Here is a 70,676-nt window from a genome sequence, read left to right on the forward strand (position 1 = left end):
AGGCTTGCTTCGGGTCGGGTGGGGTTGGGTCAGTACGGCTCGGTACGGGTGCGTTTCCACCAGCCCTGAGTACCACGTCAGCGTGGGTGGACTCACCGGCCGAGAGTTCCCCAGCATAATTTGAGTGAAACACAACAATGGAGGACATGGAGGCAGCGTGATGCCTGTTGCTCAGTCTGTGGTTTTTGCTCAAACTAAAAGTGAGGGACGACAGACAGGCAAGGCCTCAAGTGGTGAAACAGAACACCCAAGAAAAGTATAAAAGTCTTTACCAAGCCATCGACCAGTATTCTGAGATGATACCAAGGAGACGACATTAGCGGGTAGGTTACCCAATCAGCACCCACTAGTGTTTACATCACATTTAAGTCCCTGCTCAGCTCGCTTGGAACCCAGCGGCGCAAGGACCAAAATGGTAACAGTTAGTACCGTGTTGGGGTCAGTGGTAACAGGGCCAAACCGACCCGACCCGAGCTGAAGTGAGCCAGTGGAAACTAGTGTTAGTTTAAGGGTCAGGATTAGGAGTCAGGGTTAGGTTTAGGTATTTAAGGGTAGGAGGAATGCATTATTGCTTTGAAAGTCCACACACACATATAACATATAACTAAATATAACTTCAAGGTTTGTGTGTGTGCGTGTGTGTGTGTGTGGGGGGGGTAACCCACAAGGGCATAGGAAGAAGTTCATTGTCATCCTCCCTCTGTTTTCACACACAAATGTGACATGCATGTGTTGAATAATTACCAGCATCAAACTACCATGACAGGGGCGGCATGGCTCAGAGGTAGAGTGGCCGCCTAGCAACCGAAAGGTCGCTGGTTCGATCCTCACTTCCCCTGGTGACCATGTTGAAGCATCCTTGAGCGAGATACTGAACCCTAATTGCTCCTGGTGGTCCTGCAATGGACTGGTGACCTGTCAAGGGTGAACCCCGCCTCTCACCCAATGTCAGCTACATCTCCATAATACATCTTATTACAGTGTTAGTTATAATTGACACTGTATTCACATGATTAATAGCACAGTCATTTAAATAGCAAGAGCAATGCACTACTGGGGAAAACCCATTTCATGATGCTTCAACCTCAGCTACCGCACTTCTTGACAGAAGGTAACTTTCTCTCTCTGTGCCTACACACGCTTAACGGTTCTCACACTTGTTCACTAGATGATGGAAACACGTCAACTGAAAACCCTGAGAGCTTCCACCTGGTCAGCCTTGAAGCCCACCACCTCCAGCTGAGGGTGGGTTGGAACATGGTGGCCCGTCACCATATGAGTCATTTGAATGGAGGGTTTGTGTTTGGGGCTGCACGGTAGTGCAGTGGTTCGCACTGTCGCCTCACAGCAGGAAGGTTCCAGGTTCAAGCCCCGGCTCTATCACAGGATCTTTCTGTGTGGAGTCTGCATGTTCTCCCTGTTCCTGTGTGGGTTCTCTCTGGTACTCCAGCTTCCTCCCACAGTCCAAAGACATCAAGAGGGGACGAGGCTGATTGATACTCTAAATTGACCGTAGGTGTGACTGTGAGTGTGAATGGTTGTCTGTCTCTATGTGTTGACCCTGTGATGGACTGGTGACCTGTCCAGGGTGAACCCCGCCTCTCACCAGTAGCTGCTGGTATAGGATCCAGCCCCCACGACCCTTAACAGGAATAAGCGGAAGAAGATGGATGGATGGTTTGTGTTTGGTGTTGAGCACATTTATTCATCAAGAGAGGGATTAGACAGACAGATGTGCAAAACGACGCGATTGGATTCACACTTTACTCTCTTCAGCCTGTCAGTGTTCACATGGATTTGGAGAGTTTTGCCATTTTAGTGTAGAATTTAGGGCCTATGGTTCAATTTTGGCTCTTTGTTCAATTTATGAGAAGTTTTTTTTTTCCTTATGATCTGGAAATCTCTGATGACTCAAGCCATGGCTGCACAAAAGTGGAGCTGGGGGCCCAGTTTAGTGCACTATAAAGTTCAATCCAGCACACCAGACATGACATAATGAATAAAAAAGTAAAAGCCTTATAATAAAGTATAACAAAATAGTTGAATCACTGTGTATATTTTTTTCTGAGGTACAAATGCTGGAAATGAGATGTAAGAGCTCTAATAGTTCATCATTTTTTCAGAATTTGATCAAGTGGCCGAGTGGAAGTGAAATAAAAACGTGAACCATGTGGTGAATTCTTACGCTGCTTATAAATGACACTCTAATAAGCTGCTTCATCAATGTACATATTCCATTTGTATGACTCATATAATAGACTTCAATTCCCAAGAGTTGGAGCCTCTAGCAACCACAGTGAGCATGAGTGTACTGCATAGTAAAATCTAGGGCCCGGCCCATAATTGGCAATCGGCCATAAACTGGCATGACAGGACATGTTAGCAAGCTAAAGAAAGTTAGGATGACCTAGCTTAAAAATTAGCTACCTTGCTAAACTATTTAACCGAGTCCGTCGCGGCACCATGAATGATGTAACGGTAACGTTACAGTACCTCAACCTAGTACTACGCTCACCCTGGCAGCTGCATGCTACCAGACTGGATAAGACCGGAGCAAATTAGGGTGACGCTTCGTTGCCGTCGTGGGCTGCGTTTATTTTCAGCAGTGCCTGACTGTGTTTTTTAACTGATGGCGTTGAGCGGGAAAAAGCGTTTCTGGTTGAAGTCTCAACTTCATGGATGAAAGACAATGTGGACGCACGTTGAGAGGACATCCGAGAGGCGCATTCAAGTCCCGTTTCAGCAGAGACTTTTATGACTCTGTTTATCCGCCTGCCTCTCAGCTACAGACACACACTTACTGACCTCTTAATTAGACACTGGGCAATGGAACACACACCAGTAACAGTCCTACCATGAATTCTACTGCAGTAAAGGTTTTACTTTGTAAATGTTGGCACTGTCAGAGAGACTTCTTTATGTTTACTGAGATGTGAGTGGGCCATCAAATAAGCCATAAGCCATCAAAAGCAGCTATTTTTTGTATGAAAATTGTAAAAAAATAAAAAAATAAATAAAATAAAATAAAATGAACAGACAGTATATTGGTTATAAGACTTTTTTATTCCCTTATATTGTAATCGGCATTGGCCCCCCAAAAAATCCATGTTGGTGGGGCCCTAGAAAAATCGTTAGTTTCTCACTTGTCCAATGTTTGAGTGGAGTTCTTCCTGCAGGGCTCATTTGTTCCATCACGTGTTCCATCCTCATCACAGGGGAGTCAATCATCGTTAGGGTCCGGATGATCAAATCAACACATTTTGACCATTTTGATTTATCTTGCGACCTCTAGCACATAAATAAATAACCCAGAGTTCATGGCGCGAGACATTTAATTCCTCTTATATTTAAATCTGTAAACCACATGTTTTATGTCTGTTTTTATGCACATGAAATACCTGAAGAGATGCACTGGCTGATTAGAAGCTGCTGTGAGATGCTAGGACACAGAATGCAGCTTTACACACACACACACACACACACACGCACACACACACACACACACACACACGCGCGCGCTTAAACGGCCCCTCGTCCTGTGGTCACCAAAATGGAGCCGATCCATTGTAGTATCATTCTTTATTAACAAATATTTCTCAGTGTTATTGCACGGTGAAAGCAACAAGTTGCGTACAGCCATAAACACATAAAACACATCAAAAACGGTTATAACTTAAGCTTCGATTAACATACAAAGTTTCTTGCTGGGAATATAAAGACATTTGAAGCATGTACTCAGGTATGTTCGAGAGATCTGCTTTATTCAGTCAGTATGACGATGCTGATGATGCTGATGCTGATGAAGCTGATGATGACGGTTCTTCCCATCCAGGTATTCCATGCCGGTCTTTGTCCACTCGCTTTTGGGGTCGGAGCAGAGAATTTTGTCTTTCACTGTTTTGAAACTGCAGAAAAACACAAGAGGAAGCATATACTTGTCACGTGCCGCATCATCTCTGAAGAGACGTTGTAATTTCCAGGCAGCAGTAATGGTGACTTGCTGCGTAACTGCGCGTATCATTTGACTTACACAACCACATCCAGAGGGCACGCGGGTTTGCTTTGGTTGTAGTAACACTTCAGCAAGTCTACGGTGATTTCGGTCTTTGAGATCTTGCGACAACAACTCGCTACCCCACCTGAGAAATGAAGTTAGATGTATTTACCACAACATGAAAATAATTCATCGTGAGTGAAAATGAAGCCACGCATCTTGGCGTTACGCTCACCTCTAGACCAGGCCGGAGACACCGAGAAAGTTATAAAGAAGAGCGGGAGCAAAGTGAGATTTGTCATCCTGTTCAATTTGATGTGAGGTGTGTGTTCGAGCTGCGAGTCTTTTTAAGCCCACCGACACACTGGGTGAACACATAAATGAGGTCTGTTGCACGCTGCACCCACACAGTCACACACATAGCTGGAAAGTATATTTCCTCTCACAGCATCTCATCAGTGAGGTAGTGACACCACACCCCCACCCTGCACCCCCACCGTACTCACCTCTGGTGGTCTGAAGGTGTCAGTATAATTTTTCCACTCCAGAGAGATTTGGTCTTAGCTCTTTGTACTGTATTAGCAGTGCACATCATTTGCAGGAACATACTGGTATTAAGAGTGGAGAAACCCAACGCGTGGTCTTGATCATGCTGGTCAGTACAAGAGGTGGAAGACTGCGCGTCGATCGATATGGATCAATAAACATTCATTCCTTCATATCTGCATTTAATTTGATCATTTTCATTGCGGCGATAGTAAAACTTCTCACTTTCAAACATGAGGTGACTTTGAGGTTACTGCTTCTGGCGCTGCTGACATTCGTGTACTCGTTGCTCCAACCACAATGGTGTTTTCAGTACACAGCAAATGTCCCTGTGTCATAGTCAAGGTGGAGCATGTGACACACTCAGCACAGACGCACTTCGATATCTACATATATGGACAGCGCGGGGGCCTTCTTCCGCTGATGACCACATGGTTTGTGGTCTCTGGTTCCTTCTTAGATGGGAGTACGTGTCCATGACGAGGGGTGTCTTTCTCCGTGGCTTGTCAGTTGTGTCCTTCACCTGATTTATGGTTAAATCAGAGTTTACTCCTGCGTGTTCACGGAGGCTCAACATCAGACAGAATGATCCCGCATAAACATTTCTAATATTACAAACATGAATTTATACTTGCATCGTTACCAGAAGGCCTGCCGAGGAAAATTATGCTCGGTAAACGCAATACTCAAACAGGGAAATTGGTTATGTCAAAGGTTGCGGTTGCATTTCTTTAAATGTCCAACAGATGGCGCCTCACACTAAAACGAAGAGGAAGGAAACCTGCAAATTGCTGTTTGAAACTTGGTTGTGTTCCAGCATACATCCGGTACTCCGGCAAATGTATTATATTGTTTTATTTGAAAACACCTCTCTCCAAGCAAGACACTGCATCCTCCACGGTACTGTCCAAGTACCGGGCTGGTACACAGCTCATCAGACAGTCTTCCTGCTGTCAAACAGGCCACCGTGTCTTCATTGGATCACGATTGACCAGTAGGACACTCCGACGGTTCGCAGCTCACAGCTTTGCGTCACTGGACAAAGAGGGTGCTGTGATGCAAGCAGCTGATTGACATTGATCTAATTAGTGTCTCTGGAGGATCCGCAATGGTTGGTATCAGCATTTGTTCATCACACATGAAGTCATTCCTATCAGAACAGGTGTTCCTAGTTTCAACATTTATTTGTTTTTCTTTGTGCTAACGTCTTCGGGCCTGGATCATTACTCTCAAGTAAATCTTGACTTGTGAAACGCTACCACTGCCCGTGATGGTTTTCAGAGGTGCAGCTCAGGAACTGTGGAACCGCAACTATAGACCGAGCAACAAGAAAATGAACCACGGCCAAAAGGAGCAAGAAGAGCATTGTGTTGCATCTCTTCCTTTCGTTCCATGCAGAGCCTTAAAACAATCTTATCTTTTTCTCTCTTTTTTTGTATTGCAATGACAGGGCTGCTCTTGATCTGCCACCAACTCACAATACAAAAAAAGTGAACTCTGTTTTATTTCTTCCAGTCGTCCATAGGCATAAAAGTGAACTCATACTTCATACCGTCTGCAGCCGTAGGCCACTCCAGTCAGTTATAACAACTTTGACACTGCTTTTCAGAAAGTATTCAGAGTTGCCGTGACCACACCATTGCTTCGTAAATTTAAGATTTCTAGCAACGGGATGACAAATGATTCCAACAGATTCACTCACTCGCTGTTTTTAAATGTTAAGGATGATTGGAGAAAAGTGCAAAGCGGCTTGGAAAAAGTGTAATATTGCATCATCGAACGTAGATGTGTTCAATAAGTGACCACCGAGACCCCATGATGTATCAGGCAGATCACTTCTACCATCTAGTGGGGAGTTGATGTCACTACAGCGAGTGTATCACTGAAGGAGTCATCCCTCAGTGAGTGTGGGGCATGAACCCCTCAGCTGCTGATCTGACATGACACCAGGTACAACCGCACTGACCTTCGCGTCGTGCGTCTGCAGGAGCTGGAAGGGACGGATGACTCGTGGAAGAGTTCTGCTGAGACGAGCAGCAGCTGACTCAGACCGGATCAGCCGCTGCCAGCATGGAGCATAACCATTCCAGTGAGACTTTTTTTTTTTATAGAATCATCGTGGACAACAATGTAGGGTGCAATAAAAAGGAATTTCGGAGAACTGAATAATATATCCAGCACTTTAATGTGTTTAAGCAGCAGTAGCAGCAAAGGATGCAGACACAAGAAAGATGAACGCTCCTTAAGACAAAGCTAAAAGGTAAAGTAAGTCATCAATTTAAGTCGTGATAATTCAGTATGCGTGAAAGTACTCCAGAAGTACCGGGCCTCGACCGCATTTTAGCGCCTTCCATTTTTCTCCGTTACTGTTATTGGCATTTCTGTAACATGGATTATTGAACAGCAGCGCGTGTTTTTATTGCTAATAGAAACTTCCCGTGCTGGACAGAAAAGTTTCCGTGGTGCTGAGGGAGGATCCGCTTCCACCAGCAGCAGCAGCGGAGAACGTTCCAGATCTCTCCTTTGCAGTTTGGTCCGAAGACGAGGCGGGTTTGGAGAGCTTCTTCAGTTTTGAGCTGTAGGAGATATTTTTTGTCACTCATGGCGCCACCAAACCCAGAACCCACGCTGAGTTCCCACTGGAATTCAAGTTTCTCACCTGAGTAATTCCAGAGTTTTCCTCACCCATTCATCCTTCCGGGTCGCACACACCGCAGTCTCCTTAACCGTGTAGAAACTGTGACGATGAAACAACAGTCAAACAAACTGAGAGCACACTGCAGTAATTTAGCTGTGTTTGCGGTGGATCCAACAGCTTCTTTAGCTCTGCTCTCTAGGATCTTTAGAACATTTTGGACTGCATCCAATCAGAGCAGCCGTCATCAGCCCCTCATGACGCGACGCGGCTGTGGCCTTCAGCCCGTCGGGCGGCTCAGTAGGAGGCGGACTCACATGATTGCATCGATGCGACAGTATTCCTTGGCGCTCTGCTCCCTGTAACCCTTTATACGCTGGAAGGGGACCGGCTTGCGAGCGTACTTCGTACAACAGGCCCTGCCGGCGCGAGCGCCTGCCGCACACAAACACAGAGGCTTGACGTCAGACGCCAGCGGAACTCACACGAGACACGGAGACAGTTACAGATGTTATCAAGAAGCACAGCTGGAAGTCAAACGTCAACACTCTACAGATGGAACCACTGACTTGTTTGAACATGCCACGAATGGATTTAATATTCAGCTCAAAACTGAATTTAAGATGCCAGTCTAGAATGAGTGTGAGGGCGTATACAGACGGGCATGTCGTGTTTGTTCATGAGGATATCCAGTACACGTGCTGTGTAGTGTGTAAAAAATACTGTACACATCTCTATATACATATCTGTATATGTTCTTCTATATATTTTGAGGCCACGAGATATAAATCCCCCCCCCTCATTTTAATTAATTTGTGGCCACAATATAGTTTTTTTCAAATATCTAAAACAATAGAATCAAAGGAAGAAGTCCTATCTTGAGGTCTTAATACTTCTATAAACAGTTTCTAAGAGTCGCGCAGGATGAGCTATTCTACCTTTTTCTTTTTGATTTTCTTCCTTCTCACTTTCCTCATTTCAACGGATCTCCTTCATCTTCTTATCGTTACACCTCCCTTCACCGTTACTATCAGATTTCTGTTTCACCTGTGGGGTTTTTTCCTTCCACAAAATACTGCAAGACTACTTCAAGTAGTCAACTAGACTACAAGTGAGTAAATATTAAGAACCTCTGTAACCTGGCTGTAAAGTATTTTTTTAAAAAAACAAACACACACACAGCAACTGAGCACTTCATCTATTTTTACCCTCCCAAAGTGCTCTCGTCTGAGTGACACACGCGTACGTGTGATGTAATCAACTCACCGGCAGCTGGAGCCGGACTGAGCAGACCCAGAGTGAGGCAGAGGACGGCGGTTGTCACGGCGATCATGCAACTGGGAGTCATGTTGAGAAACACGACAAACTTGCAAAGAATTTACAGGACTCGAACGTGCATCCGTATCTTATATATACATGTATACTTTGGCAACTTTTTTTTTTTTTTTTTTGGTAACCTGTGGCTTCCAAATTGAGGACAGGAAGCCCAATAGTGCATCATGGCGGCTAAAGTTGCCCGCGTTGCACTTTGATTACAAATGAAGCTTCAACTGTGCTGTTATGCAACTCAGAGGTTTGTTTGTACAGGCCTGTGAGAGTATGAGTGTGGAGGTGGTGCACTGATGAATTAGGTTCATACAATCTCCTCCGGCTCTCATCTATATTTATGCTTTCTGGGTTAATAATCGCGCTGTGAAGGTTGTTTTTTTTTTCTCCTTTCTATACAGCACAGTGGATTTTAATCATCACACATTCTTGACTTCATTTAGATTTCTCCAAGGCTTCGGTAGAATATTTAGATCCGACTGCATGTGTGTGCATCATTAAAATGTAATTTGCTGCACTAAATATCGCCATAGCGGGGCCTCATATATCCTCCAGTGATAATAACGCTGATTTAATATCTGTTGCTGCGATCTGACTCTGTGGCTGAAGGCTGTAGTCAGGATGTTTACATCATCAGCGATTTTGAGATTGTTTTGCGGTGACAGTTGATGGGAGTATATGAGAGGCTCGTCAGCCCCACACACACACACCGTCCTCGTTAGCGTGCCCTATTTAATCTGCAAAAAGCTGACAAATCCAAACATTGCACGGGTGACCCAGATAGGCCCGACATCCATTAGTTGTAAAAGCTCTAAAAAGACGCGAAAGATCGATAGTAAAAAAAATAACAAAAGAAATCAACATCTTCACATCTAGAGGAAAATACTGTGAAAGCAATATTCATGAATGAATATTGTACAGTCAGCATGTTTCTTGCCATTACCCGGCTACATTTACACTGCATGCGTGATGTGATTGCATCTAGACATGCACGAACACTCAGACGACTGTCATATCACTTTCTGCCTGCGCCATTCGGTGAGAAATCTATTTTAGCTGCCTCTAATCCACAAGGAAATTAAGAGTCTGACAGCCAGCGACAGATTAAGACCTCTATAGAGACTCATGTCTTGCTCAAGGACACTTCAGAATGACAGATGCTAGCTGTCAGTAGCATCGAGGCAGCTCCAGACCTGCTGCCAATGAGTCATGACGTGAACTGTAACTGTGATTTATAGGTGTCTACATGCCAGTAATTAACAGAATTTTCCCCTCCTGGGCGCCCAGACATTACTAAACGTGTGTTATCGTTTTCACCTCCCTCGTGAAGGTTTGAATACACTTGAAATTAAATAAATGGATGAATGGACCACTGACTGGAGAATAACTAACTCTAAAATGTGTATAAACTTTGTAATACGCTTCAATAATCCTCCCATAGCACATTTTGATGGTATTTCGAGTCTACATGGATATTTATCTGCCTGGACATCACATCATCTGTTCCAGTGTGACTAAATTATTTTGAACCGGTGTGAACGTTGTCATTTTGTGACACTTTCAGAAACTGTGACTCACAATGTTCTCATTATGACTTGCCCGGCTCCTTTAATCCTCCTCTGCCCTGCCACTTGAAAGTCAAGCCCACACACATCTCAATGTAACACTTCACAAACAAACTCACGCCACATCTGATGGTGCCCAGCATTGGATGCTGTTACCTTCTCGGCCATTGGGGGGCAGTATTCTACTGATGGATGTCAAGCCTGAAACACTAAACGGGTGTGAAGTAAATGTCCCACGTCAACCTGAGGATCTGTCATAACAACAATAGGAGCTGCTAATTATATGAAAAATGCAAATTAGTCTTTTTATTCATCAAAATAAAAGCATGGTTTCAGAAGGACTGTACACCAATGTAATACACACACACACACACTAAATATTCTTCAAGCATGAATTATGTCAAAGGAACAATGTTCTTCCGTTTTAGTGTGTGTGTGTGTGTGTGTGTGTGTGTGTGTGTGTGTGTGTGTGTGTGTGTGTGTGTGTGTGAGAGAGAGAGAGAGGCCTATTGTGTCTACAGATAAAAGGAGAGGTGATAAACTGGACAATTCTCTGGTTTGAAGTCTAATCCCTGTAAATCCTCCATAGACTACAGCCTCTTATCATCATCACATCTTCCTTTGTGAGAGACACACACCTTTTTGTGTTTCCAGTTTATTTTATTGTAAAAAATGAATCCTTCAAAGCTCAAAGATTAAAGAACATTATTATGCCTCCAGCTCCTCAAATGAGAGGATTTCTGTTTTATTTGATTTCAAATGGAATATCTGGTTTGTGAAGTGTTTTGTTGGACAGCTGTGTGTGTGTTTCAGCAGAAAATTAGCTTGATGAGAGTTGTGCAACTCAATCAAAATAGTTCAAGGCAATGCAAATTAAAACAAATGCTGCAACAGTTTGAACAGCTGAGAGGAACCGCCGAGACAGTCTGTGAGAGTCGGACTTCTCATTCTACATTATTGACCATTGACCAGCTGTAGTGTCTAACGTCTGTTCCCCCCTTCTGGAATTGTCACAACACCATCAATGGAAGCTGTAATTATGTATCTACCAGTGGGAGACCTGGTGCTGTGCATGTCCTCTATAAACGTCTTTTTTTTTCTTTTACTTGGTGCAAATTTGGTGTTAGAAAGGGTCATAACGGTTACCTATTCTCTAAAAATGCTTCGGTTGCTAACAAACCTGCTAACCGGCTTGCTAACGTTACACGTTCACAGCTCCCTAAAATCCCCTGGATCATGTTCAGAAAATAACATTATTTCCACAGGTCAGCGACCGAGTTTATAGGCTTCTCTGAATATTTTACAAGTACCAACCTGTCCGAGGGCAGTAACACCACATCCATGTCTGCCCTCAGTCCCTTCTCTCCTCTCCTCTTCAACAAGTGACACCATTCCCTCTTTTTTTCTTTCCAACCTCAGTATTTGTGTTTCCCTTTTATCTGGAGCATTGGAGTACTTCTTTCATGTTTCTTCTTAATTTTTATTCACCACACTCTCTTCTTCCAAACCCCAGTGTCACTGCCATTGCTCCTTTGCGAACAGCGACCGGTTGTGTGAAACCGCAATGCCACAAAACCATCATGTCGGGCTTTGTGAAGCACACTTGTGTCCAAACCGTCAGTCAGCGTCCTTGAGGAGATACGACTGCAGTTCAGGTGAGAAGACAGGGCAGCGAGAATGATAAACAATAATGGCGGCTCTTGAGGAGGGTAGCATAGACGCTGCTATCTAGCAGGTACATCAGGACAGGGGTGTTTCCTCCCTGAAGGAAGGAGGAGCAGAGAACACCACTGACGGCGTCTCTCATTGGACTATCTCACAGATACTTCCACTTTTTGATTGGCGACAGACAAATGGTTCATCCAATCACTCACTAAGCATTTTCTTTCAGTGCGTTACCTCTTTTCTGAAGGGTTTCAGCTGGTGTGCTCTCAGAAGGTTCCACGAAACAAACCACCTGACATGTCCTGTCACAGCGTCCTTCAGCTCTGGCCAAACGAAGTTGGGTGACGGTAACTATGACACTTCAAAGGTACACTTGCAGGAGCATTGCTAGATTTGATAACGTCCGATAACGTGAAATCCAGACATATTAACCTTGCGGCGATTAGCTGAATAAGCTACGAGTCTGGCAATGGCTTGAATGTAAGATATCCAAGTTATCCACTATACTTTTACAGGAAACGGGAATAAATGGAACAGTTTTTAAAATAGCCTTCGATTAATTTCCTGTTCACTCGTCCAAAAACAAAATGTTTCAACCCCTTGAGTCACAAAAAATCTGGAAGGCTTTCTCTTACCCACATGCTCTAATGAAATACATGTATTCTGAAAGCCTTTTCCTACTTAGTTGTGATGCTTATATTAAAATTTTGAGAGTGTCTGCTGGAGGGTTGTTGTGAAACAGACCGTTTTATCCCCAGGGCCCCTTCTCGTCTTTTTGGACTCATGCTGGTGGACGGAGGGCAGGAAGAGAGGGGAGGGGAAGGGAGAAAGGGGTGGGTGATGGTAGAGAAGGAGGGTCACCATTGAGTTGTCCACCCACACAGGGCCCCTTCTGGTCACCTGCGTGGGTTTGGGCTAAAAGAAAGCCGAGGATGCATACACACTCACGGGCTCGCACAAAAAAGAACATCAACAACAACAACAACAACAACAAAAAACTGCTTTCTAACCCTGAATGTGGCAAAGAAGTTTAGAATAAAAACACCAAAAATCAGCAAGAAACTTCCTCGAAACCACGGTGAGGGGCATCATCTGCATTCTTAAAAGCACTTCACAATAGAGGCAGCAAAAGCTCTCAAAACACTTGTCTGTGGCCTGAGCTTTTTACAAAAAAACAAGAGCCGGTTTATCACAATTAGCTTTGTTCAGGACTGTCAAACCCGAAAGGCAAGCAAAACAATGCGCTCTTTAATTTTTTTTTTCTGAGGAGTTATGGTAAATTACTTGATGTATAATTATGTGTGAGCCCAGAAGATTCTGTCCTCACCATCTCCTCCTACATCCCATCTGCCCTGTGTGTCCAGAGTGTGGGTGACTGAAGTAGCTGCGGGGGTGATGAGGAATTATTGTGGAAAATGATAAGAAAACTTGTGATATAACAGGCGGAGTTCTGCTGTTCGAGCCGACACTGTAACATCTCCAGAAGGAGTTGTGAAAGATGAAAAGAAGGGGAAAATATAGACTTAAAAGACCTTTGTGACATTCGGAAACACCCAGCGGTGTTTTAGTCTGGCAGAACGAATGGCTGGCCAGGAGACTCCAGAGGATAAAGCGAGCCAGCAGAGGTGAGGAGGGGATGAGCGGTAGAAAGAGGAGTATTTTTGGGGTGGTCTGTTATCTGAGGAGACGAGGGTGTGTGGTATCACAGCCGGGTCACGCCGCTGAGGAGGGAGGAGGAGGGGAGCAGCACGGGCACTCCGCCAAGACAAGATAAGGAGGAATGCAACAATGAGAGCTCTCAAACACACACTTGCAGAGGAGTTGCAGCCTCACTCTCATGGATACGTGTGAAAAGAGCACGTATAGAACGGCAACTCTGAGCGCCGCAGGTGACCCGACAGTGTGTTGTTGCTCTGGTGACAGCCAGACAAAACTATCGTCGAATCTCTCCACTCAGCTGTTTATCTGCATCTCTCGACTGCAGAAAATGTAAACGCCAGCTGAACAGATGGATGGAGAGAGTATCTCATCACTGACACCATGTTTATGCAAACCACACACATGCACACACGCGCACACACACACACACATACGCTCTGAATCCATCAAAGTGAGCACATGATGCACACACTTTTGGTGTTTTGTTTTTTTTATTAAACCTTCTGTTCGCATCTTCCTTTGTTTATACTGAACACGGCGCGTGCATGAACACACATCCACGCGCATACATGTGTGTGCGTGAGCGCTTGAGTCATTCGCCAGACTAGCAGCTGTTTCGGAGAGAGCTGGATACTAACGAAACACCTCTGACATGCTAATGACGCTTTGTCGACCCGAGCGGTTCAAGCACACAGGACACACGCGTACTGATTTAGAACGCTGGACTATTATCTGTCATAAGACCAGGAGAATATCACTCTAGTGGTATGAATATTAAGCAACGTTCTGTGTAGGACTGCAAGCCAAATGAAACCCTAAATCGCTCCAGGAATATCTTAGTGAGGCTTTGAGGGAAGATCCTTTTCAACACCCCCCACCATCAGTACTCCACCGCCACCCACCCACCCAATCAAATCCTCACTGGCGCTGCGCTGCTCCTCATCTCTCTTCTCTGCTTCTTTTGTTCATCTCTTTCACCGCCCACACACCTACCCTCCCTCGGGCTTTCTCGTTACACACACACACACTCACACACATTTACATTTGGCTACTTCGTATGTACTTTCTGTTCTTCGTGTCCTCGCTGTTCTCCTCATCTACAGGAGGCTCTTGGAGATACTGTTTGAATTATGTGTACAGACACACACACACACACACAGACACACACAGACACACACACACACACACACACACACACACACACACACACACACAGGGTCTATATTTAGTGTTTTACAATAAAGATGTGTGGGCAGCAGCCATCTGGGGACCCAAAAGGAACAAAAGGTGAGTGTGTGGATGAGTTTGTGTGGTGTAGGGCCAAACTTAAAGGTAGGGTTCGAGGTTTCGGGGCCTGCTGTGGAAACCCCTTCCATCAGCGTGCTGTGAATCTCAGGGGAGAGTGGGAAAAACATCCCAACGGTCATCAATCAAAACTTCCCTGACACAAATGACCAGAAACAACGGACCACTCTCCATCCGTGTCAGCGTGTCACCGCTGCCTCACAGCCACGTCCCGCCCACCTGCGCCGCGTCCCCATAGGCCCTCGCCCCGTGCGGCTCCATGCGATTGGCTCGTCGGTCCCCGAGCGAAATCGTTGATCGCCTCAAGGCTAATTGGGCCTTTGTGATTGCGCAGTCTGTCGTGGCGTTGAGTTAGAATGAAATGTGAAAACAGCATTATGGTGGTGGTGGTGGGGGGGGGTGGTAGGTCGAAGAGGGGAGATGGTTTTTTTGGCATCTCAAAGCGCCAGATGCTCTTCCTGGGACCATTATGAAGCCTTACAGGGGATCGAGATGGTTTCGGCGTAGCAACTGTGGAGAAACAAAGCGAGATGGAGACCGACTGAGAAACACACACACACACACTGAAATAAACCACACGACCACAATGCTCTGGTTGTTGTTGGCTGCAGCTTTGCTTTGCTAAACAAGGAAGAAAACAAAGTGAAACACTTCTGCTGGAGACGGTTTCACCTTTAGCAGTTAGAAAACACAACGGATGAGTGTAAATGGAAGTTTGCTCCTTCAAGCTGTGGGAGCGATTGTTCGCTGTGTCTTTGAGTAAGCGACAGTGTAGGAGGACAGGTCACAAGCCTGCTCTTTGTTTGCTCCTCCACACTTTTATGCAATCCTGAGCCTTTTTTCACCTCCATCTGCTCCTGCTTGTAGTCTTATAATGAAAGCACGGATACTTACCATGCCCACAACACATTCATCCAGATATTTAAAGATGAACTGTCTCCTGTATCCTCGGGAAGCATCATCACTCACCGGGACTGTCCTCCTGCTTCACCCCCCCCCCCCCCCCCGCGCGCGCGCACGCACACACACACACACACACACACACACACTCCAACAGGTGGCGCTGTCGTCCCACTCTTCCGCCCCAAAGAGCCTCAGCAACCAAACTGCGCTATTTCAACCTTTTATCCACCAGTTGTGACACATTCATGTTGTGGAATGTGTGGCAGGTCGCGTGATAAGTTGACGCTTGCAGCACCAAGCCTGGTGTCACCCTTCACGGTGAGTGGCGCAAAATGTCACTTCTGACGCTCAGGGCGCATGAACACCTGGACTCACTGAGCGGGTGACCCTGTAGGTGACCCTGCCCGGGGGGAGGGTTCAGGGGATATTTCCATAAAGTCACATGCAGGCAAGCAGTTCTTGCCGTAAAAAAAAAAAAAAAATCCAATTAATTAATTTATTTTATTTTGTTATTTTTATTTTTTACAAAATCAGTCTCCTCCATCCTTGATTTACCTTCTTGAATAAGACCCAGTGTGTGTGTGTGTGTGTGTGTGTGTGTGAGAGAGAGAGAGAGAGAGATTTGGTTCATGTCATCTAAATCACCACTGCCTGAGTGAGAGACCGCCCCAGTACCGTCGCTGCATCAATCCTCTCTCTCTCTCTCTCTCTCTCTCTCTCTCTCTCTCTCTCTCTCTCTCTCTCTCTCTGTCCAGGCTTCATTCACACACACTTTTCCCACCGGGATGGAACCTCTTCAGCGAGCGTGCGGAGCCAACGGGCAACACACGGGCTTCCACACGGCACACATGGCTACACGTTTATGGCGAATATTCTCCTCGTTTATCTGGATAATAGCACTCGTTTGCAGCTCCAGGACGAGGATTTATCCGCCTAATGAAGGTAAGGAGAGAGAAACGAGAAGAGAGAGAACGAGAGAGAGAGAGAGATGCGAGTGCGGGGCTGACAGCCTCGCGGGTTTGAGACGCCGGGTGCGCCCCCCTGGATGGGCGATTTTGCGTGAACGACTAAAAAAGTTAAAATTCAGGAAGAACACACTGAGTGGTTTAGTCCTGGCTTCTCTCGGGGGAGCTGCGGCACAAGGGAGTTCAGCTGCATAGTCTCTCTCTTTAGATCACAAAAAATGTTGGCTTTGTTTTGTTTTGGGGTCTTTTTTGTGTGCATATCCACATAATCCACGCGCAAAACTGCGCACTCATGTCATGTCATAAATACAACTCGAATCATGCATAAATGAGTTTTAATATTTGAGTCCATCCACATTCTGTCCTGTGTAATGCGATAAAAATGTAAATTCAAACTGAAAACTCATCACGAACGACCGCACAGACGCCCGGTGTGCTTCATATTTCTGCTTTGCTCAAGGAGCAGAGAGAAAAAAAATCATGTTTATTTATTTATTTTTATTGAAGCGTTGTTGGCTGTTTGCCCTAACCAGTGTGTGTGTGTGTGTGTGTGTGTGTGTGTGTGTGTGTGTGTGTCAGTGACCCTGCTGGATACCAGAACAGTTCCAGGAGAGCTGAAATGGGCAGCCAGTCCCTCGGAGGGAGGGGTGAGTGGGAGCATCTTCTTCTCATTTTTTTTATTTTATTTTTTTTGTTTACAGATACACTGTTTTACAACCTGTTCTCTCTCTCTAGACAATACACACACACGCACACACACACACACGCACACACGCACACACACACACACACACACACACACACACACACACCAACTTGATCTGGAAACTTTCAATAATCTTCCCACAGATTTCGAGCCGTTGTCCACTGAGTGCTAATACAGGATTGCTGGCGGTGCGTTTGGCACACTAAACAGCATAAACCAGCTTGGTGGTGGGAGTCATTTTTTTAGGGTTTTTTACTACCATGCAGTTGCCAGAATGAATCCTGTTAATATATAAATACGTACATGTCCCCCCCCCCCCCATTTTTTTTTGCTCAGTGACTCTCCCTTCTTTGTTGGTTGAGGGGTTACTGGTGAACTTGACTCCTAGTTCTTCAGTCCCTATGCTCTCATTCTCTCGCATGCCGCTTGATTGACAGGGTCCTGGTCTGCACGTAGTGAGCTTTTGATTACACCCCCCCCCCCATACATACGTACACGCACACACACACACACACACACACACACACACACACACACACACACACACACACAGATCCATACACAGCACATGGAATCTCTATGACAGGGGTAAAAGCTGCTCTCCTCTGGGAGCTGTGATTTCTGTCTGCTAACAAAGGCTCCAGAGCAAACGAGACAAGCAGGCAAGGCAGCTCTCCTTGTCAGACAAACAACATATGACCACGTGCTCATCCGTGATCACTCTGGCACACACATACAGAACATAAAGGAATACAGTCACAACACGTGACGCTGGTCCGATGCTTTATTTGATGATTGTTGATTTTATATCGATGAGAGAATGTGAACGTCACATAATAACATTGAAGCTTCTGGCTAAAGAGAAGAGGGAGCACATTTGTTATCAAGAGCAAAGCCACTGGATCAATCATCAATTTATGAATGTATCTGTGATAAACCAATACCGCTAACAAGATCAACTCTAATGACAAATTAATCATTACACACACACACACGCACACACGCACTCTGTCTTTCTCTGACTCTCCCTCCCTTCTTCTCTCATTCGACATGGCACATTTAGTTTGTATACAGCTCTCAGTTGTTGGGCGAGAACAGATTATTATTCAGTGGCAATAAAAAGCCAATTTGGAATCGGGAGGCTCGGCGGTCATTTGAGGGGTCACGGTACAAGGCAAATACGTGGCGCTATTGAGATGGATGGTGCCGTGAAGGCTGAGCCCGCTTCGCTCGTATGGAAATGAGCCTGTTAAAACCTTGAGAGTTGCAACAAATCTGAACTTCTCTGCGGCCTGTAGTTTTCATGCAACAATGAGAATTGTGAGGTTTCAAACAACAGCCATGAGTTAGAGTTTGTGCCCCGGGATATAAAATATGAGGGTTTTTTTCTGTACTTCTGCCTTAATGGGATCAAAAGGTCCTATAGTGGACAAATTTAGGTAGTTCTTCCCACAGCAAGCATGGTTTCCTGATTGTTTAAGTTTGTGTCTGCAAAAATTAGAGTTTAGTTAAAGCAATAATTTAACCCCCCCCCCCCCCCCCCATGTCTTTGCCTTGTTGGCCTTTCAAACACTCAGCAAATAAGTATTTTGAGGTCGCAAGGAAGGTTTTCTCTCCTGCATCACTTCTTTGTCACTCTGCCGGAAAATATCTTGTGTGTTATAGTTTGTTTTTCTCTGAAATCAAAGTGTTTGTGGATTACTGAGCTGCAGAAAGAAGATGTGGATTATTCTGGATCATGTGCTTGACAGTTTCGAAACACACTTTTCTTTTTTAACAAATTTCCTGTTGTCCCTTCACTATTAGCTGCAAGCTAAATATACGTAGCTTGCCCCTTCTGCACTCTGGAGTATCAAAGAAGTGATGGAGGAGAGAAGATCACCTTTGTGAGCTGGAGACAACAATTTATGAGCATCATTTGAGAGTCAAAATACACTTTTTTGGAGTTGATGTATCGCTTCGCAACAGTTTGGGTTTTATAAACTCACCGTTTCAGTCCATGCTAGCTAGTTGAGTATCAACTTTCAGAAAATTTAACCTCACTGTATTCTGTCAAGGGGAACTTTTTTGTCAAAATAACCTCATCATCCAGAGCTGCCAGCACAGACTGTTGTGACACCCTTTCTTTTGTTTATTGAAGTGCTTTGGAAAAATGACATCCGAATCTTTAGACATTAGCAGCCCTTTTAATAGAACGAATAAATTGCTTTTATATAGTTTTTTTTTTTCCGCTCTTGCCGTGTCATTTAAAAGCATTTCAACTTGGCAGCTGATTTCTTACTTTGAAACTCAAAGTTGGTTGAATAAATAAGAGATTTCACATCACCGAGAGAGGATTGTGTGTCATGACGATTAATGGTTGGTTGGCAGTTGTCCTGATGGAGCATCTGTGTCCATCGAGGCTCCTGTATCCTCAAGCTGATTTTCATCCTATTGACATGAACTGAAAAGGCAGCAATTGACCTGACTACTTCTATTCTGAGTTTATACAAAGAAAGATCTAGAAGATACAGAGTAAACTTATAGTACTACAATTTATAAATCCTACAATAAGTGATTTATGCAAGATGTGAATAATGTGAATGTGCATAATTTAGTGTATCAAAATTCTTTATACAAGTACAATATAAATTCAGTCCATTTAACATTTAGTACCACACACATTCATCCATTTTCTACTGCTCGTTCCATTAAGGGTCACAAGCGTGGGGGGGGGGGGGGGGGGCACCCTGGACAGGTCACCAGTCCATCACAGGGTCAACACATAGAGACAGACAACCATTCACACTCACAGTCACACCTACAGTCAATTTAGAGTATCAATCAGCCTCGTCCCCTCTTGATGTCTTTGGACTGTGGAGGAAGCTGGAGTACCAGAGAGAACCCACACAGGAACAGGGAGAACATGGAGACTCACACAGAAAGATCCTGTGATGGAGCCGGGACTCGAACCTGGAACCTTCTTGCTGTGAGGGGACAGTGCTGACCACTGCACCACATTCATATAATTTGTCCAAATGTTTCTCTTCAGCAGCTCTTTAACTAAACTCTAACTTGCGCTATGAGCATCAGTAGTTTTCTTGATTCATGCATCAATAATGTTTCTCAAGAGGGAGTTTATTACAGGATACATTCCATTGGTGATATCCACCTCTACCCACAAGAACATAAATGTGTGAATGTTCATTTGCAGTGGGAGGAGGTGAGCATCATGGACGAAAAGAACATTCCCATCAGGACGTACCAGGTGTGCAACGTCTTGGAGCCCAATCAGAACAACTGGCTGAGAACCGATTGGATCCCTCGTTCTGGTGCTCAGCGGGTCTATGTGGAGGTCAAGTTCACGCTAAGAGACTGCAACAGCCTGCCAGGGGTCACTGGCACCTGCAAGGTGATAACTTTCCCCTACAGGCTTGAGACATTTACCATCAATGCTAATGCGTGGACTGCTCATGGATCTGTATTATGTATCACTGCAGCTGGTTATTCAAGCACAAAACCCTCTTTGACTCATTATCGCATTAAGAGAGGAGACGAGCAGTGACTGTGATAAACGGACGCTTTAGTCTCTCTTTTCTCTTAAATCCTCTCTGTCTTGCAGGAGACATTCAATCTGTACTACCATGAGTCAAACGAAGACAGGGAGAGCTACATCAAAGAGAGCAGCTTCATTAAGGTGGACACTGTGGCGGCGGATGAGAGCTTCACTCAGGTAACAACAACTGAGTCAGGAGTTCACTTCTGTGTCCTCCCACCTCCACTCACTTTAATTTGCTCTTATCTTGAAATAAACCCTCCCGCGGCAGTGCGCAGTAATGTTTTTGTATGTTTTACAAGCACTTTTATCTGAGATGTCAATTCAACCATCCCAGGAATGTTGCCAAGGTTCTTTTGTGTATTCTAAATTACTCTCGTGATGTAAGCGCCGACATGCCCCTAATAGACTTTTTTTTTTTAACCTTTGCAATCAATAGACATCAATCTTCAAGTCTGAAGATCAGCCATGCTTGAATAGTAACTGTCTCCATAGGTCGAACAAATGAATCGCTTTCTCTCCCCGCGCAGGTGGATGTTGGAGACCGCATCATGAAACTTAACACTGAAGTGCGGGATGTCAAGGTCACAACCCGCAAAGGCTTCTACCTGGCCTTTCAGGATGTTGGAGCCTGCATCGCCCTGGTCTCTGTCAGGGTTTTCTATAAAACCTGCCCCCTCACCATCCGTAACCTGGCAACCTTTCCTGACACAGTTACCGGAGCTGACACCTCATCCTTAGTGGAGGTTAGGGGGTCCTGTGTAAACCAATCAGAAGAGAGAGAGGAGCCTAAAATGTACTGCGGCGCCGATGGAGAGTGGTTGGTTCCTATTGGTGGATGTCTTTGTTACCCAGGATACGAAGAAGAAGGGGGTGCATGTAAAGGTAAGCGAAGCGAGCTGCAGCAGTACTCCAAACTCTGCTCCCTAATGTTGCCACTGTCCCATGCCTCTAGTACTCCTTCTACATCTGGTTTTTGTCTTCAGAGGAACAGGATCAAATCGGTATTGATGATGACAGTGTTATTGTACCAGTTTTACCTCGGTCAGACAGGCAGTGATGGGACGGGAACCTGAAGTGTACCCAGTCATTCTGACGCGTTCACCCGCCCAGCACCGCTACAGCTACGCCTCATTTTATACTGTCGACGAGCTAAACTCACGCTAACACCCAGCTGGCCCATGGCTGCCGTATCATAGATTAAACCCCATTTGAAAGCACATGAGCATTCAGATCCTTGATGGCTAACAGGAGTTTTGGACAATAGCACAAAGTCAGACATGTTAAATGGACATTTTTGAGATTGGGAAATTATGATTACTTGTTTGTTTTTTTAATACTTAAAGGAACATATCAATACAGTTCTTGTACTTAACCAGCTGAAAATGACCCTGAAGCAATTAAATAATTAGTTTAGTTTAGCTTAGCATACCTAGAAAAAGCCTGACTGTGATGCCCTGCACCTTTAGTTGTCACTTGTTTCCACAATCTGCAGTATGTTACCAGAACATAGATGTTTCTGTGCTTTGTCAAGACAAAAAAGGAAGATACAAGCAATAACGACTTCTAGAACTGTCTGTGTTTGTTATTTTAAAATTACCATGTTTTGCCAAGCTCGCTTAAAAATCTTCCAGCTGTTCCTTCACACTGTAAAAATATAAGCTCAGCAATGGGCTTCTCATCTCTAGAGAAAATCTTCATCTACGCTGGTTCAAGGAGAGATTAACTTTGTATCATTTTAATTAAGAACTATTCATCTTTAACAACAACAACAACACAGCAGTTGTGAACAATGAACTCCATATTCCAGTGTTTAAATATGCTTCAATTTACCTGTCAATAATTCTTCTAATAACTGACATTCCTGGTGTGAGGTGTGCTGACATAACAACATTCATCTGGGCAAAAGTGTCTCACAGATCTAGTCTGAACTTTACAGTAGCAAAGAATCAAGCTGTTCACACCTCTCAGCCGCTCACACGCGGCGTGGATGATGTTGAGAGTGTTGTGATGGTGAAGACGACCGAACGTGTGAGAAGTGCTGTGAGCCCTGGGACAAAAGTCTATGTCGGAGACACTTCTTGAGCACGGCATCAATCCTCCTATTCAGTCACATATGGAACGACACACACACACACACACACACACACACACACACACACACACACACACACACACATCCACAGATGGACAGGGACCAATAGAGAGTCAGGGGAGAGCGACTCACTGATCCCTCCGGTTTTATTTATGAAGCCTATCCCAGCAGGCTAATTGTATAACAAACAGACCCATAATTCAAAGAGAAAAGAAGAAGAGAGGGACAAAAAGGGAGGGATGCAGTTGGTGCCAGTTGGCGACACACACTCTTGAAAACTTTTCGCTTTTTCTTTGCATTGAGACGCCAAATTTCTCCCTGTGACAAATGTTCTGGAAGACCTTCACCCCGTTTGCCCCGTTTGTTCCTTCTGAAAGGAGGAGGAGGACCGCGGGGTGGGAGCCTGAGGCCTGAAAGATGTTTCTCCTCAACTAGATTTAGGAGAGACCCTTGACTCTGTTGAACCTCCAGCAGATGTGAAGTGCCATCTATCTATCCGCTGCTCTCCTCTCCTTCTCCCTGCCTGTCAGGTTGTTGGCCGGGCTCAGCTGCCTCAGTGGAAATCCATCAAAGTCTCGGTGAATACCGAATGCTGCTCAGTGAAAACTCTGACCCTGCAGTATTGGATAGGCGCCTCAACGCATCTCCCATTTTAAGTGTAAATGTGCAGAGAGAGAGAAAAGAGGAGAGAGTGAAGGGTGGAAGTGGGGGGGGGGGGCGCAGGATGGAGGGAGAGGACGTGGAGGACGAGGAGATTTAGAAGATCCGTCTTTCATCCCGTCAGCAAGGTTAAAAGGTTTCTGGATTTTCTGGACAGACAGACGGGCAGCAACTGAGGGGCAATAGCTTGGACGGACACACCCAGAGACCAGAGACCCCCACCAGGGTCCATGTATGTCCTGAAGAATCAATGAAAATCAGGTCATGGTTGGTGTACGTTTGAAGTACTTCAAGAGCCAAATATTCACTTCCTTCATTCAACAGCTTATTTGCTTTAAAACATTAGAAGTCATTTGGACACAAATAAGGACCATTTAGTTATAAATGACAGACGGTTTATTGGGGCCCAACTTAGCCGTTAGCACTGTTGACGAGAATTAGCAGGTTACCTCAGGCGAAATGACAAGACTTAGTTAGTTACAGTTACAGGTAGTTAACATGATTTAATGTGATTAGTTACGCCAGGGTTAACCTTCCACCGCTCGCGTCTAAATGGAAGGTCGTGATGCCGCTGCAGTCACACACGACGGTGGTAGAAAGACGAGTGGCAGCGTTCATCTTCAGCTTGAATGCGTGGAAAATGCCAAAAACAACATTTCGAAATTGGAGAGAGAGAGACGTTGCGCAATGAAAATAAAATTTTGCTGTTTATGTTTTCTGAGGTAAAAATGTTTTACCTGATGATTGTTACTCAATAATTTGATCAGGAAATAGAACTGAGGCTTTGCACAGGACATGAGTTGGGCGCACGTGAAGAAAAAAAAGAAGACACACACACACACACACACACAAAGGCTTTTTTTTAAACAACGCAGATCATTTGCGGCCCACGGTTTTTTAGTTTTGGCCCCCTCGAGGAAATGGTCCCCATTGGACGGAGGCTGGGTTAAACATCCTCATCTGGTCACTGTCACTGTCGTGTTCCTTGATATTGAACGTTCAGGTCATCGTGGGGAGGAGATGCTGCCGCTGATGCTGGAAAGGCTACATCAGTAAAGTGTCCTTGCAGCGCTGTTTATTTTGGAGTGGATTGCTACTACTAACAACACAACTCTAACGGGATAATTAGCTGCTCACTCTCAGTATAAACAAGTAGTGCTCTTCTTAGAATTATAAAAGCCTGTTTGGGGTTATTGCTGGGTTGTTTACCGGATCTATAACACTTTTTTTTTTTTTTTTTTGCTAAAATAAGTTGTTGTTGTCTACTCATTTGATGGATTCATGACTTCCCTGGTGTGTGTTGGTGTGTGTTTTCCTCTGTCTGTCAGCAGGAGTACACCAAACATACCTGAATGGCTGTGTAGTGAGTAAAGAGGGGGGAAAAATCACATTTTTTGGCAGATGATTGGAGGAAAGACTGCTTTTTTTTTTTTTTTTTACAACGCCTGCTCGGGATGTATTTTGTATTTGTTTTGATCCCCTGGTGCAACAAGGGTTTTACTGCAGAAGAACTTTAACATTTGTGTACTCTGTTAGTTGTTATGATTTACACAGGAGTAGCTGTGGCGGTGAAATGTTAAAGGTTCGTTTCCAGCGTGGACTCGGAGATGAGGATGGAGAGGATGAGAAGGGAGGCTCTAGAGAGGAAGAAGGGATTAGATAGTGAATAGAGTGATGGGGGGGCACTGACAGCAGAAGGCATCAATACAGAGCTGCCCCTCCCCCGCTGGGGGTTCATGGAGGGGTACTAAGGGGACAAACAGGGAAACACAAAAGCGAGGGAACTCCCCCCTCTTTTCTAAACTCCTGGTTAAGACCTAGGTCATGACTGAGCTTGATGAAGCCGTCAAAAACTCTGACTGACAGGCGCGTATATATACACACACACACACACACACACACACACACACACACACACACACACACACACACAGCACTAAAGCAGACAGAGTTTAGCTGCGGAGTGCAGGGTCATGACCGAGGTAGATGAAGACGTCAAAAGTTTGACAGCTGTGATCCGTCTGGGAGGATCGGAAACGAGGGAGGAGAGACAAGGAGAAACAACAGAGAGAATTTGAAATGCGAATGGTTTGGGAGGCAGAATGAAAGAGGAGCCTTCTGCTTTTTGTCTCACTGTCTCTCTGCTGGCCTGCTTTCTCTGTCGTCTGCTGAATTCTCTTCACTGCCGGGGAGGGTTGGAATGTTTCTGTGTGTGCGTGTGTGTGCGTGAGTGTGTGTGTGTGTGTGTGTGTGTGTGTGTGTGTGTGTGTGTGTGTGTGTTCCCCCCGTGTCTTGAAAGATTTCATGGTTGCACTTCTTTCCAACGCACCTGCAGTGTCTCATCAACAGCGAGAGAGCATTTGAACGAGCCGAGTGGTAATAGAGAGAAAGAGAGGGAGGAGGAGGATGATGGTGGTCGTGGTGGGGGGGGGAGGGGGGGGACACACTGAAAGAGAGATGACAGAAAGAAAGAGTGAGCGGATGAGAGAAAGAGTGCGTAATCGCTGTATTCAGCCTCTCTAATTATTGCAGCGCAGTTTTGGCCTCAGGACAGTGTTGGATTGCTGATTTAGCGTGCGTGCGCAAATGTGTTTGTGTGCGTGTGTGTGTGTGTGTGTGTGTGTGTGTGTGTGTGTGTACTATATCTCTGATTTTCTATCTTGCAAACACCCTCCCCTCTCATACACAGTTTGGAGGAATGCCCAGGAATGCCTACAAAAGAGTGTGTTTGGGCAAACAGTATATGAAGAGGAATATTAGTGTATGTGTGTGCGTGCGTGCGTGTGTGTGTGTGTGTGTTTAGGAATATATGTGCACATATAGCAGGTGACAAAGCAGGAGTAGGACATAGGAATGTTACAGGAGATTGTCTGAAGCCAGACCCAGGTGGGGGGAATGGTTTGAATTCCATCCTCACAATCAATGAGCTTGTGTGTGTGTGTGTGTGTGTGTGTGTGTGTGTGTGTGTGTGTGTGTGTGTGTGTGTGTGTGTGTGTGTGTGTGTGTGTGTGTGTGTGTGCGTGCTATTGTCTCTCTCTCCCAGGTTGCTCTTAACATGGAGGAGGTTTGCCAGCTCCACCAGTCTGTCTGTCGCGCTCTGGCATCTGAACAAGCTGGGCTCTCTGTCTTTCTCTCATTATCCCTCCTTTTTTAACTCTTCTTCCTGATCAGCGGTCAGTCAGGGGTGGGTGGGGGATGAGGGGGGGTCTGCTGCCTCTGCTGCTCCTGGTGGCAGGGGTTGATCTGTGTGTGGTGGGGGTCATTGTTGTAGAGACCCTTTCACATGCTAATGTTCGCTCAGTTTGCTTTGGGCAACCCTACACCTTTCTCCTCTAGCCACCAGTTTTGAGTATTTAGATGTAGATAAACTTGTAGCTGTGGCACCCATGGAGCACATTCCTACACTTAGTACTTAGTACTGCAGTAGTGAAGTAAATAGGATGCCAGGCTCTGTAATAATGTCTGACTGACTTTTTTCTGTCAGGCAAGCTGTTATTAAGGCACAGTGATAAGAATCATGTCCTTTCTCCGGTCTTCTGTGTGTTTTAATTAACAGGGCATGACCCCTGTGATTAATAGTGTCCCTCCCTCTCAAGTGGAGGTCTATCAATCTGTCCATCCATCCGTCAATCCTTTCCTCCCTCCATCCATCACCCCGACAGGTGTCAGACCGGAACAGTGTGTGGTACTTCCTCTATCTTTCCCCCTCTGCTGGGAAGAAACAAGGGATGATGACAGATAACATGGGTTCAAGGAGAATACACACACACACACACACACATAACACACACACACACACACACACACACACACACACACACACTCAAAACCAACGAGGCTCTTAGTTGGATTTGCAATGAGCTGCATTTGCATTTTAGGCAGAAGAAGAATGCATATGCAAATGTAGACAATGCTGATAGTAATCAAAGGGCACCTTCTCCTCCGTGCCTCCCCCTTCTCCCCCTCCTCCTCCTCACTCCCTGTCTTTCTCCTCACCTATTTATCTCCCAATCCTTGTCATCGCCTCTCTCTCCCTGTCAACCTTCTCCAACCTTTAGACTTTCTCTCACTTGTCTCAACAGCTGATTACGCTCACTGCGCTGCTGCATGCGCACCTATAGGGAGGTTTCCTGCTTTGTTTCATTAGTGTGTTTGTGTCCTCGCAGTTTACAAGGAACCAGCTCAGACACTGCTGCACGGCCCTCAGCCGCGTAGGGTGAGTGTCGGGTTAATGACACCCTCATGAGCTCTTATTCCAGGTCAGCACTCACAAGCCCCCCCCCCCTTTCCCAAACTCCTAAAACACTTTGAAACCAGCGCTAAAGACACAAAAGCCTTCAGACAACAGAGAAAATGAAGACATGTGAGGGCACTGAAGGAAGTTTATGGCTCTTTTCTTTCTCTACGTCCCTTATTCTGACCTCAGTGTTGGAGAAAAGGATAGATGATTGGGTGGGACAGAGACAAAGGCAGTGTGTACCCCCCCCCCCCCCCCCCCGGCTGAGTCTTGTTTTGTTTCACCCTGGAAGCAACCTTCAAATCCTTTACAGATCAGATTCTTTCCCTCTCGTCCTCGTCTACGGTTTCCTTACCTACTTTGATGATTAAAACAAAGGAATGTGTACAACAGCAGGAGGGTGATAACACCGTTTTATCTCACGTTTGATTAGAACATGACGATGAATCATCCACCACATGAAAGCCAGCCTTTTACATGTGTTTATGAATTTATAGGTTTCGACTGCTTGTTATTGTGTGTGGCCTCATTTGAATTAGTATCTTTATCAGGTTATAAACTTCTTCTTTTCTTTTCTTTTTTTTTCTTCCTTTTTTGGACTCGTACAGAGATATTGCAGAGATGCAAAGACAGATAAGTAGAGGTTGAGTTCGAAGTGCTCAGGAAGTGGATGAGGGAGGTTGTGTAAAAATATGAAAGGCAGGGCAAGTGAGTGTGTGAAAGGGCAAATCTATGGAGGCTCACACAGATGGAGCAGGCTGGTCGGTGTGAGTAGATTACAGAGAGAGAGGAGACTTCCTCCCTCTCATCTACTGATGAGAGTGTCATAAAGCATACTGACGCGCGCGCGCACACACACACACACACACACACACACTTTATTCCCACATTGCTCTCCATTCCTACTGGGATGTCTTCATCTCCCTTGGAAATACGAGGGGTGTAGAGAATAAAAAAAGGAGGAGAGCGCCGGGAAAGATGGTGGGATTGAGGAGGGAAAATGAATAGAGTCTGATGATGAAAAAGAAGGTGTTGAAAAAAAATGATTGCAGTGGAAACAAATGAAGGATTTCCTTATGAAAATGAAAGAGGGAAGAATTGCTCTAACCATCCACGCTTTGCCATCTCTTTCGGCTTCACTAGTGGATGTCAAGCAGTATAATTATGCACTCATTTCTTGTATTGTTGCTCTGTCAATGCGTGAACTCCTTCGTATACAGAGAGAAGATTTTTCTTTCTTTCTGTGTGTCTCCTCTTTCATATATTTAAATGTCAATTATATTTGTGTGGGCTGCCAGTACTGCGGAGTTTTGATGTATTCAGTTCAAGTGTTGTTTTTTTTGGGGGGGGGGGGGTTGGAGTGTGTGTGGGAGCTGATCACTAAAGTGTTCTTTTAGGTGTTTTTTTCTTTGCTCATCAAAATCAAAGATAAAAAGAGTGAAAGTGTCCCTCCCTCGTGTGCTGTATCCATTTCTCTGCTCCTTTTCCTTTACACATCTCGTTCTTAGATCCAAAGAAAGTCCAAGTTGATAGACTCGCTGTCCGTAGTCTCAAAGCGAAAAAAGGGGGAAGAGAAAAAAAACTGTCAAGGGTCAGGGGTCTCTTGACCTGGAGTGCACTGCCTACATCCCACAGCAGGGTGGGCTTTGAGCCCTACAACAGACAAATAACACCAACAGGTGATTTATTAAATGTACCCTGTGGAGTTTTCCTCCTAACGAACAAGGAAGCCATGTTTCCAGTCAGCATTTCTCACCAAAACGCTTCTTTTTTTCTCCGAGTTCTTGCAGTTTTATCTCATTTTTTCTTCCTCACGACCGGTTAGTGTTATTGCTTATTTGCAGCTCTAGTTATATTTCTTTCCTGCGTGAGTTCTTGACTCCGGAAAACACCAGCGCTACGTTATTAGCTTGAAGCGTATACACAACAACTACTGACCACCAACCTCCATTTACAAACACTCAAACGCATCATCGAGTGAGAATCCATGTCTTCTTTATCCTGCCCAGCTGTAAACCTAGTAATTCACATTTTGCGTTTTTTGGGGTTTTTTAGGGGGGGGGGGGGCAGGCTCATTAGATTATGAAATAACCACAAACCTCTTTATGCTACATAACGTGTTTGGTGGCTCGACATCTGTTAAAATAATGAGGCAGCACCACAGAGACGCCAACAGGAAGTCAATTAGGATCATTTAGTAGGAGAGGCAACAAAGACAACACTCCGGGCTCTACTTCGTGTTGGTTTGTAGTTTAGAAAACGGTACTTCACATCATTAAACTTCCTGAAATTAAATTCTCTGTTAGAAGATTTTATGATATGTCCATAGAGATAAGGTCTGATTAGATTTAGGAACAAAACCCCCCCAAAAAAACCCACACACAAATATTCTAGTTTGGGTTAAAACTAAAAACTCAAATGGGAAACGGGAATGTGAAAGGTTCTAACTGCCGCTGAAGAAGCGGTGTTTGTAGATGGCAGCTATCATGACAACCTCCCCCCAGATTCCCTCCGTCTGCTGCATGCTGAAGATGATGAAGTTTAATTTAAATGCTTCTGGCGTGGTGCTACGTAACGTAGTCGCTCTCCTTCCGCTGCTTATGAATTCTTTCTTCTTCAGGTCACTTCATTTTACACCTACTGTCCTTTTCAATATAGTTTGCGTCAATGTCAGAATGTCATGATGCAGCTGAACATGGCTTTGCAGCATTTTAAACCTGGTTTTTGTCCCTGCAGCCTGTCCTGCAGGTTTCTACAAGGCCAAGTCGTCCGATGCAGGATGCTCCAAGTGTCCACCACACAGCCACTCGCTGAGGGATGGAGCGACTCTCTGTGACTGTCACTCCGGATACTTCCGCGCTGACACTGACCCACCCTCTATGGCTTGTACCCGTAAGAACACACATGCACGCGCACACACACACACGTGCGCGCGCTTACATACTATTAAGACAATGCCTGAGTGAAAACAAGCAATGTGGGCATTTCTTGCAAATGAAAGCTAAAAGGCAGCCTCATTGTGTTCCCTCCTCCGTATCTCTACCAAACAGAGGGAGACATAAACTTGTCTGAATGCCACCCCTGTTCCGTGATCCCATTACTTATGACTAAACCACCATCTACATCCTGTCTGGGAGTGATAACTTAAGACACAGGGAAGTGGATAAATGTCCTTTCTCTGGTTCTCCTCGTCTCTCTGAGCGAGTCCTGTGTGAGAGACTGGGAGACCTCAGTCTGTGTGTCATAAACTTAATTATGCCTATATACGGCGCATGGTTAGCTTGGCCTGGGAAAAAAGAAAACACATACACTGTCTGTGCGACACACACACAAAAAAAATACCACAGAAGAAAACATCAGCCCATCAAAAACATCTCTGAACCGTATGATTTTCAATCTGATGCCAGATGTCTACACAGCAGCCCACATCTACATCCACGCTGAGGAACTGAATGTAAACCTGCTCACTTTTGTTTGTGCTTCAATCTGCGTCCTCCTCAGAACCGCCATCAGCTCCACAGCAGCTGATATCAGTGGTGAATGAGACATCCGTGGTGCTGGAGTGGAGCCCCCCTCGTCGGCTGGGGGGACGCAGTGACATCAGCTACAACCTGGAGTGTCTCATATGTCCACCTGGGAGTCAAACAGGCAGCCAAATCCCAACTGGTGGTAAAACCCTTCCAACAAGTCATGGTGACTCCCATCGGGATGGCCAGGGCATGCAGTCTGACCAGGGGATTGTGGGATCCGAAGTCCAGTCAGGGAGAGGCATCTACCCCAGAATCGGAGGCGGTCCACAGCTCTGCCAACCCTGTGGTTCAGATGTGCTCTTTTCACCTGGTCAAACGGGCCTGAAGACCACCCGGGTGGTGGTGAGCGAGCTGAGGGCCCACACGCACTACACCCTCATCGTCCATGCACACAACGGGGTCTCCCAAGCCAGCGGAGCAGGGGCAGTCCAGAGTGTGTCTGTCACCATCACCACCAACCAAGCTGGTGAGAAGAGTGTGATGAATTAATCGCTGCTAATAACGCACACCCTGCTAATGATGCAAACGCTTCTAATAACTGGTGCACACAAGTGCGTCCCAAACATTCACTGCTGCTCACTGCATGTAGGCCTACAAGTCCCAGGAGTCAAGTGTAGCAGCATGCTATAAACACGCTAACTGCATTCCTGCAGAATAATGGTAGAATCAAAACAATTAATCTGGAAAAAATGTTTTTTTTCATCATTGAAATATAAAGTTCTAATTCATTTCAACAAAAAGAAACTGGATAGGGCAGCACGGTGGTGCAGTGGTCAGCACTGTTGCCTCACAGCAAGAAGGTTCTGGGTTCTAGTCCTGGCTCCATCATGGGATCTTTCTGTGTGGAGTCTCCATGTTCTCCCTGTTCCTGTGTGGGTTCTCTCTGGTACTCCTGCTTCCTCCCACAGTCCAAAGACATCAAGAGAGGACGAGGCTGATTGATACTCTAAATTGACTGTAGGTGTGACTGTGAGTGTGAATGGTTGTCTGTCTCTATGTGTTGGTCCTGAGATGGACTTGTGACCCGTCCAGGGTGAACCTGCCTCTCACCTGAAGGCTGCTGGGATAGGCTCCAGCCCCCCATGACCCTTAACAGGATAGGTGGACGAAAATGGATGGATGGATGGAAACTGAATGGAGCATCAAGGGCGCCATGTAGTCCAGCTCAGCCCACATCCCTGCTGTACAGAGCTGCTTCAGCTGATGCAACAGCTCTCCCACCTCCTCCTCAACTCCTCCTTCACACGCTCTATCAAACTTCATCAATCACTTTTTACTGATGAAAAAAGAGGTGATGCATAAATAGACAGAAACAGTCTGAAATAAGTTTTGATGTACAGAGCACTTAACTCCTTTTTTCATATATATATATATATATATATATATATATATATATATATATATATATATAAATAATCATAAATAAAAAAACAATACAATTGAGGCTAAAAAGGAAATAAATTCTGGTGAAAATGCAAACACCAGAACTGGAAGGATTCCTCATGTAATTCCAGGATAAATGTTTCTGTTTGTAAAGGTGCTGGTAAACCTATGAAGCCAGTGTTTGTAAGAACGTATCACAGATGATCCGGCAGAAAAAGATCAGATATGTTTTTCCTCATGTTCCAGTGTAACAAAGCACATTTCCTGCCTTCACTCACTGGAAGCTTTGGGTCTTACTACCACAGTCACCATAGCTATTACTCTGTCCTCCTACACCTAACAACAGCTGAATTAATTATAGGGGTGTTCGCCAGCAGATGTCAGAAAGCATTCTGGGAAATGTAAATCACTGACTTAAATACAAACAGAGCGGGTTGAAGGAAGTGAAGATAAGAAAATTAAAAAGTAACAACAACTGCGTTTCAGAATGGATTTCCCTCGTGCCAGCTCTTAAACCACGGAAGTGTTCACCCAGATTTTATGGCGTGTTTCATTTTAGTTTTGAAGGTGTCAGAGCTGGTGTGCGGTGTTTCTCACACATGCTCTCCATTATTATGCTTTTGTTTTTTTCAAATTTCTTTTTGCATGCTCTCAAATCCCACCGTTTCAAGTCGAAAGTGGCATTTAAAAACTGGCACACCTGCTTAGTTCCTGGATCCCCCCGCAGGGAAATAACTTAGCGCACCGCATGAGAGCGTGTCAATGATGTGTCACGTCTGACCTGCACCTCCATATGGCTCAATATCATATGAACAACTACAAAAGGAGGGAAACAGAGAGGAGGGAGGGGCGATGCAGCGATGTAAGGGGACAATAAATGTTTGTCCCTCCTGACTCAGATTTAGGTCAGGTCTCAGGTGCACTGGGTCAGTGACTGTTGACAAACAGGCAGCTTCCCTGGCGTCAGTGTGTATTACATTAAAAACATAGAGGAGGATGTGAGAATGAAATGAACAATAAGTGATGAATGAAGTTTTAAATCCAGATGTGAAATTAGGAATTTAATCCATGTGATGCAAACAACGTGGTGGAGGTAAAAAAAAAAGATGGAACAAAGACCGGAAGGCATTATATATAACCTCTAATTACCGTGAAGTGATTGCTTCTGTGTGTGTGTGTGTGTATGTGTGTGTGTGTGTGTGTGTGTGTGTGTGTGTGTGTGTGTGTGTGTGTGTTTGGGGGTGGGGGAGGCTTCCCTTTCTGTTGCAATCGTTTGACTCTTGATGGAAGCTTCTTGTTGTCATTTATAAATCTTTCTCCCTCTCAGCTCCCTCTCCGGTGTCGTCCATCCACGCCACCGATGTCACCAGGCATAGTTTGTCATTGTCATGGCAACAGCCGGATCGACCCAACGGGGTCATCCTAGAATATGAGGTCAAGTTCTACGAAAAGGTGAGTCACCTGCAGGTTAACACCAATATTTTCTTGAGCAATTCCACTAATTCTAAAGTTGGATTTGCAGTCAGGCATTGAAAGGAGACCTGTCTTTTTGTCCGCTCTAATCAGGATCAGAAAGAGAGGTCCTACCGCATAATGAGGACCTTTTCACAGAATGTCGATGTCACAGGTCTGAACCCTCTCACTGTGTATGTGTTTCACGTGCGCGCCCGCACTGCAGCTGGATACGGAGAGTTCAGCGCCCCATTTGAATTCTCCACCAATTCAGGTACAATAATTCTGGTGAGATCTGTGAGAGATGTTTTTATTCAGGAGGAGGATTGAACGTCTCTCTCCCTGATCCAGATCCCTTCCCTCTGATTGGAGAAGGAGTAAACTCAGCCTTCCTCCTGCTGTCTGTGAGTGGGGTGGGAGTCTTACTGTTGATATCTGCAGCTGTCTTCATCATTAGCCGCAGGTACACAGACACAGACACACACACACACACACACACACACACACACACACACACACACACACAAACTTTTCAGAAAGGCAGGAATACACACTTGAAGGCTTGTTAAATTTTCTGGCGGTTTCCCATTAGTGCTTCTGACCCAACTGCCACAATACACAGACAACACCCACAGCTCCTATTGAATTAAATTATGAGTGTGTGTTTGTGTGTGTGTGTGTGTGTGTGTGTGTGTGTGTGTGTGTGTGTGTGTGTGTGTGTGTGTGTGTGTGTTACCTGGAGCTTTTAAAGGGGATTAGACTGGAGACAGTGATAATCCCTTTGTCCCTGACTTGTCATCTCTTCTGCAGCACAGCTCATGTATGTTAGCTTCCATACACACAAACTCATACACACACAGACACAGACACGCACACACACAGACACACACACACACACACACACACACACACACACACACACACACACACACTAGTGCCCACAAATGCACATTCAGACATACACACACAGACATACACACACAGACATGCACACACTAGCACCCACAAATGCACATTCAGAGAGAGAGAGAGAGAGAGACACACACACACACACACACACACACACACACACCTGTTCAGCCACAAAGGTGTTTTTGACAGTTTCTTTGTTTAATGGAAAACACCTTTTATCTTGCTCTACCTGAGGCTTCGCCCCTCCTCCCCGTCTCTCTTAAACGCTTTCATCTGCTCGCTGCGTGTCTTTCCTGCAGCCCTCTGTTCTCATTGTCATCGCTTTCCATTGAATCCTGAAAAAGCCAATGAATGCGTAGCGCTTCTGGAGAAAAAAAAACAAAAAACAAAGTTGAAAACAATGTCACAGAAATACCCCTTTGTCAGCTGCTTAATTGTAAAAAAAAATACAAATATGCAAGAAGTGAAAGGAAATGGTCATAGTTTAGACTGATATCTACATTTCACAGTGTGTGTGTGTGTGTGTGTGTGTGTGTGTGTGTGTGTGTGTGTTTAATGTCCTTCTTCTCCTCTGTCTAATCAGGAGGAGCAAGTACAGTAAAACAAAGCAAGACTCTGAGGAGGAGAAACATCTGAACCCAGGTAGATAAACAGATTTTACATTTCCTCTCTCCAATACACCTGCACACATCTTAGAATCCTGCCAAATACATTTACATAACATATGCAGCGGTTACACAACTCACATTTCCTCCCCTGCATCGCTCCCTTGCCTTCTGTCCTCTCCTCCCTCATTTGCAGGAGTTAAAATCTACGTGGACCCGTTCACCTACGAGGACCCTGATCAGGCCATCCACGAGTTTGCCAAAGAGATCGACGTTAGCAATATTCACATAGAGAGGGTTATTGGCATGGGTAAGCCTGGCTATACAGTAGTGATCTCACACACACAAACACACACACAAACACACACACACACACACACACACACACACACACACACACACACAAAATCCTGCATGCTTACTTGGCGCTGACATTGCAGTTTGCTGTGTGTGTACATGTATGTGTATGTGCGTGTGTGAGTAGGAGAATTCGGGGAGGTGTGCAGCGGTCGGCTGCGTGTGCAGGGGAAGAGGGAAGTGTACGTGGCCATCAAGAGTCTGAAAGCAGGATACTCTGACAAACAGAGGAGGGACTTCCTGTCTGAGGCGTCCATCATGGGGCAGTTTGACCATCCTAATATCATCAGGCTGGAGGGCGTCGTCACCAGATGTGAGTGTTTGGAGCAGTATTAGTATTTGGAATATTATTAAATTGATACTACTTCCAAAAAGAGTTAACTCACAACTGGGTGTCTCAAGGCCATGAAGACATTTTTTCTGTCCTGTGTTACTTTATGTCTCAAAAATACAGAAAGAGCATTTTCATTAAGCTTGAAGCGACCTGGCTAACAGCTAAACTGCCCAAAAATGTCTGTTTACATATTCTCTAGTGCATAATCTAGAATAATCCCAGTCCTTTTAATCCAGCTGTATGCTCAGTAATCCACAAACACTTTGATTTGAGCTACCTTCAAACCTACCAGTCTAATAGTTCCAACTCTACCTGTGCAGGTAAGCCGCTGATGATCATTACTGAGTACATGGAGAACGGATCCCTGGATGCTTTTCTTCGGGTACATCTTTTTTTTTTATATAAATATTTCTGGATAGTTTGCTCTATTGTAGGATGAAAAATCACTGATCAGATGCACTCAGCCCACCTTGAGCGTTCACGCTAACCTGGTTCGATGCTTTCAGAAACACGACGGCCAGTTCACGGTGATCCAGCTGGTCGGGATGCTGCGCGGCATCGCCTCCGGTATGAAGTACCTCTCAGACATGAGCTACGTCCACCGAGACCTGGCGGCTCGGAACATCCTGGTCAACAGCAACCTGGTGTGTAAGGTGTCGGACTTTGGCCTGAGTCGGGTTCTGGAGGACGACCCAGAGGCTGCCTACACTACCAGGGTAAGACTCACCCAAGTAAACCTTCGCACTAAAATCTCATTATTTCTCATCACTCGAATTCAAGGTTTTGATGTTATTTTTATGTCATCACGTCTCCAGTTCACACATTTTTTATTTACTGCCTCAGATCTGTGACTCATTAAAACACAGTCATTGTTGAATTTGATAAACACCGCAATATTCGTCCAAGAATAAGACAGATAATTGATGCTGACATTAACTGCTGTTTCAGGAAGCCATTGGGACCTACCTCTCTCCTGGAGGGAAGATCCCCATCAGGTGGACCGCCCCCGAGGCCATCGCATACAGGAAGTTCACTACAGCCAGCGACGTGTGGAGTTACGGCATCGTCATGTGGGAGGTGGTTTCATACGGAGAGAGACCCTACTGGGACATGAACAATCAGGATGTGAGTTCGGGGGGGGGGGGGGGTATGTGAAGAAAGACAAGATGAGACTCCTAGAAACACTTTTAATTAACATCGGTACTTCTTTCTTCAGCGTCACAAGCAAATTGACATGCAATACTTTTTTGATTTTACCTTTATATACCACAAAAGCATATATTTGAAATATTACAACCTCATCTCACCTGTATTACCTGATGAATGGATGGCTCTCACAGTAGCAGCTTGATCAGAGACTCCTCGGTGTGTTTTATTTCAGGTTTTTTTTTTTACTTGACGCTATCTCGAAGTGCAAACAAAACTGACCTGATTTCATCGTCAACTTTATTGCAAATGCACGCACAATTTGCAGTACAGAACCAGGAAATAGCAGCACGAGGTCGTTCACAAAATGTTTTCAAGCACAATGTTTTTTTTAGCCCTCAATTTAGCCTTGCAGGCAGCGCAATCTGATGGCTACTTCTGTAACACTGACGTCTTTACAAGCCTGAATGATTGACATGAAGTGCACAATAGCTGTCAGGTGGAAGGAGCTGCACATCGTCATCAGGCTCTGCCTCCTGTCTGTAAGACAAATTTGAGGCTCCATATTTGCAGTTTGAGTGATTAAATAGGTCAAATGGATATTTCCTTGTGTGCAAATATACCAAAAAAAAAATTGATGAGCTCCCAGTTAAAGAAGCTCAGTGTTCGCACAGTAACAGTTTTCTCCCCTTCAACATTCTTGGTGACCATTAATCTTTAATTAAATTAAGCTTGTAAGCTAACACGGCACAGGCTCCACTGGAAAACACGGAGCAAAGACCTGTGTGACGCGGCGCGTTCTGACCGCGCGTATTTGACCTCTGCGCCTCTTGAAAATTTTAAGCTTCCCTTTCAAAGTCAGCCTCAGGAAGGGCAGGAAGCCAAAATGTTGTGAATAAGTCTGAGTATATTTAATTAAGAAGGAAGAGTAAAACTTAATCTTCAGCCAAGCGTGCGCGCGCGCACACACACACACACACACACACACACACACACACACACACGATGAATTTAGGGTGGATTTTTTTGATGTGAACAGTTTCGGACATGTGAGATAAATATTTTATTGCGGAGCAAATCTTGTCTGCTGTGAAAGCTTGTTAATTTGGAGGAGGTCACAGAGAGCCAGGCTGGCGTACCGACGTTTTCAAACATGATTGATTTCATCAGCAACAGTCTGAGGAAACTTTTCTGATGAGCTGCAAACTCTTTCCACCTCATTACATTTGCTTCGTTCACACTTTATTGTCAAACTTACTTGCTACAGTTTAACAGCGTACAGAGTCCGAACCACCGACGTTTTTATTTTGTTTGTTTTCAAATCGTTCTCAGAAAATTACAATGTAACTTTCTATTCGTTTTTCTATGTGGTGTGTTTTTTTTTTTGTTGTTGTTTTTTTTCTTCTGCAAATCCGAGGGAAATGTAGTCGGCCGACAGACGGAAGTCTTAAACCGAATCTTAAAGAAAAAGTTTCCAAAAGTTTAAAGGACGTTAATCATTTCAAGCAAAGTTGCAATAATTTGAAATGTTTATTAAGACCAAACGTTTGAACTCCAACATTCTGAGGATGTTTCAGACGTTCCACAAAGGAACGTCTATAATCTGTTACCTCAAAAACATCCTCACGGTGTTAGAATGGTTTGTTTGAGTGTACTATATATAAATATATATATATATATATTTATATATTTAAATGTGTATTTGAAATGATAATATCCTCTGAAAAGTCTTTCAACGTATGATTGCATTTTTTATTTTTATAGCATGATTACAACTTGTAGGTAACTGAAGTCGCAGGAGTGTTTGAACATGGGAATTGTAGTTTTTGTGATTTGGAATCAAAGGAAAGGAGTTTGTTTCGGAGTTCTAAAGCGTCACTTTGATTGACATGTCTCAGTAGATCTAACGGCCGCCGTATCAACTTGTCCGCTAATGCTGTGTATTTATGTGAATTTGGACAAAAATGACATCATTGCCAGAAAAGTAACCACAAGAAAAACTTTTCTTTTCGACGCCACACAGATGTGCATCTGTTTCTTGTTTATATTGTGAAACCTTCCTCAGATCCACACGCTGTTTTCAAACCACCTTTAATAACCCCCCCACCCACCCAGGTGATCAAAGCCATCGAGGAGGGGTACCGCCTCCCCGCTCCCATGGACTGTCCTGTGGTTCTGCATCAGCTCATGTTGGATTGCTGGGAGCGAGAACGAGCCGAGAGACCCACCTTCAGCCAGATCCTCAACATGCTGGATAAACTCATCCGTAACCCTGGAACGCTGCGCAGGACGGGAGGTGACAGGTGAGAATGGCAGATACACACACACACACACACACACACACACACACACACACACACACACACACACACTCTTTCTCCCACATTCCACGCGTTGCCTCTCTTATGTCAGCGCCTGTGTATTTGCAGACCCTCGGCCACCATGCTGGAGTCAGGGGTGGGTCCTGAAGTGTGTGTGTCAGTGGTACCGGAGGTGTGTGTGGCCAAGTGGTCGGTGTGTGAATGGCTGCAGTCCATCGGGCTGGAGCGGTACAGAGACACTCTGGCGGCAGCAGGATACTCCAGCCTTGACAGCCTGCTGGCTCTCACACACCAGTGAGTTTCCCTCATAATATTACCATGATTTTATCTGTGTATTGAAATGTTTTTTATCGTTATTATTTAGTTTTATTCTCTTTTCACGATTCTCAGGTTTTTCTCCTTTAACATCATTTTAATGTTCAGTTGTTGTAAATCACGTTCGAGCTGCAGTTTGAAAGGTGCCGCCCAAATCAAGCTGATTATTATTGGGAGTATTAGTGTTAGTAGTAACAGTAGTAGTATTTATTTAAATAGTGTATTTCATAAAAGTAAAATATCCTAAAGTGAATACAAATAAAGAAACGACAACAGAGAGCAAAATGCAGATAAAGAATCAGATGATTACAGAAACGAATGTGACAGGAGAGTAAAAACCTGCCTGATAACTGTTAATAAACGCATGCTGCGCAAATTGCAATGTAATAATCCAAAGTCATGTTTGTGTGTCCACAGGGAGATGGACAGACTCGGAATAATCACACCATCACACCAGGACATACTCATTGCAAGTGTGCAGCAAGAAATGTTGTCTCAGATGGAGCACATGCAACACACAATGGTTCCAGTTTGAAACGGTGGTTGTCGTTGAGAAGAATTTCATTTACCTCATTCATGCACTTTAGAGGGACTTTTTCACCAGTGGAAATACAAGGAGTGGAATTAAAAAAAAAAAAATCATTACATACGAGAAAGCAGCACTTTTGTGAACTTCCATACTGTGGAAACAACAAGCTGGTCTGGACGTGACCACAGAGCGTTAAGCTAACGAGCGCCGGGACTGACGCCTCATCCTCTTCGTCCACTTCTAATTTTTTCACTCTTTTAGTATCTGTTTCGTGAAGGCTGATGTGAAAGGCTGTGCATAGGCAGAATGGCTTCCAACGTACTTTTATTTTTTCCTCCCCCGCTGCTTTGGGTTTGACTTGAATTTTTAAAAAATGCGTGCGTGCGTGTGTGTGTGTGCTGGGGGGGGACTTAATCTGTCAGGAAGTAGTTGTGGTTATGGTTCGTCTGCAGGAATAAAATGTAAGTTATGTACTCTGAAAGGATGGAAATGTGCATGGTTTTGTGTGTGTGTGTGTGTGTGTGTGTGTGTGTGTGTGTGTGTGTGTGTGTGTGTGGAATCAACTCACACAACACGGAATGCCCCTCTCCCCCTCCCCCTCTCGTCAAGGTGTCAACTATCTTTGAATATTCTGAATATGCAAAGTGAACGCGCCAGACCGAATGTATCATTATTAGCTCTTCCTAGTTTCCTACTAATGGACTGATGTATGATTTGTGTGTGTGTTTTTTATCGCAACTTGAATGAATTCCGTGGAACTAGACCTTGAGATCAGAACCATCTGCGCGCGTGTGTGTGTGTGTGTGTGTGTGTGTGTGTCAGGTTTGATGCTAAGAGTTAGCCACAGGACCCATTTTGTTTATTTATGGTCTTTTTTGTGTTGGTTTTCGTTTTGTTTTAGTTAGTAAGATAGAAACACTGAAGAGGAATTGTAATGATCGCCATACTGCATTGCAATAAATGCCAAACTCCATCCATGTAGGAAGGTTTGCATTGAACTTGTGCATTGTCATGTATTTAATACACTGCTCTGTAGACAGAATATCAAATGAAGCCTGCAGCGCTTCATGTTTATCATCTCTGAGTGTGCCAGAAGAGTGTGTCCTCTGTGAAAGTCGAGACTTAGTCAGAGGTGCCTGAAACAAGGAAATAAACTCCGAAACCTGAGATGTTGCTGGTGTAATCACACTCCCTGTCAGCTCTGTGTGAGTGTGTGTGTGTACGAGAGAGAGAGCGAAAGACAGGACAGAAACAAAGAAAAAAGAAGCAACTGAGGGGAGAAAGACTTAAAAGGAGAGAAAATTCAGAGCGGCCGTCTGTGTTTTTGGTCGGATAAATTGGGCTGAGTTTGCGATGTAAACTTGTCGAATCAGCACACATCTGTCCCCTAATACACTACCACACACACACACACACACACACACCCTCTTTCTCTCTCTCATACACTCACACACACACACACACACACACACACACACACACACACATACAGGCCAGGGAGTTGATTGGTGGAGGCTTTTGATACATAAAGGAAGAAAATATATCATCTGAATTCTGGCAAATACGTCAACATTTTTCCAGCCTAATGAGAGTCGCCTGTTCACACACACACACACACAAAAAACACACACCAACCCCCTGACTCCCTCTCGATAAATGCAAATCGCACACAGCAAACAAAATGCTGATGGTGGTTAATGAGGCAGATGCCTCGAAGTATGAGAGTCAGTTTGGCTGGAGGCAAGCAAACTGTCTTCTGCCAAATAATGACATCATATTTAACAGGTAGTCTCTTTGAGCGCTGCACCACACACACACACACACACACACACACACACACACACACACACACACAGTTGTACTTGTCTGAATGGCTACAGATGAACTATCAAGTGTGTGTTTGTCTAATCTGTATTGTTACGGAGCAAAGAACCTCAGTTTGGCGAACATCAAGGTGCTTCCTCTATTTAATCCTCAAAAACACTCCAAGACTCGTTGTCCACTCGCCGTCACACACACAGAGAGACATTTCCATTTGGATTCCCAGATATAAAACAGGCCTGTATGTTCTCCAACTGGCGATGAAAGACATCGATCATATGGATAGCTTCACAGCTTAGACATGGATCCTGATGCTAGACTGAGCAGGAGTAATTCTAACCCCAAAAGACACTCTTGTTGTATTGAGGAAGGCAGATCAAATTGAATCCTTCTGTCTCCGTGTCTCAGTGGGAGGCGATTGTGGGTTTTTGTCCCCAGATTAGTCTGCGTATAGATCTGGCTAATCCTGCCTGCTCTTCCATGTGGGAGTGGCAGCGGGGCGTCTTTGCTGCGCGGCCAGCCGTGATCTAATGGGTGTGAGATTGGGTTTTACACACAGGCACGCTCACTCGCACACAGCCGGAGACACACAGGCACAAAGTCTAGATTTGTTTCAGGATTAAAGGCAACACCTCAATGGTAGACACAATGCCACAGGCATTCCCACGGCAACCCTGTGTGTGTCTGATGATGATTTTGTGTGTGTGTGTGTGTGTGTGTGTGTGTGTGTGTGTGTGGGGTTGTATTTCTAGATGACATCAGGAAAAGAGGCGGAAAGAGCACAGTAAAACTAGAGAATCCACCCACACAAACACAGACAGACAGACACACACACACAAACACACACACACACCAGCCAGGCCCACTAGTGAAGCAGCTGCCTGAGTTGGCAGGCCATGTCCCTCTCATTATGCTGGCCAGTCACTCATGTCCTGGCTCGCTCTCCCCTGCTGCTGCTGCTGCTGCTGCTGCTGTTGCTGCTGCTGGACAGGTAGCATCTGACGCACATTAGCCTGCTATTAATGTTTGCTTCTGCTGCAGTCATTAGCGCGCATTTAGACACAAACATCCCCAGGGTGCCGTTTTTGTAGTGACATGCCTTTAGACGTCTAAAACCATCTGATTTCTTCAAAAGTTTTGTGAGAAAAAGCAACATTTTTCTTAAACAAACATCGCAACCAATGATCATTTTCTTCATCGATCTACTCTGTCGATTATTTTCACGATTAATCAATGAATTAAAAATTTCCAGATTGTCTCCCCAGACGCGCTCCAGGCCCGCTCAGTGAATCGAGGAGGAAGATTGTCATTTAGCACGTGGAACAGCCTAAACGCATGTGATCCGGTTCAGTGATGCAGCAGACGGAAATGTGACACTTTTTCTATGTTCCCAAAAGTCAGAAACTAAGAAATGACTCCAGACTGGTTGTTTTCAAATATTTTGGGACTCCAAAGTCATGTAAACAGCAGTATTTGGCTAACTTGCCTAAACAGTTGGCTACGGGATAAAAAAAACAAAACATACTAATGATCTTATATTGGCATCTAGACAACACATAACATAAGGAGGGATAGCGGGGACACGTTAAGTTTTTTTTTTAAGGGGAAGCCCCCCCCCCCCATCTTAAAAGTTTATAACTTTAGCCTAGAAGGTGTGAAGAAAATCTACAAAATGCCCATCGTGATTCCAGAGAGCCCAAAGAGACGAGTTGAAACTGCTTCTTCTGTCCGTCCAACAGTCCAAAACCCACAGGATCGTCAAATTCTCTCATAAATGACTGACAGTCTGAAACCATCAAATGCCTGAAAAAAAAAATGGGTTACAGAGTAGTTTTCTTCAAATGGACTTGTTGATTGATTGATTGATTGATTGATTGATTGACTGATTGATTGATTGATTGATTGATTGATTGATCGATTGATTGATTGTTGCAGCTTTAAAGCAGCTATGATTCCTTCAAACAGGCCTGATGGATCCTCAGGTTAAGTTCAGGTGGGTTGTGGTGGCCGGACTCCCACGTCAGCCTGGGTGTTTACTGGAGATCTCAAAGGGATTTACCACTGAGATTCACGTTAACCCTTCAAGTCTGTGAGCAAACAACACAAACCACATGTCAGGGTCTCCAGCACGACCACAGGTGCTCCACAAGCTCCTCACACTCCAGTTCAGTGTTTGACATCAAGTCCGTCCAAGTTTTATGATCCGGTGAGTGTGTAGGATAACACCTCTTAAAGGTCACGCAGTCGGGAGAAGTCTCACGCAAACATCTATCCATTTTCTACTGCTTATCCTGTTAAGGGTCGCAGGGGGGGCTGGAGCCTATCTGGACAGGTTACCAGTCCATCTCAGGACCAACACATAGAGACAGACAACCATTCACACTCACAGTCACACCTACAGTCAATTTAGAGTATCAATCAGCCTCGTCCCCTCTTGATGTCTTTGGACTGTGGGAGGAAGCTGGAGTACCAGAGAGAACCCACACAGGAACAGGGAGAACATGGAGACTCACACAGAAAGATCCTGTGCTGGAGCCGGGACTTGAACCCGGAACCTTCTTGGTGTGAGGCCACAGTGCTGACCACTGCACCACCGTGCAGCCCTCAAACAAAAAGATGTCATTGTTCAAATCAAGCTTAGCGTCAGAAGAAGAGGGTGAGAGAAAGGGAGCGACGTCAGGCCCTGCCATGTCAACAACGCTGAGAAATCTGAAGAATGTGAAAATTCAAATGAGATGTGTGTACCCCCCCCCCCCCCCCCCCGGTTGTAGAAACACACCCTTCAGTGTGAGGTAAACGTGTTAGATGAGGTCTGCTGGGAGGGTGTGGAGGAGCCGGATAATGCGTGCTGTCACACTGTCCTTGATTAAGACACGGAATCACAAACTGCTAATTAATTGCTGGACGTTTTTAACAAAATGTCATCGTTCGGAGGACAAACGACAATATCAAGAAAATGAATTTAAAGTAATATTGATTCTTTTAAGCCAATTAGAAGGATTGGAAGGAGCTGTGAAGACAACAGTGTTATATTATCATTTAATGGTTGTAGTTTCGTTGTAAATCCAGAGGAGACGCGGCATCTTAGCGTGTGCAGGGATTCCTGTTCCTGGTCACACGGTAGTTCGTTCATGGAGGATAAGAGCAGCAAGAAAATGAGGCCTGACAAACCAAAACATGAAGTTGAAGGACCTGCATAGATGGATGGATGGATGGATAGATGGATAGGAGGATGGATGGAGGGATGGATAGATGGATGGATGGAGGGATGGATGGATGGAGGATGGATGGATGGATGGATGGATGGAGGATGGATGGAGGGATGGATGGATGGATGGATGGAGGGATGAATGGATGGATGGATGGATGGATGGATGGATGGATGGCTGGATGGAGGATGGATGGAGGGATGGATGGAGGGATGGATAGATGGATGGATGGAGGGATGAATGGATGGATGGATAGATGGATGGATGGATAGATGGATGGATGGATGGATGGATGGAGGATGGATGGAGGGATGGATAGATGGATGGATGGATGGATGGATGGAGGATGGATGGAGGGATGGATGGATGGATGGAGGATGGATGGAGGGATGGATAGATGGATGGATGGAGGGATGAATGGATGGATGGATAGATGGATGGATGGATGGATGGATGGATGGATGGAGGATGGATGGAGGGATGGATAGAGGGATGGATGGAGGGATGAATGGATGGATGGAGGGATGGATGGATAGATGGATGGAGGGATGAATGGATGGATGGAGGGATGAATGGATAGATGGATGGAGGGATGGATGGATAGATGGATGGATGGAGGGATGAATGGATGAATGGAGGGATGGATGGATAGATGGATGGAGGGATGGATAGATGGAGGGATGGATAGATGGATGGATAGATGGATGGATGGATGGATAGATGGATGGATAGATGGATGGATGGATGGAGGGATGAATGGATGGAGGGATGGATGATGAAGGGAGGGATGGATGATGTTAGATGGATGGAGGGATAGAGGGAGGGATGGATAGATGGATGGATGAATGTTAGATGGATAGATGGATGGATGGATGGATGGATGGATGGATGGATGGATGGATGGAGGGAGGGATGGATGGATGAAGATGGTTAGATGGATAGAGGGATGGATAAATGGATGGATGACAGATGGATAAAAGGAAGGTGAGCTTGTGTGGCATCATGCACCTGTTGTTGCTCCATCCTACATTAAAGGGGATCCTCAATATTTTGTCAGTTTATTCGTTCCTAACTCATTTCGTGTCAGTGAGTTACTGAAACATCCATTTTTCAAATCACTCCAGTTGGAGGCCAGAGCTTCAGCAGCCCCAGAGCACGCGATGATGTCATCAAATGGGCTCCTCTCCAACAGGCTCAGGCTGTTCTTGTAATTGTCCGACAACTTGACGGAAAGGCGAGATGAACATATGCAGCGAGTGTCTCACCTCCTTGAACAGCATTTAGGAAAGAGACTTTAGGGTTAATTCACGTCTTTGACAGGCGTGTGGTCGTGCTAGACAAAATGGCCGCCGTAGACTCAAGGGTGGAGAGGGGCAGTGTATCAACAGGAGCGGTCGCACCCGCACACTCACCGCAACTTCAGTGTTTCCTTGCCTACAACTAAAATCTCAGGAGATTTCAGGGCCAGACTTCTCTCTGAGTGAGACTTGGATGCTGACCTCAGAAAACATGGCGGCATCCGGCTGAAGCTACAGATGGATGTTCACGTCTTCCTTCCATGATGCTGTTGGACTTGAAATTTCCAAACAGGAGCTTGAAAATTCCAACTTCAGAGTTCAGCAGGAACGCTCCTCAGCTCGTGCTGAGGAAGTTAGCATGTTCTTTTTTTTCTCTTGGTACCTGTTGGTAATAAGACCCCCGCCGCCCCCCATTGATTTGAACCTCAGTGATGACAGTTTATCATGCTGTTACTTAAAAATACGATTAAAAATGATCAAATAACCTTTCCATAATTGTGAAATTAAATAACGGCCATGTTTGCAGCTGCAATTATCTTTTTAAAAGCCATTTTCTCGAATGCCATAAGGCTCATTTTCTCATGATAATGAGTTAAATGAACTCACGATCTCCAGAAAAGTGCCTTAAAATTGCATTAAAAAAAAAAACTAATTAAGAACACAGTGGCTCTTGGCTTTCAATTAGTTGCTCCAATTTTCAAACAGGAGTTTAAATCAGACATGTGAATAACCTGTTACCTCTTAACTTGTGTGCCAATCTCAGCTCAGGTCACGTTCAACCAGAAGTGGGTTTTTTTTTTTTTCTCTCTCCCAAATGACGACTGCAACCGATTTAACCTCAAAAAACGGACCTCCGCGGCCCATGAGAGCAGATAAACATCATGTGAAAATACCAGAGAGCCGTAATAGTCCAACCGCTTCAGGAATATTTGTTTTAAGATGCCGTGGTTGAGAAAACCATCCTGACAGTCGAGGGGAAACAGGTCGTTTTGAGTGAGCAGGGCTGGTCAGGAGACGCGGTACCACACAGGCCGCCGCACCGTCGCCGGTGTTTGGACTGCAACTCAATCTGCTCTCCCTGTGTACGCCTGCATGTGCTTCTGTGTGCTTGGTGCATTCATCCGTGTCATCCACTTTCAATATTTAGCCTCCATATTTGATGAAAAAAAAAGTGCCAGGCTGCATTTATTTTCCATTCCACTATAAAGAAGTTGGGCGTGAAAAAAAAAGAGAGAGAGAGAGAGAGAGAGAAGATGGGCGGGGACATGAAGACAAACCGGCACATAAAGTTTTTGTCCTTCATCAGCCCTCCACCATCCCTCCATCTCATTAAGGATGGATAGATGATCAATAGCAGAGGAGCAGTAGAAAGGGGGATTAGGATTAGAAATCGATGGCTTTGTTTTCTTCAGCCTGCCAAAGATAAACACTGCCTTAAGACACTGACACCGCAACACAGAGACTTTCACGGCTTCCCATCCGTGCGTGAGAGGGCGTGACATCCTCGCTGTGGACACACAGGCGTCTGCTCGCAGCCTCTCAAAGAGACGGGGAGCTAAAAGGGGAATGGGATCCGATTTGTAATCCTCGACAGGGACATCCAACCTGTCCTCCGATAGGCTGCAGCTCTCACTGAACTGCTCGTGACGGTTGGGAGCTGCGGCTCTCGTACCCGCAATCAGAGTGACTGCAGGTTGTCAGTCGAGCTGGTGAGGACTGATGAGGAGGCTCTCAGCGAAGAGGAGCGATGCTCCTCCAAAAACCTGAGTAGGCTGTAAGAAATATAGCAAAGCATTCTGGGTAGGTGAGGCTTCAGCTCCCACACAAACGTTTAAAAACATAACCCCTCGCTTTGATCTGTCTGCTCTCTTTTTATATCTTTTTTTTTCACAGGTGCACACACATCCACTCACACACAAGTGCACACACACACACACTGGTTATTCGTCAGTTGTGTTCCCTCTCTCTCTCTCTCTCTCTCTCTCGCTCTCTCCTGCAAGAACAAAGGCATTTGTTTGTGTTCCCCACTGATCAAAGCTTTCCTCTGTGACGGCCCATTTCACCTCAGGTACGGATGCCACCGGTGCATCATTTTTCTTTAAGTTCACGGCGTTGAAACACTTTATCTTTAGTCATTTGTGGCAGGTGCATTATGGGAAGTTTAGAGTGCTTCTTTGGACTGAGTGAGAAGGAAAAAAAGTGGCAAAGAGGGAACATGACTCCAGCAGAATGGACGACACAGGCCTAAGTCCTTATTTGATGTGGGACTTTGCTCTTGCATAAAACCCTAGACACACAAGGCTGAGGAGGGTCAAAGGTCACGTGATCCCATTTCCCAACCTCCACTTCACATCACAGGTGTAAACCAGGTATTTTCTGAGACGTTAGCACCCTCCCCCGCGGCCACAGATGATGTCATACGGCTTACCATCGATCTGTCTGTGTGAAACAAATCTGCTTTCCCTGTTTTTAATCAGTTGCACCTCTTGAATAAAAACAAAATTATGTGATTGAATCGTCAGGAGGACCAGTGAGTGCATGTGTGTGTGTGTGTGTGTGTGTGTGTGTGTGTAGTCAATACCACTCGCCAGGAGAGGGTCAGTTTCATGATAATTGGACCGGCAGCTGCTGATCCTGTTGTCCATCACACATTCCATCATGGAGCGACATGGCTGACTCGTCACCCTGAGTGACTGTCTTAACTTACCGTCTTGTGTGTATACCCAACTGCCCGTGTGCACGCACACACACACACACACACACACACACAGAGTAACCATGGAAACGTCTTCCTCTTTGTAGGTGGGACGCTCTTTGAAGGAAGCCAAATCTTCTGTTCCTTTCTGAGAGCCACACCTTCTGAGAGCCAGTACAGATTATTCGCCTTCGTTTAAATGATATTCTATATTTGCACGTGAGTCATCGCACTTTTATCTCTGCTTTCCAAAGTACATCCAAAATTCTGGAGCGTTTTCCAGTTTGGTTTCAAACACTTTTTCCCAAAACGTTTTGTGACTGACTGGTTCTCGCTGTTGAAGAGCAAATGAACACGTCCCTCAAGTCTGTGGTCACCGAGGAGCTGTTGAACAGATTCATGTCACAACTGCTTCCTCCTTCCTCCTCGATTGCTCTTATTCGTAGGCGACTTATCACTCCTCTCTCTCCTGCCTGTGTAAGAGGTAAGATGTTACCAATTGAAGCCACATTAATATTCAAGTGTGTTTTTAGCTGCTAAAATCATCAGCAGTTCATCGTCTGAGGACATTAGATGTCAGTATGAAGTGATTTGAGCCTCCGTTTGAATCAAACATGACACACAAGAAGTACATTTGGCCAGCAGGAAGTTTTGTATTATTCCATTTTACTTTTTCTGGTCAATCACAACAGTGCGTGAGCTCTCAGTCAGGATGTTTCAGGAGTGGGGGGCACATATGCAGACATCACAGTGCCATCTAGTGGGCCAATTAGGCAAATGCACTTCCATCTCTTTAAGAATCTGACATTCTTTGCCCCTCCTTTGATACTCTGAAGGAAACATATATTACATTTTTTTACACAATATAATCTTTATTTTCTTTACCACAGTGATCAGCTACAAACACTGTTGCCTACAAACAGGCAGATTAACGTCAGCAGACTCATCATCGGATACAGTAGCGCTTTTCAACAGTCACGTTCCTTCATTTTTATTTTTTTTTTTTGCAAAAAGTATCACCACGTATGGAAGACCGGTATCGTCTGCTGCAGCAGCAGACTAATTCATTCCTGTGATCCAGCGTCTACACGGGTCTCCTACAGAAAACTGAAGTTATATTCTGTGTTTTCAGTTAATTTAAAACGATTCCTTCGGCGTCATCGCTAACAAAGACAGTTCTGATATTTCATTTATCTCACACAACCAACATGCTGATACTTTTACGGCCCACAAGACAAATGGACATTACTTCCTTTTTTTTGGGGGGACGATTTAACGAAAAGTCCAGACGGAAACAAAATCGTATGTCTCTCAACTACACATCATACGCATGCAAACATGCCGACATGGAGACAAATGGGCACACGGACACTCACATGCATGTCCACACGCAGTATCTACAAATTTACAGGATCATGAATTTCTCTTTCTTTTTCTCTGAATCCTGAAAAGCTGCACGGCTGCTTCGTTTTTTCTTTTTCTGCTTCAAAAGTTTTAAATAAAATACGTGGTACGCAAGTTGTTGTTTTTTTGAGTGAGTGCATGTGACAAAAATATCAAAAACCTGTACGACAATGAGTTATATAAGGCATTTTCAACACAACCATCCACTGTCTGATCAGTGAGCGCACAGGACTGTCGACAACCATGAAATGAAAGATGAACAGAGTAACGTTTCAAAAGAAAACGGCCTTGTGTCCAGTGATAAAGTGCTAAAAATAAAATGACACGCAGCCTGGACGTGCTCTTCGCTGACTACATGTTCATCTTGCATAGCCGCAGCTGGCACGCATCACCACGAAACAGCCTCTAGGACTAAAACACAACCAGTGCTGTGTAGATTGTCCAAAAATGTATATTCCATGATTTTGTATTTGCATATCTTTAATATTTATGTTGAATATTCTATATGTATTCTTCTTGATTCATTTATGTATCTTTGCATATTTAATTTTTTTTTCTCTTTCGTGTTTTCTCTTTCTCAAGCTTCAGTATCATAAATAACATGGCGGCGACGGTGACTGGCTCCACCCATTGTTGCTGTCAGTTACTACAAGAGAGAGATGGAAGAGAATCAAACGTGAGAAGGATACGACTGACGAGATTTCAGATCATGAGCGAAGTCGAGGCTCACCGTCTCGCTCTCCCCGTCCGAGGCCCGAGCGGACTCAGAGCCGTAGTGCAGAGGTGAGTACACCCAGCTCCGATCCTCCTGAGTCTGCTATATCGTATTCAGCCAGCAGAGGGCAGCAGTGGGGAAGGAAAGTGTTCGGAAAGAATTTAATGAAGACATTCCTAAAAATCAGTTTCGTTCAAAGCTGCACTCTTGAATAGCTCAGGTTCCAAACATGTTACATTTTATACATCACCTCCTCTAAATATGTTTCGGCGTCCATATTGACATTACAATTTCATCTCAACAACAACAACAAGCAAATCTCAAGTGTTTGAGTGGGTAGAAAGATGACCTGATGTTCTGCTATTACAAAGATTGGTGTCAAACATGTCTTCATGACATGGATCATAAATAATCACAATTTTCTGCCAGAGTCAGAACACCTGTGTGTTCTGTCCCTAACATCAACCGAAGTAACGCACGAATCAACTTGACTTTTTGGTTTCTTCTAAAACGTAACCTGACACCGATCACACTCAGAACAATGGTGGACGACACATTTGGAACCACGTGCAAGTTGGTGCAGCTTTAACGAACCGGCGGTGTGAACACACTTCTACTTCTTGGCGCTTCCTGAGAGCAGCAGCAGCTCACCAGCAGCACACAGCAAACGCAGCCTGCTAACTAGAACTCTACTGTCTGTTTACTACGCCAGATTCATGCTGCGCTGGAATCCAAACGATGGCCCTTCGGAAGCTGCAGTTTTCACACACAATGCTCTTTGCAGGCTAATAAAGTTTGTTATGAAGCACTTCTGAAGATCCATAAACCCTCTATGGCTCATTTGCATCTGTGACAAATGACTCCAACTACCTTGTTTTGACTTACGTTATAACTGGAGCTAGAGTTTAGCTTACGACGGCCAAGAACTGGAGAGTACACCCAATATCTGCCATCTGCATACTGATGGGGAGACACACAAGAGCAGGAGGAAAATCATGGACAGATGAAGGAAGATGTGAGATGATAAGAGGAAATTAATGGAAAAAAAAAATCACACAAAAGGGAGAATTGTGGCGTGTGAATGCAGATGGACAGATAGGACCACATCATGCTACGCTGGTGGTTTTTGCTGATACATCCAAAAGCCTGACTGCTGGCAGCCTCATGCTTCATAGAAAAGAGGAAACATGCACACTCTCCCTCCTCACCATCATAACTCTATCACGCTGTCCTGACTGGGCCACTGCAGGACACCCAGCAGATCAATGAGAGAAGGGGGGGGGGGGGGGTTGACTGACTGAGAATTAGAGTGAATTTCATGTTTTTCTCATTTCATGTCAGTCCAATCTGAGAGGGACAAATTTTGGGACACATTTGTCATCCTCCCCAGAGCCAGGCAAGAAGTTAGATATCCTTTCTTCCTGTGAATGCTAGTTAGCTCAGCATAGAGAATGGTAGTGGATGGGCAAGTTAGCATCTCCCAGCTAGGCTACAGAGCTGGTGAGTTTCACCTCTTCAATGCACACAGATGTCCGTCTGTCTGGTTCTGAGGAGGATGGATAGGTGGTGGTAGTAAAAAAATTTTTTTTTAAGTTAAAAGTTGGTGTATTCCTTTAAGCTTGATATTTTGTTCACTGCTTTGAAAATAATCTTATTTCAAGAAAGGAAGGGAAGGGAAAAGAGCACAAACCAATGACACTTACAAAGTAGATGTCGGAGACTTGAACCTCCCCATCCAGCGAGTTGTGGCTGCTGGACACAGTCAGCTGATTGCTGGATGTGTGCGGGGCCTGGCGAGACACCTGAGGGCTTGAGGGCTGGGAGGAGGGCGGAGTGGATAGTGGCAGATGGTGAGAGGAATTCTGGGTAGAGGAGGGAGAAGGTGATGGGCGGATGGGTGTAAACGCTGAGGCTGAGGGGAGAGATGTTGCGCTCTGAGCTGAAGTGGGAGGTGAGTGTTTAGCAGCGGGATGAAGGACGTTAGAGGAGAGAGGAGAAGAGAGAGCGGCTGAGGGAGAGGTGAGGGGTTTGGTGGATGGACGGATGGATGAGGAAAGTGTGAGGGATGACTGGCAAGCAGACTGAGCTGTGTTGGAGGAAGCAAAGGAAGGTGGGAGGGTGGAGGAGGAGTGAGGTGAGGATGGAGACGGTTGATGGTCGGGTGATAAATGGCTGGGAGACATCATTCCTGTCATCTGCGTGAGCTCCGTGCTGGTAGGGATTTTACTGCACAAAGATAAAAAGGGTGTTAGACAGATAGTTACAGATGTGCTGTGATGTTCTGGCACGTGTGTGTGTGTGTGTGTGTGTGTGTGTACCTGAGCTCCACCTCCACCGTGATGGTGTCCTGCTTCTTCTCATGAACTATTTCTCGTGGTGACCTACAAGAACAGAGAGTGATATAACAAGGAGGAGGAGAACAGACGAATAAGGTGAGATTCACAGATGTTCCTCACCTTGCCAGGCTCGGGGAGTGTATCTGCCTCCTGTAGCGGGGGTGCTCTGGTGTATCAAAGGGGGTGGTGGGTAAGGAGTTGTTAGAGGAGAGTGTGGTAGCAATGGACGCTGTAGTGGCGTCTTCAAAGGAAGGAGGAGTGCAGGGCGGCTCTTTCCCTAATAATCACACAAGAGCAAGAGATAAAAATACTCCGGAGTTTTTAGAAAATGCAGTTATGATGATAAATCTCAGGAGCAGGAAGCATCCAGTTCTAATGCTCTATAAAAGAGCCCTGCAGCCCAGTTTTCAAATCTGGAAATGTTCTACAATCCACCAGATCTTTAATGGCATATTAATAAACAGGAGCAGTCGACGTAAATGTGAACCTGCAGAGACGGAGTGCCTATGAACAATCCATTCTCACACGTAACAATATGTAGACCAACAAATGTAAGAAATTCAAAGCAAATATTTAGTAAAAGCTTCAGCTATTATCCCTGTCAGGTGACATTAGATGATAAAACAAACAAAATTTACTTTTTCAACGTGAGTTGAGTTCCAGCGGACATTTTTGGCAAAATATGAAGCGAGGGACAACCTCCACAGGCATGCAGAGACATAAAATCTCCGTATTTATTCATGTAAATGACCTCACGGACCACCTGCAGCGCCTTCATACCTTCCATGAAGTCATCAAGGTGCTGCAATGTCAGCGTTCCTATCCAACGCATCCTGTTTACATTAATTTGCCAGATCAATAACCTACGGTGGCCTTGAGGTGCCAATCACGACTGCAAATAGGAAAACACGCGAGCGGCTGTAAATCAGCATCGATCGTCACTGATTGGACAGTGCATCCGTATAGCTGTTGTGTTGTCTTTTGTTAACTTTACTGGCAATTTGTTGTTGTTTTGTCTTGTTTGATGTTTCTTTTTTTTATTTGCTGTCGTGTTTTCAAATGTGTTGGTTTTTTTTCTTATTGTTGTGATTTGCACTTTACGGCCACCTTTGGTGTTGCTGCTTCAGTTGTTGTTCCAAAACACACATCTTCTCTCATCCAGCTCCAGTAGTTAGAGAGAAATCCATAAATTACTGCAGTGCAGGCGGTAGAGGATGATAGTGGGACAAGGTCAGAAAAACACAACTTAAAGGGAGAAATCCGGTCTTTCGTTTGTTCGATTTCATTCAAGCATCAGACATTCTCAGGCTGCTGACTGCAGGTGTGTTCTGTCAAGTTTTCCTTTTTCAGTTGCAGTTTAACACCGGTGTTCCTACCGCTGTCCTCCAGCATCAGGAAGCTGTGAGCTCCTCGTAGGTTCTCCAGGTTGTCCAGGTTTTCCTGTCTCTCCTCCGTCAGTGAAGGACGCTGTCCTGCTGGACCGACTCCACCGGCGCTGGACTTGGACATAGACAGAGCCCCTCGTCCCCTCTTAGATGGAGATGATCGCAGTGCTGTGGAAGAAAGAGGATGGTTAGGAGGAATTTCTTAACATTATTAAGTCTGTCGAATGTACATGTATGAACTCACAGCAGCTCTTCTTGAAGACGATGGTGCTGCAGAATTGGTAGAACCGTTCTGCATAGAAACCGGGTCTGTGAACGGACACTGTGTCCTGTGAGAGAGCAGGTGAGGAGAGGTGACTCACACACACACACACACACACACGAGTCAAAGTGTTTTGTGTGTGTGTGTTTGATGAAGGGCACAGCAGAGTTATAAAAGAAAAGAAAAAATCTGTTAGCAGTAAATGAGAGGACCACCTACCCCATCATGGATGAGTGACTTCCATGAGTGCTCCAGCTTCTTGATGAGTCTGTCAGACGAGACATTGAAATGATTTAGTTTGAACTCTTTAACTCGTTTACTGTGGTTATCTGGCAAGTCCAGTTGGTGGTAACAAATCCAGCTGCAACTTTGATGAGCATTTTAAATGATATTTACAGTATTTCTAAACCTGGGCCTTATTTTCTCATCTTTTTGGGTCTAAATTATGAATAGAATGTAAGTTTTGATGAGGACTAGAGGTGTTATAATCCCAATTGTACATGGGAAATTGATTAGCAAACACACACTAGTATGTTAGCATTAGAAAATAGTAGCTGCAGCCTGGCAACCCTTGTTGAAGGTGGACATACATGCAAGGTGGACATGTAAAGATTTCCTGGTGAGTTAAGACTCAATTATTCCGTGAAAAAGATGTTTACACGGGCATAGATGGATAAGAGTCCACACTCCAGCGAAATAAGGTGCATTGGATTCCTACCGGTAGGACTGCAGAATGTCGATGATTCCCACGAACAGCAGGAGGTGCTCTCCTTTGCCCCCCACAGCTGGAATACCACCCATGCTGCAGGTGAAGAGGGGGAGTTACCATCAGGAGAGGATTTAAAGTAATAGTGAGACCAAATGTTACAAGAGGAAGACGTACGTGTCATCGTGGTCGAGAGTGTCTCTGCACGTGGAGCCTCCCTGTATAGACTCCATGGCAGTGGAATACAAAGCTCTCTGAGGTGCAGGCCTCTTCTCATCCCCGCCACCTGCTGGTGAAGCCTGGAACTGTTGCTCTCTCTTAGCTTGAGTCTTGTTGTGGACCCCAAGCAACAAGCTGTAGTCCATGATCTTAAAACTCTCCAGCACCTGACAGGAAACACACACGTGAGCTTCCAAATCATTTCCCTTCATCACTTCTTCCCCTCCTCCGTCTCTCTTACCAGACAGTCTCTTTGCAGGGTTTTGACCAGAGCACTGTACGTGTCCTGGTCTAGCGTGAGTCCCTCAGGAACGTCACTCAGGAAGTCAAGGTCTTTGAAAGTAGGTCTGGACTTCTCCCGTTCCTTCTTGGATGCTCGTCTCTTGTAAGTTGAACCTTTCAGGTCAAACTTCAGGTGCATGCGTACAGAACGTGGTAAAATATTATTCATCACTACGACCCGGATGTTTTTCCCCCCGCACTGGACACAGTAGAGGCCGAAGAACTTTGGCAGCAAAGTCCGAGGGTTCTGGTTCAAGTTCTGGAGAAGGAAATAGAGAGGAAGAGAGTACATTATACTGCATGTTTGATATTGTGTCTGAGTTTTGGCTTCAGAATCAATCACCTGTCAGCCAGTGTGACTTCAGGTTGTTTCCTGTGTACATGCTTAGCCTATTAGAAGCACTTAGTCCAGGTCACCGTCAGGTACAAGCTCTGATCTATGACAAAGCCACGGGCTGGCGTCACTGGTGGCCAGCGCCAGGAGCTGGATAAAGAGGATCAAGAAGACTAGAAGTTTCACCTCCCGCTTTGCTCTTGTGCACAAGTGCGGAAATAACCACCTCTGCAAACCTGCACAAAAACTTGTTTCCCACATTTCCTGAGTGAAATATGCAAAAAGGTTCTAAAGAGGGAGTTGCTACTGAGACGTACCATGTAGTAGCCAGGAAGTAGTTTCTGCAGGAACTCCGCCTCCTTGTGCTGGACAGTCTTGATGATGAACTCATCATCTCGGGTTACGTAGAAAATAGAGCCACTAGCTCCTGGATTTGTTAGCTCAATCAGTGGCTCATTACACAGCGAATACTAAAGAAGAAGGACACAGAAGGACAATTCCAGATTCAAAGGTGGACCAGGGCTGATTCGCACTGAATCAGACGGTGGGTCAATGTTTGGGGCAGTCATGCACATGTGAAATGGTTTGCTAACTGCCAATACATCCAAGAGAAGAAGAATGACAGTGTTTATTGGTCAGAAGTGTTTGGGGACAGACTAAGAGAGAAAATACAGGAGGAAGATGGAGTAGTTGAACAGTTGCATATTTCTACTACTTTTTTCCTCAATGCAAACTGCGTCAGTTCTCACACATCCCAAAATGCAGGGTACACCTGGTTACAGGTGCTGATTAGTTCCAAAAATGTGGAGTAGACACTGGTAGATGTTTCTGATCACGTTCACAACACAAACTGCACCAGAATTTATCCGTAGCCTCCTGAGACCACCTCAGTTTGGTCTGTGTTTGATGTGAACCCCTGTATGACCACTACGATGACGCCTGCCACAACAAACCGCACCGAGAAAGATATCGGCTTCAAAAGCAGTTCAGTCTGGAAAGTTTCCCCAAAAGCTCTAAAATACAAACATAACACAGTCATTGGAAAAAAATAACTATTTTACAGAGTGCATGCATGAAATGAGTACTAAAAAAGGTGGTTGTTGTTTACCCACTACAAGATTGGTAATCTGCAGCAACCACTGACTACAAAAATAGTGTGTTTATGTGTGTGGTTGTGTTTGTGTGTGTGTGTGTGTGCGTGTGTGTGCATGTATGTGTGTGAGCACAAAGAGCAAACAAATACTATTTGTGCATTCATTCATGTCACTGGATTTTGACTGTGTACATGCTGCTGGTGGCGTGTGTGTGTTTACAGCAGCATTTTAACATCTATTACATGACATAGAAAAGCTCAGCCTCAGCTAGCAGAAGTCATGGACGTAGCAGGACAACTGACACTGGCTGTTCTAGTCTATTATGGTGCTACATGTGTATCCCACCACAATGAGCACCTGCTGACTGTCTGCCGCCACCACTTGGAGATTAAAAAAGAAAGCTTTAGTCTGCTAATCTCCCACTGCCGCAGGTAAGCTTGTACACGTTACTGAGAGCACTGATACGTCTCTGCGTGTGTGTGTGTGTGTGTGTGTGTGTGTGAGTGATCACCACATGTGTTTGCCTGAGTTCCTAACACAAAGGTGTTTCTTGATGATAATTTTGAAATGCCTAAGTTTACCTGTGGTATATCTTTGTGAATATTTACAGCTGAAGTGACAGATATTGATTAGTTAACATGAGAGCACTTCAACAACAAACAAAATAGGGCTTCTGAAGTACGAGCAGAACAATTATGCATGATGTGGTGTATTTATGCAGGTGGCCACCTCCCCCTGGTCGAATCAGGGTCAACAGGCAAGCAGAAACGGCATATTTTTTCAGGCTAGCTATCATCCTCACGGGTTCCCTCCGTCGGAAGCAGGACGGATTTTATGTTTAAAAATCAGTTCTTTGGAAAGCAAATGTCTATGAGACTTAGGCACTGTGTACATCGTGATAATCTTCACTTTTACAGTTTTTTACAGTTTTTTAAGCAAAAATAAAAGCCCGCTAACGTTATGCTATGCACAAACTATTCAGCAGACACATGACTTTCATGTCACAACAACTAGCTTAGCACGTCAGTTTTCCGCATGATGTAGTTTCATTTTGGAACAATCACATTGAATTGAACATGTTTTATATTTGTATTTTCCTACCTTTTGTACATCTTTTGAATGTGGTTTTGTAAAAGCTAATTTAAAAATAAACAAAAAAACAATTGAGTTCGAGAGGAGAGAACCAGGTGGTCACCAGTGCGAACTTACCTCCAGGTTTTAAGACTCATTCCTATGCTACTACGTGTGGCAGTCAGAGCAAAAACATAACTTAGTACATACATTTTGATCTAGACACAGAGCAGGGAATGTAAATATCTCACCAAGTAGTCATCTGGCCGGATCCCAAACAGCTCCCGGAAGTAGCGGAAGGCCACAGGGGCGTAGGTTTTAAACCTGAAGTCTGGGAAGTGATGAGCTGGAGTCAGGTTACTGCCTTCACTGTGTGGAGCAACAGAGAGCGTGTATCAAATACTTCACACATGCAAACACCCCCAGAAACATGTGAACTGCCTGTCAGGCTAAAGCACCTTGGGAAGAAGATGCTCTCAACCACATAGAAGTCTTGCATCAGCACGTCTCTCTCAGGCTTTGAGCTGAGGTTGCCAACAGTGTAGCCAATACCCAGCTGGATGGCCTCTTTTAAGGCAGAGGAGGTGGTCTGGAGGCGCAGGAGAGGAACAATAGGATGTGATGTGTAGGCAGCTGGTGCAAACATAGAAATGTACAAGCATGCTTCAAGGAGAGAGGATGTGATTAAGAGAGGAAACCTTCTTGTATGTTGTCTCTCCAGAGGCATCGACTCTCCTGTGGCCGATCTTCTTCTCATGAGCTGCACCTGCTCCGAATGGGGATGGCATCTGTGGCGAACAGTCACGGTTAATAACAATCAACACCGACCGAAAGACACAAAGAAAGCGAGCAAGCAAGGTGAACCAGCCTGTGCAGTGAGACGAAGTGTCGCCTCACCTCTGTTATCTGAAGCTTCTTGGATGGATCTGAAGACAAAGAAAAGGAGATGACACATTTAGAATAAGGATTCAGCAGGTACCGCCACCTGATGCATCGGACTCATAAACCCGGAGGACCTTCGTGCTGGGCATGGGGACCATTTAACGCTGATCTAAACACATTGTGATTTCTGCAACGTGGGGCTTCTCAGACGTAGATGCAGTTGGACGAATTTGACGAGATAACGTGTTCAAGTTTTACCCGTGCTAAATGACTTGCTGCCTCACCATTACATGAGTCCGTAAATTGCCAAATGAACAACGGCTGTCACTCCTCCATGTCATGTATGTCATTACAGGAGGAAGCAACCGCAGCTCAAAATCTCTTTGGATTCAAAGAGCGGAGAAGAGATGATGAAAAAGGAACTGAGATGTACAGTAAAGGATTGTGGAGACAGCAGATCAGAAGGGAAAGAAAGGAGTGAAGAAGGAGGAATGAAAAAGGAGGAGCGGGTGTCAGATAACAAATTACCTCTGGTGCATCCTAAATTTATGATCAGAACCTCTTTATCCATGTTTCCGCATTTTAACACGAATCTTTGCTTCATTTTAGGTGGTGATAATTACTTATCGTCAGCATTTGCTGAGCTGTGATTTCAGAGTCAGGACAATAAAATTAGAAACAAACAAGGATGTAGCCTCGATCATGTCTTGCAGAGTTTTAGGCTATCTACTACTTCAAATGTACATGAAAATAACGCACGTACATTTAGGGAGTTAGCAACCCTAAACTGTATTATGTTGCAAATGTAGAGGGTGTGCAGCCCAACGCTGATATCTGAAAAGCTTTTCAATCTTTTTTAGTCATAGTCGCTGTGGAAACAAGCTAGCAACATGATCTGTAGCTGCTAGTCATTGATGACTACAGCTGGTACGACACAGGACTACTACTACTACTACTACTACTACTACTGTTACTGCTATTACACTGAAGAGAAGATGCGCACATTTATACGTGACAATTCTGGATTAACCGGTTTCACACCAAGCTTTGTTTAGTATGTTCTTTGTTTTGTTTTGTTTTTTACTCCCAGCAGCTAGTTAGCCAAGTATGCAAATTGAACCATAGGTAGACTTGTGTAACTGGGCAAAACTATTTTCATGGCATCACATTCCCAGTCTGGAAAATAATTTAAGTGTGTAACTCTTCAAGATATATAAACTTTCATTTGTAAACATTTAATGTCTCATATTATTATTATACCTCAGTATGTTCCCTAATGTTGTCTAGGTGATGAGAATGGGATCCTAACAATGAAAATTGCCCTTTAGCTCAAGGCAAAGCTGAGCAGATACACACAAGACAAGCATGAATTTACACACATCGTTGAGTCAGAGCCCGATGTTGAAAGTGCAGGAGAAGCTTTGAACTGGTCTTTGCATCATTGAGGTACATAATCAAAATCAAATAATCATGAAAGTCTCAAACATTAACAGACGAATAGAAATTGGGAAAAAACAAAACAAAACCGGCAGGACCTCTGTGAAAGATTAACTCACCGGCAGAAGAGTTCAATGTTTCCAAGTTACCAATTGTTTGATAATCCTGAAACTGGAGAAAATGCAGAACTTCCTGTCTAAAGCAAGTCCTGACATGCAGCGGTAAACCCACTGATGGTTTGGGTGTGTGTGTGTGTGTGTGTGTGTGTGTGTGTGTGTGTGTGTGTGTGTGTGTGTGTGTAGTCAGTTTTCTATTCCTGGATCAGTCAGATTTGTACCGAGAATGTAAAACTCGATTGGATTGACTTCCTCTCTAATCTGAGCACTGTCATTGGCTGAAGCCTCCAGATCACATTCCAACCAACCACACATGAGGATTACACGAATCTTCCCAACACACATGAAGGATGCAATTGGATTATGCTTGTACATGTTAGTGTAGAGTGGATGGAAGTCAGTGGGAAATGAGGCAGTTCTTACTGCCTGACAACACAACACACACGCTGATGTCATCTTCCTGCTAAATTTCAGTGCTTAAAGAGTTGACATGATGAATCTTTAAACCATACTAAAGCAAAAAGAACTGATTGTAGATAATCTGATGCAAACAGAATGCACTGAAATTTTTTACTTGAAACTACAAATGTAAAAACTGGTTACGGCCCAAGAGAAAACCTTCATTATTCGTGAATTATCTGGAGTGATGATTGTCTCCATGAAACTGAGAGCTATAATATTGCATGCAGGAAATCAACTCTTCTTCCCTGGAAACAGGAAGTTGTGCTGTGCTCTCACTGACAACTACTGTTTAAAAGCAACAAAGAAGAAATGATTGGTATTAAACATTTCTAACAGGGCGGTATGCCAGCCATCCATCCTTCCATCCATCGTCTTCCGCTTATTCCTGTTAAGAGTCGCGGGGGGGCTGGAGCCTATCCCAGCAGATACGGGTGAGAGGCGGGGTTCACCCTGGACAGGTCCAGGTCGGTATGATTTCAGCTCAATACGATCCAGCTGCTGATGATATCACACGCAAAATTTATACAATAAAAAACAACTCACAAAAACCTACTTTATCGTCATTTGCTAATTTTATTCCTGAAGCAGGCGTGCCAGGGTGAAAATGACCAAAGACAGACATGTCATGGGAATTTCAAAATAAATAATCTTTAAAAAACAAACAAACTGTACATCAATTTTAAGATGTTTCATAGATGCAACTGGGTAATAAAAAAGATGTAGATCAATGTATGTTCCCACTCTTACCACATCTACTACTGTCAAGGTGTACGATGAATACAAGTTTAATGGCTTCAATCGCTAGATGTATTTGTTGATATTTTATAAGGGTTGAAGTTATGAGCCAGGTCATACCACATCCATACAGGGCTGCTGAATTTTAACACGCTGGTATTGGATCAGTACTTTTAATCCATACGGAAGTTCAGGAATCTTTAAACCTGACTAAACCGGTTTAGAGATGAATATTCACCACAATATCAATTATCCATCCATCTTGAACCACCTAACAGAATTTGAATACATATGAGGGGAAAAAAAAATTCTTCAGTTCCTGGAACAAATGTACAAAAACGAGGGAAATTACACAATTTTTAAGTATTTACAGAATCTTGGTAACAAATGTACACTTGCAAATCCACCAGTAAAACAGCGCAAATCCTAAATTTGAGGTTTCTTTTATATGCCCTCTCGTGCAGTGACAGCTGCTGGCCACACCTGTAACAGGTAGATTAACGTCATGTCAAAGCCAATCAAACCAAACAAAGGGAAGGAGCATAAACAAAGAGCGGGATTAGGGTCAGACTAGAATAATGTGCCACTGAGCTGCAACACAACACACAAGGACAAACACCCAGATTACTGTCTGATAACCCAGCTACCTGCTCGTCCTCAGCGTCAGACGGACAGTTCAAACTGCTAACAGATGTTTGCTGACAAAGTGTCACAAACTCTGAGTATATTACAATGCAGTGTGCTATGACTTGAAGCGCGCGCGTGTGTGCCATATTAAAGAGGATTAGATCTCTCTCTTATCAGCTGAGAAAATGGCGGCTTGTTGCTGTGACATTAATGTGACACCAAACAGTAGATTTGGATGCCTGAGGCTTTCTGCACATCCCGTGTAATCTGGTGGGTTTAATGATCATGTATGCAGATTCCAAGATGCCAGTTTATATTTCCAATTTAGTACTTAGATATTGTTAACAAGCCATCATATTTTTACTATGATGCCCCCCACAACAGTTCTTGGAATTGATAACAGCGAGGTGGGTGGGGTGGGGGGGTGGGATTAGTAAATGGTTTATGGTATTATTACGTAAGGCACTCTTCAGATTTAGCATGGAAGAGGAAGAAAGAATGGTAAAGATGATGTGGAGCAAAACGCTACTAGACAACGACATAGACTACGACATAGATGACAGAGTACTATGTAGAGTACTACACAGACGACTAGATAAACAACACAGACCACTACATAGAGTACTACACACACACAACAGACTACTGCGTAGATGACAGACAGACGACATAGACTACTACATAGATGACAGACTACTACACAGATGGCATGACGACTACATAGACGACAGACTACTCCATAGTCTTTGTAGATGATGACATAGACTACTACATACACTACTGCACAGATGACATAGACTACTACATAAATTACTGCACAGATGACATGGACTACAGCATAGACTACTGCATACATGACATGTACTACATGGACTACATAGATGATGACACAGACCACTACATAGACTTCGACATAGCTTACAAAGGTGTAACTCATGAACTTGTGCAAAGCGTCTGATGACATCATCGTCCACATCTATCAGGCGCCCGTTTGTCTTTTCCAGGATCATCAGGTGCACCTCGTATTTCTGACACTGTTACCTATCAATGCATGAATTATTCATTACACATCTCAGCTTACTCAGGTTTTAATGGAAAATACTCATCAACAGTCTACTTTCCCATCATAGGTGCATTAACACAAGTGTGTAATAGTGCTGCGTGCCTGCTACTTCGCCTCAACTTCCTTTGCACCTGCAGGGTTAGCTTCAACATGAGGGGTCTCAAAGACGACCACCACCCCCCCCCCCCCCCCCCCCCAAAAAAATGCTCCAACTGAAGGACATACGCACCGGTGTCTGCCAGGTCCAGGTGCATGTGCAGACTGGGACCAGCTCCTTCGCTGGGTCTTGACTCATCCCCGGTAATCGCAGTCCCCCCGTCCCCGTCCATCTCCCGGACGGTTCCACAAGCACCAGCACCACGACGCGCAGCCTCCTCAGAGAGAAGCAGATGCGGACGCTCGGACTCGACACCGTGTCATCTCACATACTGATGTCGTCAAGTATCACAGACTACATGGCGCTGAAATGTCTCTCTGTGGCTGTTAATTGGCGCAGACTAGGTCAGAGTCAGCGGCGCCGCTGCTATGCGTCATTTCACTGGCCGCCGCTGGCAGCTACTAGCGTCCTCGCGGAGGAGCCGTTACAGCGTGACGTCATTTGTCATCCGTGACTATTCGAGCTCTACAGCTAATGTTGCTAGCGGCTACACTCCTACACGGCGACGAAGCACGAATGTTTGTTTCATTTATCACTGTGTGTTTGCGAAGCAACACCGCTTCCGCTAAAATTTATGTGGAAATTGATGGGAAAAAAATATGTCACGTTCCATAAATGCGAGTTTATTAAAAAAAGGAATAGAAAAATATAGTTATGTCTTAATTCTTTTGTTTCCTGGTTTCTTTTTTTGTATATTGTTGGAAGTACAAACATGCCAAACCAGAAAACTTAATTCAACAGGGGTCGGATCTCAGTTTGAAAATAAATCAGTTGATCATTTAAATTGTTAAATAGGACAAAAAGAAATTCACCACTTTTCTATTTGTTGAGTTTTAAATTGTTGCTATACAGCTTTTGTTAAAGTAACGGTTAATGATTAGAAATTTCAGATGTATGAAAAATGAAATTTAGCATGTAACATGGCTGCATTCATGATAAAGAATGATGTGCTCGTTAGGAGCTGTAGTTCAGAAACCAGATATTTTCATTTACATAAAATTTACTTATTTATCAAAAGATTTTGTGGCTTCCACAATGTAGCTGCGTGTTTAATTTGCTCTAGCAACCATATTGGATTATTAAACCATCTCTTGATGGATTGCCCCATACTTTTAACAATTGTTCTGCAAGATATGGCACTTCATTAGAGAAAAGGACAATTTGAAATTCTCACTTCTTGTGGAAGCCATATTGAATTATTAATATTATAGCAAAATCTTTTATTTCCCTTGTGTCTCGATGAATTTTGGGCATGATGTTTTTCTTGAAAGTGAGGAGAGGTTGAGCATTGGTGTGAGGATGCTAAATTCAACCCATTTCTACATTTACTTTCTTTATGAAATTACAGTTTTACATGAGGAAAACTAAATGCAAAGGATTATAGTATTTACCCAAACATCCATTTCGTACTTATTTTTTTCTCAACCTTGTATTTCAATCAATATACCCACAGAAAAACACATTTTAAAACTTTGTTGTTTTTTTTTATAAAGTCATTTGAATGCTGTGATGTTGCGCCTACTTGAGGTATCAAAAAATGTTGGCCATGGTTGCGTCAGCACAAAAATAGATGAGAAAATGAGGAGGGATCTGCACTCAGATGTAGCTGGGCTGAAAGAGGCCACAGGCTGAGGGGGATGCACTTCGTGTCTGAATAACATAGCTCGTCTCAACCTGCGGACTTTTCAGAATAGCCAACACACTGAACTGATCTGTCATAAATCAAGCAGTTGAGCCTTATTTTCGCTCAGGTTGGATGTAATAAGTGCAACTAAATGAACATTTAATGACCAAGACAGGTTTAATCTTCAAATTTCATCACATGATAAAACAGAGTCATTCACCTTGGGTACAGTAATGGGCCCCTCAGCAACTTAAGTGCAAATATCAGTAGCTGTGACATATAAATATGTAAATGCACAAACAAATGTATCATCGCACAAAGGAGGAGACCTCGTGGATTTTTAGAAAAAGAATGGCTGCTGTGAGTTTGGAGTTGTAGGGACGCGCGGATTTATCCAGAACTACTGAGACCTGCTGATGTTTGCCGTCAACCTACTGGCTCGTAAGCTGACGTTGACCGACGCGTCGGCCGATGACTCTCTGCTGATGTGAAAGGAGGTTAAGTGAAAGGTTATTTTGTGAGTTGGTATGATTGAGTTTGTTTCTGTGGCATGAAAACGGAAATACACACAAAACATACTGACACTGGTACCGGTGCTGGCTCTGGTAATTTAACATACGATGTGAATGGTCTGTAGCAAAGACTGCCAATGATCCGCTCATATGGTCCAGTGGAGTTCTGGTGTGGAAGGTTCCGAGGGTTAGTTGCACGCTAAGAACATCAGACCTGCCCTCCCCAATGTTGGGTTTACAGACAGGCCGTCACTGGTCCAGACACCCACACACCAGTACCCCGATGCCCATATGAGAGACCCGGAGTTCAAGATAGGCAAGGAAGAGATTACAGGAAGGAGGGCAGGTCCTTCTCCACCACCTAGAGAGAGAACGGAACGATGAGCGCAAATAGAACACAGAACCATGAGCAGACACCCAACAGTCCCAAACCATTTCATTTGACTGGTTTGCTCTCATGTATGAAATTCCTTTTGTTTATCTACCCTTTGCAATGTAACTGTTTCCCATTTTCATTCATAGTGAAGGAGGTGCTCCCGCAAAGCATCAGTGTTCCATATACACAACTACACTACATACTGCTACTTACTCTGGGATCGTCTGTCGGCCCGTATCTCTTCACCACCTGCCCTTCTCGATTTATAAGAAACTGTAAGAGAGTAACATAATGATAGTCTAACAGTAATAAATACAGAAAACACATGCCTGAACTAAATAGTGCCAACTTTGGTGACAAATTACCTTTGTGAAGTTCCATTTGATGTTACTGGGAAGAGAAAAAAAAAGAAGTTACAACCGCAGGAAGACAGTTGCTACAAAAATAGCTACAACACCTCCATAAATACCATTTCCTCACCCCTTCATCAACTTCTGTAGACTTTAAAGACTCTTTTATTCTTAGTGGAACACAAAAGAGTGTTCCATCAGCCTGAATTCAAGTTGATTAAATGTCAAAAGTCACTATTTTTAGATTACTGATTTCTTATCCACTTCTTCTGGCATGCTCCCCCTGGTATGAATTGCTAGGACCTGCTCAGGCCTGGTACTACACTGCCTTCCCTTGTACTCAGAACACTCACTGGAGTGCCTGCGTGTTAAAACCAGTAAACCAACTCAAATCATTCATGTTACAGGGCACATAATGTGACGAGGGCGCGACACCAAACTGGTTGCCATGAACCTCAGTAGCAGTAGCACCACTGCCTCTGGGACAGGCCCACGTCAAGGCTTTTACCAATATCAGGATTTGTTTAACTGAAGACAACTTACTTTCCCAGGGTCCCTTTTCCTTTTGGCTGGGCTTTCATCCACTTCCAAAGAGGGTGAGCGCCGTCTCCGTTCACCTCGATCTTACTGAAGAGGTCAAACTCTGCATTGTAACCTTTGGCAAACTCTTTGATCTCAGCCTCAGTCCCCGGCTCCTGGAGTTCACACACACACACACACACACACACACTTTAAAAAAATACTAAAAATGAACAAACTTGCAGTAAAGGTGGTAACAAAAGCTATATTTTGCATTTCTTAGACTCATGTTGTAAAAATCTTGAGATGGGATGAATGCAACTGTCTGAAACTGGCCAGCTTATCTGAATTCCCGGTCATTTAAATTGCCTTAATACCATTTCAGTTTATTCAAAACAAGGAACACAAGGATGGAAGTAGGGCAGCAGTCCAGTGTTGAGTAGCGACTGAAACATTTGTCTGATCTAGAGCACCACACGTTTACCTGTCCTCCAAACTGGTTACACGGGAAGCCCAGGATGCGTAAACCCTTCTCAGCGAGGGAAGCGTGCATTTCCGCAAGCTGAGTGTAGTTTACTTTGGTCTTTCCTCATTTGGAGGCTACATTTACGATGATGCAGACGTATCCTCTAGCAGGGATAAGGAAACAGAGCGAGACAGAGGTTCAGAAAAAACCCAATTCTTTCACATTTATCACATGGCTTTAACACATTGATGCGGTACTGCTGCTCTGTTAAAGCCTGCTACCAAGCTCTCCTCAGCTAGAACACAAGGATTAGGGGGTGAAAGCTGGCCCATTTGATTTGGTGTTTCACACCACTCAGGTTTCAGTTTTGGTACATAGTAGCAGGAAGAGCGGGCTGACGAAACCAACATACACATTCAACCAATCACGATCATACAGCTTATATTCGATACGTCAACAACATTTGAATCCTAAATTGTCTTTGTCATCTATAGTTTCAGTACATTACTTATTCTAAGTAAAGACAATTATGACTTTTAAAGTTTTAATATTCTCACCTCACAATTATGTTCCATTAAGTAAATCTTCCACAATGCATGATGAAGTCTTAATAATTTCTACAGCACACATACATTTCAAAAGGATCGAAATGAAGGCATATTAAAAGGCTGCATGAGACTTTGGCCAGGAGGCGAACAACATGACGAAAAGAGGGTTGGTGTTCAATGCACTTTCCCCCTTGATTAGCATACAAGATACTGTGCATATATGTATTTACCTGTATTTCTCCAGAGATACATCGACACCATCAATGTCCTTAGCAGAGAACTCATAGATGGACTTGGCACTTTGCCAGTCACTCACCTGTGCACACTTCACCAAAAGAAAGGAGACAGTTAGTGTGTGACAGGGGAAGATAAGAGATAGGAAGTTCATAAATGCAGACCGAAGTGCAACTTCATGCTCAAAGTGAATCAGCTAAACTGGAAAAGCCAGGAAGTTCGTCAGTTCACTGTCACAATCTAGTGACTAATCATCCCCCCACCTTTGCTCTAACAAAGAGAAAAGGGAGAATAAGAGTGCCAGGTGCTACTTCGCCATGAAATATAAATAGTTAAATATACTACAGGCAAATGAATAGCTCAAATATGTGAGTTTATCCTAATAGTATGTTGAAATACAAGGCCTGGTTTCAGGATTATCACCCATCATAATCAGCTGCATTAACGGGAACTGCCGCCCCCACCGCAGATTAAAGCTAGCACAGTTAGCCAATATTAACAACACTGTCGTAACAGGGAACGGCAGGCATGAAGACTCCAATTTATGGGATTCAGTTATACTTTAAATGCAAGCGTGAACTATTAAACAGCACCGTCTCCAATCATTTAACAACTTAAGCTAGCAGCCAATTACAAAACAAGCTCAGTCGACATCGGACCCATTTAACAGTTGCACTGCGTTTAAATTTAGAAGTCCCCCACGGGGACACAGGTATTATTTAGCTTTTAGCGGATAAATTAACAGTTCCTCTATCAGCGTTGATATAAAAGGTTGCAGTGTAAATGTACGTACCATGGTTCGGATGACGCCTCTGCTTCCCACCAGACCCACTAACACTGACGACCTCAAAAGCCACATGCTAGTGAGGACTGTTACGTCATCTCGCAGCCCCGCCCCCTTTACGAACACTACGCACGTGCCCTCAATTGCCGATAATACAAATTCTTACAGGTCTGTTTAATTGTAATCCTTTTGTTTTATTTTATTCTTTAAACTTGTATTCCAAAAAGGTTCATTTCAAGTTTAATTTGTACACTAGCACACCGTTTTTGCTGT

General features: G+C 44.4%; 5 protein-coding genes across 11 annotated transcripts; 1 reads left to right on the forward strand and 4 right to left on the reverse strand.

Moving 5' to 3' along the window:
• Positions 1-3,542: 3,542 nt before the first annotated feature.
• Positions 3,543-4,388, reverse strand: LOC147261413 (monocyte chemotactic protein 1B-like). Its single transcript, XM_086204929.1, has 3 exons — positions 4,230-4,388; positions 4,031-4,139; positions 3,543-3,905 (listed from the first exon to the last, which is right to left on the reverse strand). Exons 1-3 carry the CDS (start codon positions 4,294-4,296, stop codon positions 3,764-3,766), a joined length of 318 nt encoding a protein of 105 aa, XP_086061055.1. The 5' UTR covers positions 4,297-4,388; the 3' UTR covers positions 3,543-3,763.
• A 2,250-nt stretch (positions 4,389-6,638) lies between these two features.
• Positions 6,639-8,587, reverse strand: LOC147261414 (C-C motif chemokine 19-like). Its single transcript, XM_086204930.1, has 4 exons — positions 8,442-8,587; positions 7,493-7,610; positions 7,200-7,277; positions 6,639-7,116 (listed from the first exon to the last, which is right to left on the reverse strand). The coding sequence occupies exons 1-4, from the start codon at positions 8,521-8,523 to the stop codon at positions 6,963-6,965; spliced, it is 432 nt and encodes a 143-aa protein (XP_086061056.1). The 5' UTR covers positions 8,524-8,587; the 3' UTR covers positions 6,639-6,962.
• Positions 8,588-14,607: 6,020 nt separating this feature from the next.
• LOC147261415 (ephrin type-A receptor 4-A-like) lies at positions 14,608-41,835 on the forward strand. Its single transcript, XM_086203405.1, has 20 exons — positions 14,608-14,677; positions 16,354-16,540; positions 17,143-17,210; positions 20,463-20,660; positions 20,871-20,981; positions 21,335-21,689; positions 30,533-30,688; positions 31,298-31,792; positions 34,037-34,161; positions 34,276-34,435; positions 34,513-34,624; positions 35,657-35,715; positions 35,875-35,988; positions 36,163-36,348; positions 36,690-36,751; positions 36,876-37,085; positions 37,318-37,494; positions 39,631-39,818; positions 39,945-40,130; positions 40,569-41,835. The coding sequence occupies exons 2-20, from the start codon at positions 16,384-16,386 to the stop codon at positions 40,684-40,686; spliced, it is 3,237 nt and encodes a 1,078-aa protein (XP_086059531.1). The 5' UTR covers positions 14,608-14,677; positions 16,354-16,383; the 3' UTR covers positions 40,687-41,835.
• Positions 41,836-50,367: 8,532 nt separating this feature from the next.
• LOC147261416 (phosphatidylinositol 4-phosphate 5-kinase type-1 gamma-like) lies at positions 50,368-65,416 on the reverse strand. Of its 7 annotated transcripts, none has more exons than XR_015115763.1 (18): positions 65,063-65,416; positions 60,409-60,437; positions 60,210-60,299; positions 59,970-60,100; positions 59,763-59,880; positions 57,664-57,816; positions 56,972-57,271; positions 56,689-56,897; positions 56,524-56,607; positions 56,025-56,073; positions 55,788-55,872; positions 55,535-55,711; positions 54,279-54,435; positions 54,141-54,203; positions 53,526-54,048; positions 53,031-53,065; positions 51,838-51,924; positions 50,368-51,753 (listed from the first exon to the last, which is right to left on the reverse strand). XR_015115763.1 is itself a non-coding variant. In XM_086203407.1 (18 exons), exons 1-18 carry the CDS (start codon positions 65,160-65,162, stop codon positions 51,751-51,753), a joined length of 2,430 nt encoding a protein of 809 aa, XP_086059533.1. In that variant the 5' UTR covers positions 65,163-65,416; the 3' UTR covers positions 50,371-51,750. The 7 variants fall into 7 exon arrangements, 6 of the variants coding, with proteins under 6 accessions (XP_086059535.1, XP_086059533.1, XP_086059532.1 ...); XM_086203407.1 differs by lacking the exon at positions 53,031-53,065 and adding an exon at positions 52,708-52,782 and having other exon boundaries at positions 50,371-51,753; positions 51,838-51,921; XM_086203406.1 differs by lacking the exon at positions 53,031-53,065 and adding an exon at positions 52,708-52,782 and having other exon boundaries at positions 50,371-51,753.
• A 1,342-nt stretch (positions 65,417-66,758) lies between these two features.
• LOC147261417 (phospholipid hydroperoxide glutathione peroxidase-like) lies at positions 66,759-70,522 on the reverse strand. The gene is made up of 7 exons (XM_086203412.1): positions 70,413-70,522; positions 69,616-69,710; positions 68,856-69,000; positions 68,396-68,547; positions 67,868-67,892; positions 67,716-67,775; positions 66,759-67,487 (listed from the first exon to the last, which is right to left on the reverse strand). The coding sequence occupies exons 1-7, from the start codon at positions 70,476-70,478 to the stop codon at positions 67,455-67,457; spliced, it is 576 nt and encodes a 191-aa protein (XP_086059538.1). The 5' UTR covers positions 70,479-70,522; the 3' UTR covers positions 66,759-67,454.
• Between the last annotated feature and the right edge of the window lie 154 nt (positions 70,523-70,676).

Source organism: Aulostomus chinensis, chromosome 5, assembly GCF_037954235.1.
Source record: "Aulostomus chinensis isolate RoL2024-O1b breed Wild chromosome 5, RoL_Achi_v1.0, whole genome shotgun sequence".
NCBI classification, from domain to species: domain Eukaryota; kingdom Metazoa; phylum Chordata; class Actinopteri; order Syngnathiformes; family Aulostomidae; genus Aulostomus; species Aulostomus chinensis.

What these genes read in the sequence shown, in the direction of transcription:
- LOC147261413 (XM_086204929.1), bottom strand. Translation starts at nt 4,296, where the DNA reads ATGACAAATCTCACTTTGCTCCCGCTCTTCTTTATAACTTTCTCGGTG. An exon ending in GTCTCCGGCCTGGTCTAGAG is followed by an intron (nt 4,140 to 4,229) that starts GTGAGCGTAACG and finishes TTCATTTCTCAG; the next exon opens with GTGGGGTAGCGAGTTGTTGT. An exon ending in TGCCCTCTGGATGTGGTTGT is followed by an intron (nt 3,906 to 4,030) that starts GTAAGTCAAATG and finishes GTTTTTCTGCAG; the next exon opens with TTTCAAAACAGTGAAAGACA.
- LOC147261414 (XM_086204930.1), bottom strand. Translation starts at nt 8,523, where the DNA reads ATGACTCCCAGTTGCATGATCGCCGTGACAACCGCCGTCCTCTGCCTC. An exon ending in TGTCGCATCGATGCAATCAT is followed by an intron (nt 7,278 to 7,492) that starts GTGAGTCCGCCT and finishes TCATCGTCACAG; the next exon opens with TTTCTACACGGTTAAGGAGA. An exon ending in AAAACTCTGGAATTACTCAG is followed by an intron (nt 7,117 to 7,199) that starts GTGAGAAACTTG and finishes TATCTCCTACAG; the next exon opens with CTCAAAACTGAAGAAGCTCT.
- LOC147261415 (XM_086203405.1), top strand. Translation starts at nt 16,384, where the DNA reads ATGGAACCTCTTCAGCGAGCGTGCGGAGCCAACGGGCAACACACGGGC. An exon ending in GGGTCACTGGCACCTGCAAG is followed by an intron (nt 20,661 to 20,870) that starts GTGATAACTTTC and finishes TCTGTCTTGCAG; the next exon opens with GAGACATTCAATCTGTACTA. An exon ending in AGAGAGGGTTATTGGCATGG is followed by an intron (nt 35,989 to 36,162) that starts GTAAGCCTGGCT and finishes GTGTGTGAGTAG; the next exon opens with GAGAATTCGGGGAGGTGTGC.
- LOC147261416 (XM_086203406.1), bottom strand. Translation starts at nt 65,162, where the DNA reads ATGGACGGGGACGGGGGGACTGCGATTACCGGGGATGAGTCAAGACCC. An exon ending in CACTCCCCGAGCCTGGCAAG is followed by an intron (nt 54,204 to 54,278) that starts GTGAGGAACATC and finishes CTGTTCTTGTAG; the next exon opens with GTCACCACGAGAAATAGTTC. An exon ending in AAGTCTCCGACATCTACTTT is followed by an intron (nt 52,783 to 53,525) that starts GTAAGTGTCATT and finishes TCTCCCCATCAG; the next exon opens with TATGCAGATGGCAGATATTG.